This window comes from Peromyscus maniculatus, chromosome 8 (genome assembly GCF_049852395.1).
Source record: "Peromyscus maniculatus bairdii isolate BWxNUB_F1_BW_parent chromosome 8, HU_Pman_BW_mat_3.1, whole genome shotgun sequence".
NCBI lineage: Eukaryota > Metazoa > Chordata > Mammalia > Rodentia > Cricetidae > Peromyscus > Peromyscus maniculatus.
Genome location: NC_134859.1, coordinates 25,755,053 through 25,827,141, shown reverse-complemented (window position 1 = coordinate 25,827,141; position 72,089 = coordinate 25,755,053). Strand labels below are relative to the sequence as shown.

Genomic DNA, 72,089 nt, shown 5'->3' with positions numbered 1-72,089 from the left:
CTTTATTTATTTATTTTTAGCAATGGACTTTCTTTTTAATTCATTTTACCTATCAACCACAGATCCCCCTCTCATCCCTCCTTCTGCTTTCTCCTCCAAACCACCCCCCATCCCCTCCTTGGAAAAGGTAAGGCCTCCCATGGGGAGTCAGCAAAGCCTGGTACATTCAGTTGAGGCAGGTCCATGCCCGTCCCCTGCATCAGTGCTATGCAAAGTGTCTCACCATAGGTAATGGGCTCCAAAAAGCCAGCTCATGCACCAGGGATAGATACTGATCCCACTGGCAGGGGCCCCTCAAACAGACCAAGCTACACAACTGTTTTGCTTATGCAGAGGGCCTAGTCCTGTCCCATGCAGGCTCCACAGCTGTTGGTCTAAAGTTCATGAACTCCCACTAGCTTGGTTCGGTTTTCTCTGCAGATTTCTCCATCATGATCTTGAGGGCCCTAGCTCATAGAATCCCTCTTCTCTCTCTTTGACTGGACTCCTGGAGCTTGGCCTGATGCTTGCCTGTGGATCTCTGCATCTGCTTCCATCAGTTACTGGATGAAGGCTCTATGATGACAGGGTATTCACCAATCTGATTACCAGGATAAGCCAGTTCAGGCACCCTCTCCACTATTACTAGTAGAGCTGGGGTCATCCTTGTCCATTCCTGGGAACTGCCGCAGCACCAGGTTACTCCCTATCCCCATGATGTCTCCCTCTATCAAGATATCTCTTTCATTGCTCTCCCACTTTGTCCCTGTTCCAGCTCGACCATCCTGTTCCCTTATGTTCTCATCCCCCATCCCCACCCTCTATCGCTCCTCCCCACTCACAATTTACTCGGGAGATCTCTTCTATTTCCCCTTCTTAAGGTGATCCATTCATCCCTCTTAGGGTCCTCCCTGCTAGCTAGCTTCTCTGGAGCTGTGGGTTGTAGTCTGGTTATCCTTTGCTTTACACCTAGTATCCACTTATGAATGAGTACATACCATGTTTGTCTTTCTGAGTTTGAAAGCCAGTAATTTATAAACTAACTGAAATATATATTATTATTATAATATATATATATATTTTTAAAGGAGTTTACACATAAGTACAACACATCAATGATCAGTGCTCCCAGATAGTATGGGTTATTGGATGAAAATTCCAGTGTCAAACAAAGATTACCTTCCTAGTAGTTATTGGTTGGAGTTCCCAAAAGCACCCAAAACAATACAGGCTATTGCCATAGCTCTCGGTTACCTACCTTAAGTAGACAGTAATATCCCATTCCTGAAGACACTGTACACTTTTGTTGCAGGATACAGAGAAACCAATCTTGAATTTACCAGGAAATTGATTGCTGGCTAGCTTCCATAGTGCTAGAAAGTGCTATGCAGGCTGCTGGAGGGGACAAGACATCAATGGAGTTACCTAGGGCCAGACCCAGCATGCTACAATATCAACCTGCCACAGTGACAGGGGTGCTTAAGGGGGAAACAAACCATCTCTTGTTGGATTTAGGCCTGTTTTCCAGGAGTGATTTCATGTATGGTATTATAAACAACATTCAAAATCTCTCCAGGTAGGGAAGGCATAGCTTTCCTAATTACTTGCCTGTCAAGTATGCTAAAAAGCCCCATTGGAAACAGAAATCTTGTTTATCATGCTACCTCTGCTATCCTTTGTTGAGCTGTATTTATGAGAGCCCATCACATGCTAGGACTTGACTTCGATGTGAAGAAGATGAACCTGAACATTCTGTAGGCAAGCTTTCAATCAAGGGCATAAAACTAGCTTGTGAATGTTGCATTCAGCAAGATGTAATTTGCTCTACAGGGAAGATTTCTTAAAAAAAAAAAAAAGTGATGGGCATTTAATCCAGCCTGGAGTGAATAGATAGATAGCTATACAATATGAACTTGGGCTTTCAAGAATAAACAGGAGCTATGAGAATAAAAAGTAGGGAATGATTAGGAAGATAAAAATCTGCACAAAAATAATATAAGAGAATCATGGAGACAATTTCCCCAAAATTTCACATGGCACTCTATTAATAATATTTACTATTAATAATAATTTCATTTTGATGGATGGTTATTTATATTGACTGGGAAAGCTTAGATTAATATTTATCTTCATATCTCAAGTAGGAAAAATGTCCTTTTACTTTATCTTACTGTGCTGCCTTAAACAAAAGATAAGATGATCCTGTTATCTTAAAGAAGAATATGCCAAATACTCTATTTACTTGAAGTATTTTGATGATGTAAACCTGGAGGATAACTTAAGGTTCTAGATTCTCCTGCTGCTCTATACTTTGATGTCAGTACTGTGTTTGAAGGACAAAGTTTAGTTTGACAAAATACAGGCTGAAATAATAGCATTTGTGTCTTTTTTGATTTCTCTTAAGAAAATGAAGAAAATATATGCCCTGGTCAGAAGCTGAGTAATAATACAATCACCTATTTATACATATACATGCCTTTCATTTTAAACACTAACCACATGAGTATTTGGTCCTTTATTTACAGTCAAAGGTGCTACAATGCAAATGTTCTCTAACTCTTCGGAATCAGCTATTACCCAATTTGCCTACTATTTGCTTGATGTTTATATTCAACTATGTTGGAGATCAGAGATATAAACAGTGAAAGAGACTGGGGCTAACCAGCCATTGTGAACTTTTATCTAGTGGAAGAGATGTGGGAAGCAAGGGGGTGGTTGACCAAAAATGTGTCATCAAAAGACTCAGATGCCTCCTTGGCACTTTGTTAAATTATCTTGCAAATTCAGAATCCCCATATGCAAAGGTCACTCCTTCAAATGTCTGCCCCCACTGCTGCCTACTTCTTTCCTATTTCCCACTTAGATTTAGAAGCATCACCTTTCTTCCATTTCTATTGTCTAAGGTAGCCACCTTGTTCTTGTTCCTGATTTGAGAAATGAGATCCTCACTCTATAATAAAAAAAAAAAAATGAAGACCCAACCAAAAGTAAAACAGGTTTTATTTTTCAGTTCTATAGAAATGGACATCAGCCTAGAGAAAAAAAAAAGCCAAAATGGCTAGTGCCCACATTTGGAAAACAGTGATTTTTTAAGTCTCTGATCCTGAAAAACACATTTCCATTCAGGCTGACCCTCCCTGGAACTATAATCAACATGCGCATCTAACATAGACCCCTCATCAAACTGTCCATCCTCTTGGTTCAGAATGCAAAGCCTTATCGAAGGAATATTCTTGGACTTGAGATTCTCCTTTTCTGGTTGTGGGCTCAGTAACACAGCAGGCTGCCTTTACCTTTTCAACCACAAGATTGACAGGGAGCTGAGCGCAAGGTAGGGAAGACAGGAGTCTAGTGCTTCCTATTCATCTGTGATTCTCAGATGAACTCTAAGCTCACCTCGTAAAAATGGACCATAATCATTTATTTCTTATACCAGAGAGTTTTTGCTGTTTCCTTGCCAATAGTCTTTTAATATTCCAAATTTAGTCCAGGGGCCTTTTCAAATATTGCCTTTAGAGAGCTTATTCTTGAATATGTTATTCTAAGTAGGCTCCATCTACATTCCATTATGCTTTAATAGTGTTTGATGTTAAATCACATCCTGAACTAATTCTCTCTCTCTCTCTCTCTCTCTCTCTCTCTCTCTCTCTCTCTCTCTCTCTCTCTCTCACTCTCACTCTCTCTCTCTCTCTCCCCTTCCTCCCTCCCTCCCTTTGTCCCTCCATCCCTCCCTTCCTTCTTTATTTTTTACTGGAGTTGGTTTGTGAATGCAAAATAATGTGAAAGCATACATCATATAATTTCCCTTTATAAATTTACATAGGATCATCTGCAATAAATTATCTTCTCTGTTTCAAAGTGTTTCCTTTGTGACTTTCTAAATAAATGATCAGCAAATACATTGATAGTGAATACAAATTCCAAACCTCAATCTTGTCCTTTGCTGTGTGCCACCTTCTCTTGCTTGACTATTACCAGCATTTCAAAGTGAGACACTCATTCATAGCAACAATCATAAGAGATTTTCTATTCCTTCACATCAAACAATATATCTTGTTTTGAAGTAAATAATTTTTCTATTAAAGTTAATCACTGTTAGAGAGATCTGTCCCTAAGACAAATGGTTAAATTAAAAGTCCAAGCATTTTGGCATCCTGTTTCCATTATCAAGGAAAAAAATACACTAATCAGTTTTAATGTGTTTCCAGTTTTGCTGTGAGGAAACCTATGATCTATATAGCTTACTGCTTGCATTTTCATTTGGCTGCTTTTGTTCTTAAAATTTAAATTCAACTTCGGAGTTAAATGGGATTATTCAAGTCCAATAGACCCTAACAATCTTTTATTCAGTTTTAAAGGTGATTTGTTTCCTAATTACCGTTTAAAATGATACATACATAGCTAGTTTATAATCATAACAAATATTTCTGCTATATGCAGTTATATAAATACAGATACACACAGAGAGCCAAAATTGTATCTGCAAATTATTGCAGTAAATTGGATGTTTATTCACAGAAACATCTAATTGATGATCATTTGCTGGCAAGACTGGACCAGTTTCAAAGTGACTCCAAAGGGGATTTAGCTTTCCACTAAAGTGGAAATGTCTGTAGTGCATAATAAAGTCATTCATGTTTTCCCAAGGAACTATGACCCCCATCAAAATACTTTTAACTTTCAAGGAGAGATTTAATTTATTTACTGTGATACTTAATGCAATCCCTGAGTCACTAGGATTCCATGAGAGAAAAGAGAATTTAGTTTCTGATCTGGGCTCACAGGGGCTCACAGAGACTGAAGCATCAAACATGGACCCTGTATGGGTTTGTGCAAGGTTCCTCTGCATATATGTTATGGTTGTGTAGCTTGGTGTTCCTGTGGGATTCCTAACAATGGGAGTGGGGGACTGTCTCTGACTCTTGCATGGGCTTGGGAATCTTTTCCTCCTACTGGGTTGCCTTGTTCAGCCTTGATATGAGGGTTTGTGTCTAGTCTTATGGTAACCTGTTAAGTTCTGTTCAGTTGATATCTCTGGGAGGCCTGCTTTTTTTTTTTATTTTTTTTTTTGATGATGCTGTTTGTTTGTTTGGTTCTATTTTTTGTTTGTTTAAGCAAAATGGAGAAGAAGTGGATTGGGGGAGAGGGGAGGTAGAGTAAGGAACTAGGAGGAATGGAGGGCGAGGAAACTGCAGTCAGGATGTAATATATGAGAAAAGAAGAAACACAGAGACACAGAGGATGGAAGGAAGGAAGAATGAAAGGAAGGAAGGAAGGAAGGAATTTAAGTTAACCATAAAAAAGAAGGAAAGAAAAAATTTGAAATTGTTGATATTCATCATTTGGGTAATTTTTAAACTTTCTAACATTGGGTTACTTTTAAACTTTTTTCCCACAGAATATCAGCTAAATGTCATAGACAGAAATAGAAATTGGTTCAGTGCTTTGGGAGGGAAATTAGAAATAAGGAAAGTACCTTTTAGCATTCTTATTGAGGCATTAGAAGTTGGTTCTAAACACCTGAAGCAGATAGGAGTTTATTGATAGAATACTTCAGAGCCGATAGAAGTAGCCAGGCATCTAATGAACCAGATTTGGGAAGAAACATAAAGGTCGATGGTGAAGGCCCAGGGAGCTAGAACTAATGAACACAGCTTAGAGGTTCTGTAATAAAAAAAAGGGTTAACCATTTTCAGCTTTCCGTCAACCTGTTCATTTGCACATTTCAAAGCAATGGTATCAGTTTTACTTACCATGATGACATACCCAATTATTTTTCCAAGGCAGAGTAGAACACTCTAAATCATGGAAAGAATGTTCCCATTAGATAAACAATAATCAAACAAATACATAGATAAACAAAACAGTTATTTTTATTCAAATGATCGATATTATTTTTTAATTTTTAAAAAAATAAGTACTCTCAATCTCTGGGCCATCTAACCAGCCCAATACTTACCATTATTTCTATATTTTGTATGTAATGTGTGTGTGTGTGTGTGTGTGTGTGTGTGTGTGCTTGAGTGTATGCATGTGTGTGATATGGAAGCCATAGGTTCAATGTTTTCTTTAGTCAGTACCTTAGTTTTGAGATGATATCTTTCCTTAAACTTGAGGTATCAGCTGAACATGACTGGCGGGTAGAAGCATCAGGGATCATGTTAGTTCCTCACCAATGCAGAGATCAGAAGCTTTGAACAACTAGGTGGGACATTTTTGTTGTTGTAGATGATCTGAACTCAGGTCATTAAGCTTGTATAGCAAGCCTTATTGACTGAACCATCTTCAGAGACCATTATTCATCCAAGGAGGACACTGAAGATTGGATAATATGACTCCACATTTACAGTTTAAAACTCTTAAAACTTTAGACTTATTTCTGGAATTTTCCACTTAATGTTTGTAAAACAAAGTGCTAAACGGTCTTATTAATAAAAAACCTGAAGGCAGATATTGGTTTCAAATAAAACCAAAAGATCAGGAAAGCAAAAAGAAACCAGACACGTTCTCACCATTTGGAGATCCTCAGCCAAAGAGACCTCCTTCCTGCATACCCATGTCCATATGCCTTTCTGTTCTGCCATCTCATTTCCTCTCTCTGCCCAGCTACATCACTCCCTTTTCCTGTCCAGCTCTGTCACTTCCTGTCTGTCTGTACAGACCTCCAGACCTTTATGGTTAGTGCTGGGATTAAAGGTATGTACTACGACCCCTGGCTCTCTTTCTAGTGTGGCCTTGAACTCACGGAGATCCAGACAGATGTCTGCCTTCCAAGATAGGATTAAAGGCATGTGCTACCAGTGCCTGACTTCTATGTTTACTATAGTGACTGCCTTTTTCCTCTGATCCTCAGAAACTTTTTTAGAGTGCAGAATATTGGGGGACACACTACATTACCACAAATGTTTTCAGATGTCAGTTGACCACAGATATCCATAACTATATGGACTAAAACTGCAAATACGGGGGAATGCTGAGTAAAACCTGGATGTAATATTCAAGCAGCTAAAATGTTGGAGACAATGCTCTAAAATGATAAACAGGATTTAGAGGAGGCTCTGGTTCATTTAAAGTCTAACCTACAATATAAGATGTTATTACCAATGTGAAAAAATTATCTCTTTGTTCAAACATTACTAAGTTATTTTATTTCATCTTCTGAGGAGTCACAATTATGGTGAAGGCAGTGGTTCCTATCCTATGATTCATACATACTCCTGTGGGTCACAAAAGTGTGCAAGTCTTTGAAGGTCTCAAGGCTTCTGTCTCTTCTGGAGTTAGAGTCAGTAGCCTTCATCTCTATTTCAGAAGCTCATGAGACCCTTAAAACACTAAGAAGCAGAATATTAAAATCTCTACTATCTATTCTTCCCCACATCTCTTACTTTGCCTGTTCTCTTTCTTTTTTTCTGACAATTGAGTCTCATTTTTAAACATTGTTAGATGTATGATCTGGCAGCTTGAAAAAGTGTTATATACTTGATCTTAGCCAAAAGGCCGAGAAGCGATGAAAAAGTGTTATAATGCACTTATAGCAAGCTATATATTCCATTTTTGTTAATAAAAATCTTTAAGTTTCCTGTTAAATGTTGGAAATAAATTTATGGGGTGGCATGTGGATGCCACAGAGGGCATGTGGAGGTCAGAGAACAAATTGTAGAAGTAAATCCTTTCCTTCCACTATGTAGGTCCTGGGAATTGAACTCAGGTCATGAAGCTTGGCATCAAACACTTCTATCTACTGAGCCATTTCATAGGCCCTATATTTAATACATTTATTTTACAAAAACTGGGAAAGAATAGTTCTACATGATAAAAGCAATTATGATGCCAGCTAGGCTATTTCTTTGACAATCCACAAGTGTTTCTCTACTGCCTTTTAATATCTCAAATTTATTCTACAATATGGGCAAGAAGTTTCAGACTGTACAGTTCTTATCTTATCAAGGGCAAAGAGAGGGTTTTTCTAAAAGACTAAAATGTATTACAAACTGGAATGATATCATGCAATCACTTTTCTCATGTGCATAATCACTCTTTGCATCAGTATTGCTTTTAAGCAACATATAAAATAATGCCACAGCACACATAGTGTAAAGCACAGCATAGCCAGTCTTGCTTTCTCTCAGACTGCCTTGTTACATGCTTAACTAAACATATAGAACTCTGTCATATAAATAATACATAAAGGTATTAAAGGTCACCTCTAACTAATGCCCTCTGTGTTTCTTGTCTTTGAGCCTAGTTTGTGAGAGTCTTAGTATCTCTACACAAGCATGTGTGGATGTATTTAAGGAAAACACAAACAATGAGCTTTCTTTGTTGCAGAATTTATGAGAACTAATGTTCTCTAGTTCTTTCCTACTATAACTACCACTGAGTAGGGCTTGTTGCCATGTGTCTTTTGCAAGGAAGGATCTTTCCATTTAGGAGCCATCATTTAAATCCAACAAAACAAAAGCACTTCTCTATTTGTGTTCTGGTTCAAAAGCCTGCATTTCATAAAATGATAATGAAGTATTATCAAGGGGCCAACAGGTTGGTTTGATTGCCTATGGCACATCCTATGTCCCACTCCTGATCCTAACACTGCACAGTGACATTGGCTCATCACCTCAAAGCATCCAAGTACAAAGATCTCTTTGGAACAGCCATCCCTAGGTCACGCTCCATACCACCACATGAGCAGCATCAGAACATTATTTATGTATTTCTTTTTATACTTTTATACCTCACATTTCATGAGTCAATGCCAACACAGTTATGAAAAAGGGAGGACAAGTCATGTCACTGATATCCACAAAGTGTCTCCTATTTACATCTATTCTGAAGCATTGGGCTCATGAGAGGTAAAAGTCCATGTTAAGACCAATACTGTGCATTCTGTCTGTAGCTGGGCTTGTGCCAGGCATACTGGTCGGGGAACCCTGGCATTTAGAAATCTCAGGACTGAAGATGGCTCTTTTGTCCTTGCTGTTTCCTGTGGTCTTGGTCCCTGGGGTATTCTGCCCCTACAAGAAGGGTGGTTTTGATCACTACATGTCCCTAGTCCCAGGAGGTGTCCAGCAAAGCAGTTTTGGGTATTGAATTGGTGCTGTACTCTGAGCAGACTGAGCCTGCCTTCTTGCTGCCTCACTGGGGATAGGATTTTCTTTTTCAGGAATGGGACTTATCAGCTGAGTATTCAGAGTGCATGCAGCTGGTGGTCAAAAATGGTTAGAGCACTGGCAAGTTGCTTTCTATTTCTCTACAAAAGCCACCTTGATTGTAACCTAAGAGAATGAAGAAAGATACCTCTTTTGAGCCAGAATGTTAGTAAATTCAACCAATTTTCTTGCTTTTCTGAGCTCTGTCTCCTCTTTAGAAGCACTAGCTCTGTCCCAAGGAGCTGGCTGTGTGCTAGAGGAGTCATTTGTAATGACTTTGTTCCTACTTCTGGTTTCCTTGTTCACCTGGCATCTGCTTCTGCTGAAGTATGTAACCGACTGGATGCAAAATTCCTGTTCTAGAACATTTTGCCTCTTGGGGTTAGGATGTCTCAATAGCTGGTATTCTGGCAGCAGTAGAAGATGGACTTCTTCTTGAAATAGACTTACCATTGCTTGTTGGTGCCATATACCTGCTGCTTCTCCAGAGCTGGGCAACTCCTGCTCTAAGCTCTATAGCATTTGAACTATGGCTAGTTTCTGCTTATGTTTCATCTTAGAGACCTCTTGCTGTCACAACCACTGCAGGTTCCCACCTTTGTTCTCAGCTAGCAAACTGGACTATCATGCTTTCAGGTGTAGTTTGGGGAAGATCTTTATGTGTTTCTCTGTCATCTCTTCCTTTTATCACATCTATCTTTTCCCCAGAGTATTTGGTGATGCCCTCTGCCACATTGACTGAGACCATGGCAATGAGCAGTTTAGGTCATTATCAATGACTAAAGGGTGCCGGGACACTGGCTATGTTCTATTTACTGTGGATAGTGGACATGTATCAGTTTTACATGACCCTCTGCTGGATAGCTGATGAGTTCCACAGCATATGCTTTGTGGCTAAGGCAGTCTCTGTTTCCTGCCCCCATCATAAGCTTACAGGGATGTGACTGCAGTAGTGGATATTCTGCTGTTATAGCTAGGATATGATATGGGAGGGCTGGAGAAGCAGAGTAGGTGAGCACAGGTGGTTTTGAAGGTTGCTTTCAGTATAGGTGGCAATGAGTGTTTTGCTGATTGCATTTTGCTTGGGACTTGAATCTTTGTATTCTTGCATTTTCTATCTTCCAGCACAGAATGGTCTTATCCAGGATCTATGACAAATTCACTCTCCAGATTAAAGACCAGCACCAAATATACTGTTCATACCTCTGTCTTTACTCTTTAGTTTATTCTTTGGGGGTTTGGGTGAAGTTTTTGCTTTATCTTCAAAATCTTTCTTGGTCTCACCATGGTCTGTGCCTTGCATCGATCTTAGGTAACTTCCACTTTTGCATTGATTGATTATCAGTGTACTTTTTAGCTTCTCTTTGACCTTAACTGGATTTGGATATTTTTATCTGATGAGTAGATCTTTGACCACGAAACAACCTTCTCTGTCTTGTGGCACTTTTTGTTCATTCTTGGCATTCTCATAATTGATTCAACCAATATAGCAACCATCTGACGGCTGACAAACGTCTAAGCTTCTGTGCTCTACAGTGGAGTAGGCATCCTTAGAGACTTGATTTATAGCTGGTTGTACTTTGTGACTCTGGAGGATTGAACTGGATCTTATATAATGGACCATGCCTTGTTTCTGATACTTATTGCTACTGTGCAGTAAACCGTATTTCTTTTCTTTAAATTGTACTCCTTTGTGTGTCCTGAGACAGGTGATTGGTGAAAGAATTGTGGATGCCTAGGAAAAATTCAGGACTGCTCCTTCTACAAAACCAGAGTATTTGTAATGAATAGAGAAATCCACACCTCCTATGACCCCCTGTCATGCTTGCAATTTCTCTCCAACCAAGCTCTGTGGAGACATTGTTAACAATATGCCTTTTCCCTCATAATATATATCTTGGATGTGTGTGGTGTGGTGGGGGGTGATAAATGAAATAGACTTGGCTGTCATTGGGCCACAGGAATAATACTTTAATATAATGTCCATCTTTTGTAATTGGTGGCGCAGATGTGGAACCAGGAATTAAGATCACTTATTAGTTAATTAAATTACTTAGTTTTGAAATGGGGCCTTGCTATGTTGTCCAGGTTGTCCTTGAATTCCTGGGCTCAAGCAATCCTCCCACCTTGGCCTCTGCAGTGCTGAGACTATAGGCAAATACCACCATGCTCAACTTGATACCTTTTAAGATCTCAGAAATGTATGAAGGGGAGAGCTAGGATCATAACATTGAAGTGAACTGAGTTTTTTTGTCTGCATTATCTGCACAATTCAAGGATGAAGTAAGACCTGGCCTCCCACAGAAAATTTACACTAACTCTCAACTTGCCTACAATTGCTGTCCTAATTTTTCATTTTAAATTGTTATATGGTTCTCAGGTCAAGTCTAATCAGTTGTTTGGCTCCTGAAGTATTTAGAGGACCTATCAAGGCTCAGCTGGATAGAAAAACTTAATGATTAACATTGTGGGCTCTGGGTCCCCATGGGGGAAAGGCTGACCTTGGATGAGACCTTGACTGAAGAAGCAATACAAGCCTCATAGCATAACTATTTGAAAATGTTTTAAAACCCATCAGGGTCTGGTAGCATCCCAAAATTCAACACATAAATATGCATTCAGGTGTGAATAACTGAAAACAATATGTTAATACTTATTTTTCTTTCTACAAGCACAAAAATATTAGCAAATTGCATGTATAACTATCATATCCTTAAACATAAACTGAAAGAACCATGGTCACCATCACTGAAAAAGTTTAATTCAAATTTCATTATTCAAATGACACTTCATAAACTGAACCACCTAGTTTGGCTTACAAGAAGTTCTGAATTTGTGTAAGGGTAACCACAAATGATGGTGAAGACATAAAAATGGACATTTTTTTCAATCATTTACATAGTCTCTAGCAATAGTGTGCTTAATTTACTCTTTTTAAAATTGTTTCTTTTATTTTGACAAGACAATAATAGAAATGCATAATTTTACCTTTACCTTTCCTCTCTCCAAACACATATACTTTCTTGCTCTTATTCAGCTTAGTGGCCTCTTTGATTAATTGTTGTTACATACATATATGGATATTCCTAATTCACTCTTTATTGACCTTGTAAGATATAATTTCCATTTATAAATGATAAGATAGAATTTTGCCCCAAAATGTGGAGGTAGAAACTTATTTGATCTCTACTCTAGCTCATGCCTTAGTCTTTTTATGAAGTTGATTTTTGAAGGATGCTTATATCTCCTGCATCCTAGAAGATACTCCCCACTCTGTCTCCCCTTGCTTCTTTTTCAATACTGCCTCCCTCAGAGTCTCATTACTTAGTCTAAGTTGATCTTATACTCACAATTTTTCCCTGTCAGCATCCTTTCTCTCTGTGAATAAGCAGAAAAAGATACAGATAGCAACCATCCAGATAACTGCTGAGTAATCTTTGGGGTATCTGATAAGAAGGATGCTTTACATAAAAGAGAAACCTAGAAGTATACTTATTCTAATGTCTTAGCTAACAAGAAATCCCTATGAGAAAGAATCCTAGCCTTCACTGTATTGTTTTCATGGATGGAAAAATCAAGCACTGAAATGATTAAGTGGAATATTAAGATATTAGATCAGGAGGCAGCCTCCTTGTATCCACACCATTGGCTGTAGTACTCTCAAAGTATATGCCACTACAGACATTATAGATCTCTTTTATTTAGACTCTGCACTAAAAAGTATAGAAATCAGATTCCCTAACACATTAAGTTATTCATAATAATATTAAACAGTCACCTACAATTATAATAATCACTTTGATTTCAGTTCTGGCCCAAAGCCCAGTAATTTAGTTGTGTTTGCAGAATTGCAGCTGTCCATTTAGAATCCTCCACCTTAAACACTTGGTGATGATAAGTGTAGAGTAAATCACTCCCTTCTCCCTGGAGTCCCTGAGTTTAAAGCAATGGAAGAGACAGAAGAGGCCCTTGCCCTCATCAGTTCTTCAGTCTCACAGGCAAGGCAATCAATGAACTAAATTAACAATATGGAGGATTAGAAATATTCTGTGAGGGAAAACAGTTTTAATGGAGGGTGTAATTTCAGTCTGGGGTTCAGAGAAGTGTCTCCATAGAGGTAATGTTTAATTTGACACATGGATGAGGAGAATATGAAACAAAGAGAAGTGATTCAAATAGGCATCTGTGTGAAGAGTTCACATTTCTACCTTTGATCTGTGTTTCTCTTTCTTTTTGATCCTTGTAGAATCTCAGAGCCCAAGCCGCCTCTCTACAAAAGCATTTCCTGAGACTGGAACACACCACGCAGATCTATGTCATCCCTCAGAGGCTATTTGTGCTAATTCCTATGCACATGCATCTGAGTTGCCCAACTGAAATTCCTTCCATGACTGCTCTCTGCTTCTTGTAATGATGAAAAGGAAACCATCCCAGCCTTAGTTGAGGACAAACCACAGTAAATGTTCTCCAAGAAGTTCATGGAGCAATAAACAAAGAGGGGAGGAGGAAGGCTACATTGAGCCTGCAACGGGTTATATATTATTTTTAGTAGGTGTCACTCTTAGGATCTCCTTTTCTAAAAGTCCTCCAATTGGGGAGCTTTTCAGAACTGAGACAAAGCAGTCAAATTTAATTCTGTTTGCATCTAAGTATCTTCGTATGGTTACACTTGGAAACAAATGTAGTTTTGCTGTCTTGATTTTATTTGTGATAGGTTGCCATATATTGGGGAAGTAAAGATCATGGCAAAAGGCCTGGGAATAGATCTGAGCAGTAAAGAAATTAACTAGTATTTGTGTAAGCCTAGATCTGTTCCCCAGCTTCTTGCGGGGGGGATGGGAGGTGCGGGGGTGGGGGGTGGGGGGGTAGGAAAAGGTGAGAGAAGACAGAGAAGGATTATGCAAGTTCACCAACATGATCAGGAACAGAAAGGAGAATGGAGAATTTTGTTTGGTTGGTTTCCTTTCTGTCAGGTGAGTGATGGCATTGGTATATACGAAAGGAACAGGGGTGTTCAGCGTGACAGAGTTGGGGAGAAATAATGGGAGATTTGAAAAATATCGTTGAGAGCTATGGACTTAATCTCCCTCTATGTTTGTTGAAAATAAGAAAAATTGAAGTTGATTTCTTGTATTGTTTCCTATGTTTTGAGCCATAGTAGTTTCTTCAGAAGAATGACCTGAAGGTTTTATGTATCAGGAACCACCCAGAGAGCTTTAACCCTCATGCTGTGTTCCCACCTCCAGAGTTATGAAATGGCACTGGAGCTGAGACTGTAATCAATTTTTAAAACATCAATAACCCTCCCATGAGCTGCCAAGCTATGAGTGCTACAAACCATATTATTTGAAATACTGATTGAGCCCCGAAGTCAATCTTCAAACTGAACAAGTTGCCTTCTGAGGATACCCATATGGGTAGTTCAGGGCTCACACAAGCATACATGATTCTGTGGAAATCCATTTTGAGACACTCAACTTCTGTGTATACATTCACTTCAATGTGATTTTGCTGGAAATGTTATTAGTTGACTATCAACTATAAACACATCCCCCTCCCTGCCTTTTTTACATTTTTTTTTATTTTTGGTTTTTCAAGATAGAGTTTCTCTGTGTGTCCTTGGCTGTCCTGGAACTTGCTCTGTAGACCAACCTGGCCTGGAACTCTGAGTTCTGCCTGAATCTATCTCCTGAGCCTGGCAACATCTCCTCCTTTAAAATTGTGTTTTCCTATTTTCTAAAGACAGAATAGCATAGCCCCTGAATGTCATGAATCTTACCAGGTGGCCTTAAACTCACTATCAGTCATCCATCCAAGCACTGAACAAAGGAACAAGGTCAAAGTTCAGAGCTATTACAAAAGAGTCCAAGAGAACAAACAAAAATTCAGTAAGCCAGTGAGAAATTTGAGTGTTTTCACTGCCTTGTTAATTATTACAAGGGTCCACTGTTAACTAAGTTTTTACTCCCTCACCCATGCATCCACCAATGTATAGTTTCATCCATGAAGCCATCAATATTAATTGTACATTCTTCAGAGAAAGAAAACCAAAAGATTATCTATCTATATGACTGTGTGTTAAATTTACAGATACAGACAGATAGTTATCATATATATATATATATATATATATATATATATATATATGATAATTTGAATGAACATAGCCCCCAAAGGCTCATGTATTGGCATGCTTAGCCTCCAGTTAGTAAACTGTTTGGGAAGGATTAGGAGGTGTGGCTTTCTTGGAGTAGGTGTGTCTTTGCTGGAGGACCTATTTCACTAGGAGTGGGCTTTGAAGTTTCAAAAGCCCATGAGAGGTCCAGTGTCTGTGCGCATCTTCTTTCTGTTGTGTCTTCTAAGATGGAAATCTCAATAAAGGGACTGCTTAAATAAGACATGAATGATGGCACTACCACTTGACATGCCAAGACAGATGGGGGATATTGCTCAGGACCCCGTCCCCTAGAAGAAGAGATATAGTCAATCAAGGACAGTTGAAAGAGAAAGTGTCTTCATCATGGATGAGAGTGCCCTAAATGGTTATCCAGTTCCAAGTGGTCAGTCCTAAAATCCATGCATATAAGCAACAATAAACAGAATCAAATTACATTTACACACACACACACACACACACACACACACACACACATACATAATTAAAGAATAAGAGGTCATGAGTTGGAAAGGTCATGAGGGTATTAGAGGGAGGAGGGGAAAAGGGAAATGATGTAATTATATTATAATTAATACATTTTAAAAGAGAAAATACTGCTCCGGCATGCCACTGGGTTTTGGCAGTTTGAACTTCTACTTTGAAATATCAAGTGTCTCCACAGGTGTTGGTCTAAATTTCATGAGTTCCCACTAGTTTGGTTTGGTTGTCTCTGTAGGTTTCCCCCTCATGATTTTGATGCCCCTTGCTCATAGAATCCCTCTTCTCTCTCATTGACCAGACTCCTGGAGCTCAGCCTGGTGTTTGGCTGTGGATCTCACCATCTGCTTCCATCAGTTACTAGAGAAAGGCTCTATGATGACAGTTAGGATATTCACAGATCTGATTACTGGGCTAAGTCAGTTCAGGCACCCTCTCCACTATTGCTAGTAGTCAAAACTGGGGTCATCCTTGTGGATTCCTGGGAACTTTCCTAGCACTCAATTTCTCCCTATCCCCATGATGTCTTCCTTTATCATGATATCTCTTTCTAGGTCCTCTACATAAGCAAGATGGTTGTGTAGTTTGATCTGCTTAAGGGGGCCTCTGGCAGTAGGATCAGGATCCATCCCTGGTGCATGAGCTGGCTTTTTGGACCCCACCACCTATGGTGGGACACCTTGTACAGCCTTGACGCGGCGGGGGGGGGCGGGGGGGAGGGCTTGGACCTGCCTCTACTGAATGTACCAGGTTCTACTGACCCCTGTGGGAGGCCTTACCTTCTTGTAGAAGAGAATTGGGGACAGGTGGGTGGGAGAAGGCTGGAGGGGTGGGAGGAAGGAAGTGGGGGATCTGTGATTGGTATGTAAAATGAATAAAAAATTATTTTTTTACATTCTCTGAAGTATTTTATTAGTTTCTTAAGATTTACATTGTGTGTGTGTGTGTGTGTGTGTGTGTGTGTGTGTGTGTGTGTGTGTGTTAGCACAGGTGTATATGTGGGGGTCCAGGTTCTCTTCTTTCCAAGTGGATTCTAGGGATTAAACTCACGTCATCAGTCTTGGTGACAAGCACCTTTACCCACTGAGCCATCTCCCTGACCCCCATGTTTTCTGAAGTATTTGAAAACAACCTTCCTATATAAATTATTTATCAATAAAAAAAACTAACTATAACAACTACTTTACTTTTGAGACCTGGAACTTGCTCTGTAGATCAGGCTGATCTCTAACTCAGAGATCCACCCGTGTTTGCCTCCCAAGTGCTGGATTAACAGCATGCACCACTATGTGTGACTTTGTTTTAATGGGCTTTATAATTGTCCTTCAGAACACCCTGAACTCAAGGGAAAAGCTTACTTACTATTAGTCTGGACACACTGGCAGCAGAGCCTTGTGGCACAGCACTCATATTCCCATCTTGTTCAGGAGACATGGGCTCTTGTTTAATCTGAACTGATGAATCAGGGACAGTACCATGAACTTAGAAAATAGATGTGGTTATTTAGAGAGGGATTCCAGTGGATGGTGGAGACACATGGCAAGGAGGTGGCTCCAGAAAACCAAGGGGAAGGGGAGTAGGCAACAGTGTGGTCTCAACAGAGGTCTGAAATGAAATATCAAGTGTCTATGCAAGCCAAACTACCTATCAGAATTGTTAAGTCCCAAGTTGGGAACTTATAGCAGCATAGCACTTTGTCTGTCCATTTAATGGAAAGTAGCATTTAATGGTTGTTATCATTAAGAATAAGAATGACAACAAATGCTGACAATGATGTGAGAAAGAGGAATCTTTATATAACACTGGTGAGGATGTGAATTGGTACTGCTATGGAAGTCAGGGTCAGTGTTCCCTAGAAAATCAAAAATAGAACTGCCATTTGACTCAGCTCCATCACTTCTAGGTATTTGCCTGCAGGACTCTAAGTGAACAAATGCAGAGATACTTGCATATCTATGTTTACTGCTGCCATATTCACAATATCCAGGGAATGGAATAAGCTTAGATATACATCCATCCACAGATGAATGTATCAAGAGGATGTGGTACATACACATACTGGAATTCATTCAGTTGTAAAGAAGAAGATAAAATAATATTTTTAAAAGAAAACTGATGCAACTGGCTATAATTATGGTAAGTGAAATAAGCCAGACTCAGAAATACAAATACCATATGATTTTTCTCATGCATGGAAGTCTATATTAGATGTGTAGTTAGGAGCTAAAATACATTCTCATGAATTCTTTGAAAATTTTACAGTGTATTTGATCATATTTATGTCCCCCTCCTCCCACTAAATCCTTCCGGATCCCCACCACTTCTTTCCACCCCTCACAGTCTGTGATGCACATGTGGTTCTCTGTGCTAGACTATATCACAAGGTAATATTATTTGAATGTAATACAGATCTGAGTATGAGGAGACACATTGACTCTCCATGCATTTAGAGTTAAAATAAAAGACAATGCCAAAGGGAAAACTTAAGCAAATATGAACAGATAGAGATAAATTGTGATAAAAGAGAGAGAAGTTACAAATGACTTTCAGGTCTTATCCCAGCTTATTAGAGTAGGGACTACTCTTTTGCTGTGTGAGAATATTTACATTTTTCTTTTTTTAAAAAGTCCTCTTTCTACCATAATCAAATTTGAATAAGCATTTCACATTTGGCTCAAATTATCCTGTGCCCAAACACATGTCAATAACTGAGAAAACAGGATTCTAAAACTACTAAGAAAAAAAATGATTTTCTTTCAAGCCACTTCTTGAATTATAAACCATGAACATCCATAGTATTAGTCTAATTAGTGTAATCAGGACACTGAAACAACATCTCCTCCAACATCTTCATTTCATAGATAAAGAAGCAACGTGGAAACAGACTTGATGCAACTTAATAACAAAATCAAAAGGGATATTGTGGATGTAGATGGAAGAGCCACACCCATGCCATCATTTACAGTAATATGAAATAGGAATCATGGCCTGGCACAAACTGCTATTATTCTGGTTCATAATCAACTGCTGATTTATATTTGTGAGAGAATTTTCCTTAAAAACACTTGAAATTCTTGGATGCTGTCTCAGCAATTTACTTATCTAATTATTTGCTTGTGTTCATTCCCAAGACAGGAACTTCAGTTAAAACACACCTTGTGAATCTCAAATAAGGTTGCCATGGAAACAGAGTCCTTTCTCTGCCAATTCTGTACTCTTAGCTTACTTGTCTGAGCATCATGGCTTTTTCACTGAAATCAAAGCACTATGACAACTGAATATGAATTTTCTATGTATACAATAGCATATTACAAAGTTTCTCTGCAGAATTATTTTATAGGCTCAATTTTATTTTATGCATTTATACGCCTTTTAAATATTATTTGTTTCAAAAACATTATAGACATTGACTCTGATTTTGGTTTGGGTGACATAAGCCAGTTTATGTTATACCTATTTGTTTAGAGACCTTGAAGAATTTTTTGTTTGTTTGTTTGTTTGTTTCTCAAGACAGGGTTTCTCTGTGAAGTTTTGGTGCTTGTCTTGAATCTTGCTCTGTAGACCAGGCTGGCCTCAAACTCACAGAGATCCGCCTGGCTCTGCGTTCCAAGTGCTGGGATTAAAGGCGTGCACCACCACCACCTGGCTCGAAGAAATTTTCTAAAAAGAATTTAAATTCTAGGACTTTTGCTTCAGCCCCTCTTTATGAGGGAGAAAATGGCCTTCATGTTTCTAATTTGTCTCTAAGCTTCTAGTGGGGAAAAGAGTGTTGGCACTCCCTGAATGATCCCAAGTAACTGGAATACCACTTTAATGCACACTTACTGAAACTGGGCATGGGGCATCTCAGCAACAAAAATCAAAGGATCTCTTTTCATTGGTTGTGTGGGTGACACAGAAGGCTCACTGCATTCTGCATCCTATAAAGACCTCAATTTTTATTTTTATTTTTTTTTATTTTTTTTTTTTTTTGGTTTTTCGAGACAGGGTTTCTCTGTGTAGCTTTGCGCCTTTCCTGGGACTCACTTGGTAGTCCAGGCTGGCCTCGAACTCACAGAGATCCACCTGGCTCTGCCTCCCGAGTGCTGGGATTAAAGGCGTGCGCCACCACCGCCCGGCTAAGACCTCAATTTTTAAAAGAAAGAGAGATATATATGCAAATATATAAGCAACGCTGACTTAAAACTCAATCTAATTCTCAACCATTATCAGCAACATAACCATACACAAGTATGTTCCGTGCTACCAGCTAAGTTCCTTGTGAGCTTCATAACCACCCAATACACAGATGACTAGAGTAAGGTTTATTGAATCAACCAGCTAGCTGAAGACACAATTAACAACTACTAAAGTGTAAGTGGGCTGAATTCTTTCCACTAATGCCAATGTTTTGAACTACATGTAGATTGAAATCAGATTAGCTCTAAATCTCAGTGTTAGAATGAGAATGAAACTATGTCACTAAGAGCATAAATTTAAGAATGCATTTACCTCTAGACCTCATTTCTTCCTTTCATCTAGCTCTCTGCTTGGGGAGCCAACCTTGATGAACCATGTCAGAGTCATTACCTTCCTCCCTGTATAGTTTGGATTCTTCCTCTGGCTGTCAGCAGAAAACAAGAAAAGCATGAGGAATTCACGCCTTCAAGTGACCTTAGAGTCCACACATTTCATCTGTCATTATTGTACCATGTTACATAAAGATCACAAAATAAAAATGTGTTTTATTTTAAGATGCCGGTATAGACAGAAGCATTTAAAACCTGCTGTTAGCCTAGAAATACATGTTTCTTGTAACACACCTTAGAGAATGTTATAAATGTTATTAGAATCATCTGTACTTCTTAACTGAACATTTATCTAGTAATTATTTCTCACAACTCAAAATGGCTTTTTACTTAGCTTCATGTAAAATTTAAGAAGTTATAATGTCTTCTTTATCCTTATTCCTAACTACCAACTGAGGCTCTCTACCACCACTTAGGCTCTGTTTTCAGTGTAAGGCATACTGAGCTCCTAAGTAGTCTCAAGGGTGCCACTTTCTTTTGACTTGGAGTGTTACACACAATTTCCCCTAGCCTCTCCTTTTCTAAAGCATTTCTGTTATCTGATTCGTTTCTGAAACAAGCAAATGAATGAGAGTAAAGTATTTAGCTATTTCTAGGCATAGAATAACACTTAATTGTTCAGATAATGATTTCAAAATTTTCCTAAAACTTTCAGTATTTTTTAGAGAAAGAATTAAAAGATGATCATATTATAAGTAGTTACCATTACAAGTAGTTCATGAGGTTATAAGTAGTTCATATTACAAGCAGTTTATGATGTTATAGATATAAAGGAATAATTACTTTTAGAATGATTCTAGCAGTTGTTCCCATAGAAATGAGGGGGGTATATCAATTTTTGTCAGGGAGACAATGGAAAGGCTTTCCAAGATAGGAGACACCTTATGTAGGTAGTACTTAAAACCTCAGCCCATAGTTCTTCTCCATGCGACTATAGAGGATTAAATATGGAGAGGAAGACTGTCTTGTAATTTTCATCTGAAAGCATGTCTCTTCAACTGCAAAAGGACAGAAAGATTGAGTGAGTGGAGATAAATTCTTTCCTGAGAGTTTTTTCATTTTTCATGGCTGCTCCTGTAGCAGTATTTTCTAGGTGAGAGGAAGATTGCAGACATCTTTCTTAAAGACCATTATCTTTCTTCAAAAAGACTCTGATGCGAAGTATTATATAAATGTGGCCATGATAAGTCAGACAAATGAAGCCTTCCTATTCACGTACATGTGAACAAGTATGATGGACTTAGCCAAGCAGAAGGGCGGAGAAGAGAAACTCAAGTTCCATCTGTCAGCTGAAAGGCTAGAGAAAGTACAAAAGTGAGTCAAGCAACCTTAAGCTGCCATCTTCTTGGCAGACTATCTTATCTCACATTTAAGACTTGGACAGAAGCCCTGATCATTCCCATTCCTCTTGAGTACTTCTAGAAATAACTCTCAGAGAAGTAATAGGACCATCAGGCCTGAGTGATCTGCCCTGGCGTTTTATCTGTACTAAAATGTACATGTCTTACCAGGATAACTGTAGATGTATCATATAAATTGTAAGGTAATTATAATTCATATATTTAAGGCTATTAATCATTAAAATCATTAAGGGGAGAAAAGTCTTAGTCAAATGTCATCTGTAGTTTGTATCAATCTTTTCCTTTATTCAAAACCACTGTCCTACTTCAATATCCAATTGGATAACATAAACACAGACAAAACCCCAACACAGTGTACTGTCTCTTAACTATTACTTTCTTTCCAGTAGTATTTTTTAAAAATTCCCTTGTGATCTATGCCCATTATATACCATATGTCAAATAATTTGTTCTAATGGCTAACAGTCTATTGCAGGTCTGTTATTAATTGCTGCTACCTGAAGAATTTTTAACTGGGATCTATTGATATCTCTACCTTCTAGCCCGACAGCTGCTTCTTCATTCCTCTTACTCTCCAACTATGCTCCATATTCAATTTATTTCTCTGTGTGTTCATATGAGTATATATGTTGTATATATGTGCACATTTATTTCCTGTATGTGAATGCAGTCATGTGTGCATATATGGAGGCCAGAGGCTAACCTTAGTTATCAGTCCTCATTTTTACCTTGGTTGGGACAGGAACACTTTATTATTTCCCATTGCATGAATTAGGCAGCTAGCCCAAGAGCTTTTGGCACCTATCTCTCTGCCTCTGATCTAGCAGTAGAACTGCTGAAATTGCAGATATGCATTATTGCACCAGGATTTTCAAGGTTCTGAGCATTTGAACTCAGGTCCTCATACTTGCTGGACAATTGCTTTACCAACTGATTCACCTTCAAATCATATTCTAAATCCACTTTGTTATATCATGTTCCTCTACCCTAGTGTTTTCATGGCGTATTTCCCCACCTCATTCAGAAGTTGACTAAACCTGTAATGCAACATCTTCTCTATATAGTCCTGAAGCCCAAATAGCTGCCTTCCATCTCTATATTTCCATACCTTCTTCAAGATACACCCAAAGAATTGTTAATAAATAATAAAAGTTACTCTGATTCTTCTCAATGGGTAAGCTTTTTTACACCATATCTATTATCATACTCCAAATCCTGCTGTATACATGAAGGTTTTGTTTAAATGTTATAAATATGGTTCATTTAAAAATTTCTTAAAGCTAAATAGTTCACAAGTATGGAGATCTAATCAAGGGATGTTCGTCTTAAAATTGCCCACATAGTTTTAGGGTACTATGCCATTCAGAATGAGAATATACTCACAGATATATCTGAATTGCTTTCAAGAGTGGAATGGTAGCCTACTTAATATGAGCTGAATGTTGTAAAATAACATGTATTTTTGGTGTTGTTTCTGTGTATCCATCTTCTCTTACTGTCTAAAAGTAACAAAAACAAAATATATTAAGGATTGGTTCTTGTACTTGAGAGCCTGTACTGTTCCTGCAGAGGACCTGAATTCTGTTCTTAAATTCCCATATCAGGTGGCTTACAACTTTCTTGTAACTCTTGATCTAGAGCATTCAATATCTTCCTCCAGTTTCCACAGGCCCCTGTGCTCATATGCAAATACCTACATGCAGACACACAAATACATATAATTTAAAAATGAATAATTCACCTCCATTAAAAAAACAGCATAAGTCTTTGTAAGATGAATCAAAACGTCTTATTAATGAAAAAAACCCAGAGCCAGATATTGGGGTTAAAGCTTAAAGATCAGAGAGACAGAACAAACCACAGCCAACCTCACCTCACCAACTCCTCAATCGATACAATTTCCTCCGACTGAAAGACTCTGAGTCCTCCCCTGGAGGGATCTCAGCTGAACTGCTTAAAAGCCTCTGGTTCCTGGGATTAAAGGCATGTGTCCTTCCCAAGCAAAGACATGATATCTCAAGTGCTGGAATTAAAGATGTGTGCCACCACACCTGGCTCTGTTCTCAGTGTGGCTTTGAACTCTCAGAGAGCCAGACAGATCTCTGCCTCCTGAGTGATAGGATTAAAGGTGTGTACCTGACCTCTGTGTCTAATTTGGTGGCTGGCTGTGTTCTCTGATCTCCAGATAAGTTCTATTTGCTAAAGCACAAATAAAATATTACCACATCTCCCTTTTTTGGTCTAAAATTATAAAAGAAGGTCATAACTAATATAAGAAAAACTATATCCAATAACTGCAATAAGTATATACAATATATACAGTCAAGAATTACACTAACAATGTCTAGTCCATTAACATTAGAAAGATTCACACAAAAAACTCCATTATCCATCCTATTTTGGTGAGTCCAAATTGTTGTACCTAATTCATATTCTACCCTAACTTGCATTACCAACCGAAAACTATCTTTTGATGTCTTCCAAAGTTATATACTTTATACCTCTGTAGTGAGTTTCTTTTCTGAATTTGTTAACAAGGAAAACTATAACTACCTAATCTTCAGTTCCCTCAGAGACTTGAGAAGGAAATAATATTAACTGAGTAAGCAGGAACTACAAACGAGCGACTTCCAAAAAATGTAAGTAATGGCAGAAATAGCTGGATACCTGGACAGTCACTTGAGTTTTCTCTGCAACATTGGGGCATCCGTCTTTGGCCTACAGGTCTAGCATATCTGACAGACTCATCTGTGAAGGAGGATTTTCTAAAGAGCCTTCCTATCTTGTCTTGGCAAGGATTGGCAGTCCATTCTTTTGTGTCCTGCTTGTCCATTTTGGACAGCATATTGTCAGCTGTCAAGGCAAGGGCATTTTCACGTCCAGTGACCACAAAGAAAATAAACTCCATAAGGAGTTTATTCAATGCTCATCATCTTCTCTGAAGTAGATTGGTGTTGCCAGGAGTAGACATGTCTCATTGTCATAAAAAAGAAAAAAATATATATTTTAAAAAATATCTTAAATACCATATTCTGTAGATCTCTGAAAGGTTTGAAGATGACCTGTTTATCTAAAATATATTTCTGCTTGACCTTGAAAACATACCTAATATGACTACAAGTTTGATTGTAAGGACTAACTACTAACTTGCATTTCTTTATTATCCTAAATAGTTGGTAATAATAACTTTCAAGGACAAGTAAATTGCATTACATTGCTAAAATAACTGTATAAGTACAATACCTTGAACAAGATTAGAAATATATGTACAGTGTTTTCTAACAAAATCAATCTCAAATTCATATCAATATACAAAATTTGTATACAATATAAAATATTTAAACTAGTAGTTGCCTTCTAAAAGTAGATTCAATAATCTACCTTTTATCTTATCTATATAAATCAATCTCAAATTTGTAGCAATATACATAATTTGTATACAATATACAAAAATCTAAACCAGTGTAAAATATTTAAAATTAGTAGTTGCCTTTTAAAAGTAGATTCAATAATCTACCTTTTTATCTTATCATAGCCATATTCTCCCTTTTTTCTTTTCAGAGTAATTCAAAAATTTATCTCTTATCTATATCCTCTTTTTTTTTCAAACAAGAACCCTGAGTCTAATTTCCTTTGTTTAACTTTTTCTGACCATTAACAATTAACAACTTGTAACCAACCATCCTAAACAATGACAATTATCTATAACCCATTGAATGACCAAAAACCACCCACCCCACCTCTTGGGAATGTGGACATCATGTTCTTAAAAATACTTACTGCTATCTGGGGACAAAGGTGTCATTAAAAGATCCTGAAGAGAAAAAAATTTGGGTTAATTGTCAAGTCCTGGGAGAGGTAGCTGTATCATTTGTAGTCAGTCTCTGCATAATGCAAAACTTCAGGGCTTCTCTGAAGTCCTTGCTCAAGTAGTCTGTGAGACTGGATCATCTCATCTAGCCATCTTGAAATTGTCCTGAGCAGTTTGTAGTTCAAAGCTGATCTTTGGGTGGTGTTTGTCAGCTTATTGGTATTATCATCATCCTGATGGAATCATCTTTTGGGGGTCCCTATCATTTTTTTTTGAAACTTCAAATTTGTTATTAGTCATGGTCATGATTCCCTGTAGAAAACAAATGTGCTGACAATGATGATTCAGATGTGAGGTTGACTCCTCTGCATAGAACAATAGACGCCCAAGCAGGTTTCAAGACAGCTACTTAGTGTGGTATCAGCCTGAGATGGGGATCCAGAGGGAGCCCACAACCCACTGGGAGAGAAGAAGTGAAAGATCCAGTCATCTGAATCCAGCTCATTAGGGACTCGGGCCCATGTGGGGTGGAGACTCTGGCTGCATGCAGCTCAGGCTTGAGCTGGGGTCTGTAATGCCATAGGCAAGCAGATTTTTCATGAACTCATGCCACAAACATTGGGGTGCCAGACGTAAGACGAATCTTAAAAAGTCTTATTATTTAAAAAACAAAAACAAAAAAAAAAAAACAACCAAGGACCAGATATTGGGGTGAAAGCTTAAAAATCAGAGGGATAAAACAAGCCACAGCCACCTTACCAACTCCAAGAATCCTCTGACTGAAATCCTCAGCCTCCAAGAGAGCTTCTTTCTTTACAGTCACACCTACATACCTTTCTGTGTCCTGCCATCTTACTTCCTCACTATGCCCAACTACACTACTTCCTCTTTCCACCCAGCTCCATTACTTCATGTCTATCTATACAGACCTCCAGACCTCAACGGTTAACTAGCACTGGGATTAAAGGCATGTGCCACCAAGCCTGGCTCTGTTTCCAGTGTGGTCTTGAACTCACAGAGATCCGTATGGATCTCTGCCTCCTGAATGCTAGGATAAAAGGCATGTGCTACCACTGCCTGACCTCTATGTTTAATATAGTGGCTGTTTTTTCCCTCTGATCCCCAGATAAGCTTTATTGGGGTTCATAAATAAAATATCACCGTAAGTCTTAAACAATGTAAGTTAATTTTCATTCCACTCAGGAAGAAGACCAAGATAACAAGCTTACATGGTCTGAAAAGCCTCTCTGACATACTAGAAACCTTCTTCACTTTGTTCTTACACTTCAGAAAGTGAGAAGATGGGTTATATGGTATTTCTTTTTCCAAGGACAGCAATGTTGCTAAGTTATGCCCTACACTCAAAACTGTTTAACTTTAAGTATTTCTACAACAACAACAACAACAAAACTCTATAAATAAAATTAAACTGGTAGTCATTTGTCCATACCAGTTTTATCTTTTGGAATACTGGAACCTATGTTAAAATAAGTGTGGACCAACCTGAGGAAAGATGCATGATGGCATAGAGAGGAAATGAGCATCCTAACTTATAACTGACTGAAAGCTATTTGCAGACATATGAACAATCCCAGGCAAAAATCAATGAACTGTAGTCCAGGTCAACCACATTGTATTGTACTCATTAATTCTTGAGAAATAAGAAATCGTTATTTTAATTTACTAATGTTTGAGATTATTTGTTACTCAGCAATAGCTAACTGATAGTAAATGACATTCTTTTTCTTTTAACCAGAATATCACACATTTTTTTACACAAAAAATTAGAGCAGTAAGGCAGAGATTCTTCTTTCTTTTTGCTTCCATACTTGAAAGTTATTGGGGATATACTATAGATTTGTATTTAGTTGTCCCATTGACAAAAGAGAAAGTGATTGTTTTATACGTCTAATGCCAGTTGTTCCCTCTTCAACTTTGATTCTGTATCTTCCCATTTCCCTTGACATTCACTCATCAACATTTTGCAATCTGTCTTTCATTTTCCATGATTTATGGAATCCCTGCATGCCTCAAAGACTCGAGGTAAAGCCTACCATCAGTTATTTTATCCATAAGTGCTTAGATGGCTGACTGGGAGCTACAGCCCATGGGAGCATCTCAAAATTGTTAGAGAGTATTTAATAACATATTCCCAGTCTGGGTATAATTCAATCCAGAATGAAGCATGTTCTTGACTCTATGTATTGTGAAGATAAGACATCACGATAAAACATTGTAAATGGGGAACCAGCTGTACTCTCCCCTAACAAAAGCTTTTCCATCTACAGTCATTTCATGCTGGGTATTACTACATTTATACACTTTATACAGCATACATTATAAGGCTTTAAATTCTAGAGAAAGTGGCTTCTGGAGCTGTCTACATATCCAACATAGCATGCATATGTCTCTCCTGATCATCTTTTCAAGTTTACCACCTTGGTTTTGCTATATCGTAAAAATAAATGGTAACATCTCTATGTAGTTCTGATGCCCAAATAGCTGCTTTACTTCCCTTTATTTCCATACTTTCTTCCAGATACACCCAAAGAATGGTTAACAAAAGGTATTCTAATTCCATGGGTAAGCTTTCTTTAACCCATAAACACTATGCTTGCAGTATTCATGAAGGTTTTGTTTAAGTGTTTAACCACCCTCTCTATATATTATTAGCTTCCTGTCTGGGGTACGACAGTGTTGATCTTATCCAACATTCTATCTCTTCTTCTATTTTATTGCCTGGCCACTCAAGATGTGGCTATTTTGAAATCTGCAATTATTCAACAAATTACTGTTGAAGGAAACAAATAAAAAGATATTCATTTTAGTCAGACAAAGAGTTATTTCTATTCTCATAGGAAAAAAATAAGTCTATGAGTAGTTAAATATCAAATTCAAAATTTACTAACCTCTGTTTAATTCTAGGTCCATTGATAGTTTGCAGAAGTTCTGTGCATGATTACTTAATAATCATTATAGCTGGGAACAATGATGTGAACTTGTAATCCTAGTTGACAAGATACAGAGGCCGGAGGACCATGAGCTTCGAACTAATCTGAGATTTATGGTGAAATCTTATTTTAAAATAATCTTGGTAAAATATTTCGGCTGTATGTGATTCTACAAGAATGGTGTGAGAATCGACTACACCGTGAAAGTGATGACATACACTGAGATAATTTTAAATGAGAAAGAAAAAGTACAGTGAGCTATGGATGGCAGCAGAATACAAAACACAAGAGTTTTTTCAGGCTGAGGCTCAACTGCTAAATTGACCATTTATCAACACAACATTGGATGATTTAACTTTGAATAGCTTCTATTGTCACATAGAGGAAAAATTTCTGGCTGAATCACGCCGTAGAATAACCTGTTTAACTCAAGGAGCAAGCGATGGTGAATCCCAGACCTCGTGAAACAAGAAACAGAGCATTAGCAAGTGAATATTTCACAATCCCACTGGATAATGTGGGGCTTACCTGGCGTGGAACAATGTAGGCGTATTGGTTGGTTTTCTGTGTCACCTTCACACAAGATAGAGTCATCAGAGAAGGAGCCTCATCTGAGGAAATGCTGTGAGATCCAGTTGCAAGGCATTTTTTCAATTAGTGATCATTGGGTATGGGCCCAGCACACTGTAGGTAGGGCCTCCTCTAGGCTGGTGGTCCTAGGTTCTACAAGAAAATAGGCTGAGGAAACTATGGGAAGCAAGCCAGTAAGCAGCACCCCTCCATGGCCTCTGCATCAGCTCCTGTTTCTAGGATCCTGCCTTGTTTCAGTTCCTGTCCTGACTTCCTTCAATGATAAACAGCAATGCTGAAATGTAAGCTGTAGCTAGAGTTTTCCGCCTTGCCCACAGTCAGGACAAATCTTTGTCACCCGCCAGTGCCACAGCCGCTAAGACCCAACCAAGTAAACACAGAGACTTATATTGCTTACAAACTGTATGGCCGTGGCAGGCTTCTTGTTAACTGTTCTTTTATCTTAAATTAACCCATTTTTATAAATCTATACCTTGCCACGTGGTTGGTGGCTTACCAGAGTCTCTACATGCTGCTTGTCCTGGTGGTGGCTGCAGTGTCTCTCCGCCTCAGCCTTCCGCTTCCCAGAATTCTCCTCTCTCCTTGTCCCACCTACTTCCTGCCTGGCCACTGGCCAACCAGTGTTTTATTTATTGACCAATCAGAGCAATTTGACATACAGACCGTCCCACAGTAGTAAGCCAAATAAACCCATTCCTTCCCAGCTTGCTTTTTGATCATGGTGTTTTGCCACAGCTATAGAAACAATAAATAAGACAGTAGATATGGAAATGGGCAGTAGTAACCCCATCCTCACTGAATTGTTGATTGCAAAAAGTGAGATAATGCAGACAGTTACTAAAACAGGGTCAAGAAATGTTTATTTCTTAATCTTTGACAGTTTTCTCTCATAATTCTGGGTAAAATACACAAATTCTTTTTTTTTTTTTTTTTTTTTTTTTTGGCTTTTCAAGACAGGGTTTCTCTGTGTAGCTTTGCACCTTTCCTGGAACTCACTTGGTAGCCCAGGCTGGCCTTGAACTCACCTGGCTCTGCCTCATGAGTGCTGAGATTAAAGGCATACGCCGCCACTGCCCGGCCACAAATTCTTTTTTCTTAATAGGAATATGTTATAAAATGTTCCGGGTTCAAATCCTATTTTGTAATAGATGAGAGATTATGAGGCAGTGTTGTATTGCCCTTAACACTGAGTTTCTGTTTGTCTAATAAGAATAAACAACACATATTTAGTTAACTATCTAGCATTTACTTAGTATTCATGAATTAATAAATCATTTAAACAAATAATCAATTCTTCAATATTTCTGAGCATTGATACTGAGCATGGTTGATGTTCTTCAATATCAAAAATAAGGAGGAGTGGGGAAATATATGTAGTTCCTTATTTATAATCCTTAAGGATCAAAATATCTAAAAATAATAAGAAAGGATAAATGATACACATTATATTGTAAATATAAGCAGTGGAGGAAGAAAAATTGAAAACAGTGGTGGAATGAGAAATTAACTTAGATAGTATGCCAAAGAATGTCCTCTTCACACAAGCTACTTGACTATGAGATGAAAATAAACTGGGTAAGGAAGTAGGACATGCCACCACGGATCACAGGACTGTGGACACAGATTATTCTCTGGTGGAAACTTAAGAGATAAGATAGATTCAATGGGCAGACCCAAACGTTTGGCAAGTCTATAATTGCCTCAGCCAAGTTTAAGAAAGGAAACAGGTTTTGCCCTTTTAAGCAATAAGATATGCCAATACCACCTACTGATATTTGATTTTCACCTCTTAACAAAAATGACCTAGACTCTTTCTTCATCAGAGACCTTTCGATTTTTGTTTTATTTTATTCACACATACAAATAACTCATATTTAGTGGCTTCTGAGTATCCTTTAATAGGAATGCTACTTTAAGATCTGCCACATATTCTAATGTTAATTTAAAAAGTAAGCTAGTTGTACATTGCCCAGTGATGCACCTGCCCATATTCTCTAAGATTTTTCTTACCCTTTCTATTTTCATTACCCCTTATCTTCTTCTATTGCTTCACTGAAAGAGACAGAAGGTGTCCTAGAAAAAGGGACTGTTCTATAATCTTGTGTGTCTGCTGCATTCTAAGAGGGAGAAGGAATTTGGAATTCATCTTAAAGGCTCAAAGCTCCTCAAGTATTCTGAGTCATCATTTTTCTGATTAGCAAGGAGACAGAATCTTTTTTTTTTTTTTTTTTTTTTTTTTTTTTTTTTTTTTTTTTGGTTTTTCGAGACAGGGTTTCTCTGCGTAGCTTTGCGCCTTTCCTGGAACTCACTTGGTAGCCCAGGCTGGCCTCGAACTCACAGAGATCCTCCTGCCTCTGCCTCCCGAGTGCTGGGATTAAAGGCGTGCGCCACCACCGCCCGGCACAAGGAGACAGAATCTTAATAAGGCAGTCTCTATAGATACAGCAGTCTTGCTATGCAGATAGACAGCAAAGCTTTGATAAGTCATCCTGCACTGGGGAGAGGACTGAAAATTTGTTCAATTTGTAGGACAAATATCTATAGACATAACACTTATCTCAAGAAGCCACAAGACCTTAGATGTTACTCCCAAATCCAGTCATACTAAAGCATCAAAATATAAACCCTTGCATATAATCATAACAAAATTATTTGTAATGAAAACGTTATAGCTTCCATCCAGGCCCAAAGTAATTTTCCTAGGATTTGCATAAGTCCATAAGGTGTAGTTTGTTTCTTGATTCATTCATTTGTTCGACATGTTTTTTTCCTGTGGCTGAGTTAAGCACTGTGCTAGGCAATGGGGATTCCACAGAGTAGGAGAGAGGTGGTAAATGTCCTTGCAGAACTTAAGGAGTTAATTGAAGATAATCAATTAATTAAACAAGGACTACATTAAGATAGTTAATTGTAGATACTCTACAATCTATAAGGAGACAGAATTTTGTGAACTTGAGCTACAGAGAGTAAGGAGTGGCTATTAACAAAAGCAAATCTCTAAGGGTGAAATATCAGAACATTTAGGGTGAAGGTCAGCTTTGTAGACAAAATTGAATGGGACAAAAGAAGGGACTTTTGAAGGTCAAGCACCATATTTCTAACATTCTTTCATAGCCCAAGAATTTAAAGTTTGAGCATGTGAAGTAGGCTGAAAGAAATAACAAAATAAAGAAGAAATCATTTCTCCTCTGCAGCCATATCACCACAGAAAATGTGTCCTAATTCCCTGGATTTCAGTTTTTTTCCCACAAATGGTAATAGAAGTAGAAGCAACAAATGGACAGAGCAGCTAAAGGAAGCTCAAGTGTGTGTTCTATTCTGCTGGGATAGAAACACTCTGTCCAGAATATTGGAATACCAGGAAGCAGCCACTAACCTCTGGGTAGGTCTACATGTTTTCATAGGCAAGCCTGATGCTCTCAGCTAACTCATGTTCCTTTCAGGGTATTATAAGAGTTGCTCATAGAACAACATCATGAAGTAGGACCATTCTGACACCATCATGAAGTAAATAAGATCACTGGCAGCTCACATCATGCTAAGTATCCCTCACTTTTGGCTAAAATGAAGGGTTGCTACTGGATACAGACTGAGCTTTCTCGTGACGCTCCTTTTGTTTCTACAGATAAGATTTATTAAAGCAGTCATTTCACATGAGACTTAACTGAAAGCAATGCCTCCCCTTAGATATTCTTCCAAATCCCCTAATTAAAACCCAAATCTTTTAAATTTTTATTTCTAAACTATCTCACTTCAGCATTTTATGTTCCATTTCTCTATGGTATCTGTTTCTTCTCAGTGCTGTAAATACTTGTTTACTGATAGAGTATTCCTGGTAATATCTGCCCAAGGACCTGGATACCCACAAAGGCTGTAAGAGACTAAGAACCAAACTACTTCCTAATAGTGTGGTCAGGTCACCTGAATAATTTTGACAGTATTATCCTCTTAAAGAGACAGGCTGTCCATTCCTAAAAGTCTGAATGTTATGTTATGCCACTCTTTGAAGTTCACTTTTTCCTTTTTATCACAATCGACATTATCTGATTAATATATGCCAAACTTTCCATTTGTATTTGGGAAATGCACCTGAGATCCTTTTGAAAGCCTTGCTTAGCACCATAGAAAAGCCACTAAAATACAGCTCCAACCTGCAGTAAACATTTCCCCCTCATGAACATTTGAAAATAGTTTTATTATTTCACTTTCAAAATGAGAAACTCATTTCATTCATGGTTGACTGATTTTTTAAGCAATTATTTCATAAGCCTGAGAAATCTTTCACTGTGAGAAATTGAACCTGTAAATTGCTTTCAAATGCAGTGAAAAATTTGTAAATATTAGCTGTGGCAGCTAATGAGGTTGGCAAAATAATGTTTATTTAAACATTTATTAATTTTTACTCTGTGCCTTACACTTTAAATCAATTATTTTGTGAGCTACTTTCCCAGATTTGTGTTCTTATCTTGAACCTGTGAGAAGTACATAGACAACAGGACCTCTCCTTCACTTACAAGGAAGGTCAAGTTGATGGGCAAAAATGAGTGGGAGAAAGGTAGAGAACTTTCGAAGGGCAAACACCACATGGCCCTGTGTCTGATGTGTCTTTTACTATTCTACTTATAGTTCTTCATTGATGAAGACATCTCTAACGTCTATTTCTGTATTCCATTAATTTCACTTAGAAACAATTTCAAATGTATAGTACAATCACAAGTAGATCATAAGATTCATTTTCTTCCTGAGCAATTCAAGAGTAAATTGCCAACATGATTCCCTCCCACCATACCATTATTTATTTAAAGTATATTTACTATACAAACAAGGACATTTTTCTCCATATCTGTCATTCAACTGAATGCCCTGAAAATGGTGCTGCTACATTTCTACCACTTTATCCTTGGATCTTGTTCAAACTTGGCCAGTATGCACTGGGATTATTATCAGACATGGCCATTTTCTGAGTCTTTTCAATACTCTTCTGTCTTTTCTGGACTTCTTAGGATTTACCAACATTAGGGATTTCGGTGTAGTTACTTTGTAGGGTTCTTCTCTCTCTGAGACCATGTCATGCTCCCTCTTCACCAGAATTTGCTTTGTCAGGATCATTATATGATAATAAGGACCATCTTGCATGCTTTCACTAACATCAGAAGGAATTTTGATCTTCCATGATTTTGTTACTCACCCTGTTGTTCACCGCCACAATCAAATCAAAGGATAACCATGCATATGACTCATCTGAGAACGGTGATATTGACATATGCTTACATGTGTAAGTAATTAGTGATAGTATTATATTATTATATTTTACAGCACTTTGTTCACTGGGGGAGAATCTTAATTATGGGGTTACAACTCAACTGATAAGTTCAGTTTTAATGTGTGACAAAGATAATTTGCTACTTCTAAAATAACTGTCTTGTGAGCAATTTAATTAAGGCAGATTCAAAATTATCTTCATAAGAAAGTTACTTTCATATACTCATATTCTGATATTCTTTCTAGAGTAGAAGTGAGAAGCTTGATCAAGGTACATGGCCTTTAGATTTCTATTGCCTTCACATTAACTTATCATTGTATGATAGGGATGTGTCATCTATCTTGCCTTTTACAAAGAGTGACAAAATTGAGACCTTGATAAAGATTCATATAATGGCTATGTGTTTCCAACTTATTATTTGTGTGTGTGTGTGTGTGTGTGTGTGTGATGAATGTCGTTAGATGTTTAGGTGTGTACATGTTTGTGTGTATGTATGCATGTGGAGGCCATAAGACAACATTCTGTGTTTTCCTCTATTGTCTTATTTCTATTGCCTTGAGACAGAATTTGTTGCTGAGCCATTTCTTTTAGATTGCCTAGCAAATGAGCTTCTGGGATACACCTGTCTTTCCTCCAGTGCTGGGTTTATAGACACACAAAACCATCTATGGCCCACTATATACATGGGTTCTGGAAATTCAAACTCAGATGCCCATACTTGTACAATAAGGATTCTTAACCACCAAGTTATCTCCCTAACCCATAATTTATTATTTTACGTAGATAAAGCATTATGTTTCATTTCTTATGATTGTTTTATTAAGTAGTTCCTGAAAATACCTGATACACAGTAGGAATTGAAATGGCTTGCTAAGAATGATTGAATTTGGATCTCTTGATCTATTTATGTTTTTATATTGAACTCTCATCTTTCCTTTGCAGTGTTCAAGTTGTTCATATAACACATAGTAGAAGATCTAAGCAGCAGTAAAGCACAATACAGTTATTTTTAAAATAAATAAATAAATAAATAATAAATAATAAATAATAAATATGGCAGTTTCTCAGAAAATTGGGACTCAATCTACCTCAGGACCCAGCTATACCACTCTTGGGCATATACCCAAAGGAGGCTCAATCATACCACAAGGACATTTGCTCAACTATGATCATAGCAGTGTTATTCATAGTAGCTAGAATCTAGAAACAACCCAGATGGCCCTCAAGTGAAGAATGGATAAAGATAATGTGGTACATTTACACAATGGAGTAGTACTCAGCTGTTAAAAACAAGGAAATCAGGAAATTTGAAAGTAAATGGATGGAACTAGAAAAAAAAATCCTGAATGAGGTAACCCAGACCCAGAAAGACAAACACAGTATATACTCACTCATAAATAGATTTTAGCTGTAAAGCAAGGAATATCCATGATACAATTCACAGCCCCAGAGAGGCTAGGTAATAAAGAGGGCCCAAAGGGTGTGTGTGTGTGTGTGTGTGTGTGTGTGTGTGTGTGTGTGTGTCCCTAGGAAAGGGAAATAGAGGGAAATAGAAGAGATCTCCTGGGTAGACTGGTGGTGGGTGGGGATGGGAACATGAGAAATCAAGTTGGGCTTGTGGGTAGAGGGGGAAAAAGAGATTTCTTGATAAGGGGCATTTGGGGGACCTAGTAGAAACCTGGTGCAAGAGAAACTTCCATGAATCTACAAGGATGACCCCAGCTAAGGATCCTAGCAACAGTGGATAGGTAGCCTGAACTGGCTGTCTCTTGTAATCAGATTGGTGATTATTCCAATTGTCATCAGAGAGCCTTCATTCTATAACTAATAGAAACAAATGCAGAGACTCAGGTAAGCACTGGTCTGGGATTGGGGAATCCTGTTGAAGAGAGAGAGACAGGATTGTACAAGCCAAGTAAGTCAAGGTCATCACAATGGTACCCATAGAAATAACTAACCTTGGCTCCTAGGAGTTCAGAGTCTGGACTAACAGCTAGGGAGCGTGCATGGGACTGAACTAGGCCATCTACATATTTATGACAATTGTATAGCTTGGTCTACTTGTGGGACTCCTAGCAGTGGGAGCAGGACCTGTCCCTAACATTTTGGCTGGCTTTTGGGAACCTACTCTTCATGATGGGTAGCCCTGCCCAGCCTTAATACAAAGGGAGGAGCTTAGTCCTACATCAACTTAATATGCCATGCTTTGTTGACACTCATGGGAGGCCTGCCCCTTTCTGAAGAGAAACAGAGGAGGAGTGGATGGGGGGCAGAGAGGAGGTGGGAGGAGAATGGGAGATGAGGAGGGAGGGGAAACTGCAGTTGAGATGTAAAATAAATGAATACATTTAATAAAAAAAAAAACATTTAATTTTCTACTCTCCTTTTTATAAACTTGTCAATTTTTTTTGTAGGTGCTGCAGAGTTTATGAAGGAAGTTGTTCACCCTTGGTCTCAAATGATGCTTTAAAGTCATATGAGAAATAGCTCTGGAATAAAGAGAATTTTCCCTCTGATTCTCATGTGTTTCCAGTCCAGGATAATAAAAATCATACAGTACTTTGCGACAAAGTTGGGGAGATTTGTTAGCCCTCACCATAGTGAGATTTCCAAAAGTTGATGTTTCTTAGGATCTTCCTCAGTTTTGCATTCATTGACTAGCTCACAGGACTAGAGTATTGTACAATACAGACACCTGTGCTCACTGAAATCACATGTGGATAGGTTTAGCAATCATCAACTGTAAAACAGTACCCTCCATAACAGCTATACCTAACAAGGAAGTGTGATAAGGGTGATCAAAAGAATTTATCCAGTTTACAACAAACTCTCTCTAGAAGTCAGCTGCTCTGAAATACTGCTCTTTCAAAGGCAACATACTTGAAGATCAGAACCATACTTATTTGTTTGGCCCTACTTATTACACACTTTCTCTACTTCGTCTATACTATACACTACTCACTTCCAACTTAACAGTCATTTAACTATATATAAGAGCATTATATCACTATCTGCCAATCCTATTTTCTACAGTACAGACTGGGATGGAAACTGAGATCCAGAAGACTTCTTCAGAGGAAATTCTTGGAATTCCTGCATTTGGAAAATGAAAAAAAGGAATAGGGTTAGACAGAGGGAAACATTGAATGTGGATGCAATCTCAATAAAGGGTTCAGGTATTTGCACCTAGAGCTCTAAAGATGAGAGGGGTTTGCAAGAGGTGTTTTGCTCTCCATCTTCACAAGTTCTTGGGTTATCAGATAGATACAGCTTACTTTAGATAAAAGTAGATTGCTTGAATTCAAGAATGCTATCAGTTGAAAATTTTCTACTTGCTTTATTTCCAGTGGCAGGAGGGAACAAATTTATTTTAAAGAAAGGTGAGGCTAGGACATCATACCAGGCACTACAATTGGTGCCTCCTTGGCCTGGAGAGCTTCATCTGTGCTGTTTTCTCTCCCAAACCAGCCTATTCTGTATGTTCTCAATATCTCTTACTCATCTTTTGAATCTCAAAAGAAACACCTTCCTCTTTGAAGTTTCACTTCCCTTCTGGAGAGGAACCTTGATCTTTAATTACCAAAGTTCTTATCAGAATGCATTCTAGTTGCCCATTCACTTTTTGCATTTCAAATTGTTATTTGAGGATAGGAACAATTTACAATTGTTTCAACAACACAATATTTTGACTCCTACAACGAAAACTCCAGTTAAATAATGTCATATTGGTATTTATTGATTTATTTAAAATAAAAGAAGCAATGAGAGCCGGGCGTTGGTGGCGCACGCCTTTAATCCCAGCACTCGGGAGGCAGAGGCAGGCGGATCTCTGTGAGTTCAAGGCCAGCCTGGGCTACCAAGTGAGTTCCAGGAAAGGCGCAAAGCTACACAGAGAAACCCTGTCTCGAAAAAACCAAAAAAAAAAAAAAAAAAAAAAAAAAAAAAAGAAGCAATGAGAAAGAGAGAGGAGGGGGAGGGATGAGGGGAGAAAGGAAATAAAGAAAGGATGGAAGGGAGAAAGGAACAAAGAAGCAAAGAAAAGAAGAAAGCCAATGGGAGGAAGAAATGAAGAGCTTTCAAACAAGCAATTGGTGTGCTTCCCGGGAGAAGACTGTTTCTCCTGTTCTCAGCATTACTATGTTGCCTCTAGTACTCTGTGTGGGCTGAGGCCTTGTGAGATTTCCCCTGTCCATGTTACCATGTTATATTTATGGATTTATATATTATATGGAGATATGTTCCTAAAGAAAGAAAGGGGCCATAAATTTGAAAGAGAACAAAGAGGTGCATATGGAAGGGTTTGAAGGAGGACAAAGGGGAAATGATAAAATTATAATCTCAAAAGTTAAGGGAAATAATTTAAAGGCAATTAAGTCATAGTTCAAATTCCAACTATCTATAAAACTTTTTGGTAGATTATTTTATTTCTCTGTTATTTATTTTCCATTCTTGAACATATAAAATGGGAAAAACCCATACCATCAAGATTAATGTATATATTACACAGTACAGGCCAATTTAATACTAATTCATTTGTTCTTTTTTTTTTTTTTTTTGCCGGGAATGTAAGCATCACAATGTTCAAACCGTCTTCCAGCTCTAATGCTGTGAGAGAGTTTTCAAACAACAGAATGATGAAATATTATGAATTTATAACAGTTTAATGTGACTAAGGCTTGATGTATGAGAAATCTGTTGTTAATTCTTAAAATCAGTTGCTTCAATATGTTGTATTAATAAACACAGGAGAAACATCAGGGAAAATATTGTCATATGATGCCTAAAGTCCTCTTCTTGGAATGGGTGGAATGACTTCTAACTTAGGAATATAACAAGGAACATTACAAGATTTTCAAATTAAAAAATAATTGACACTTATCATGTCTCTATATAGTAAATCTAAATAAATGGGTGAAGCCATTGGTCTCAAAATGTAATTGTCATTTTAGACACAGTTATCCTTCTGCAAATTGTGTTTTATCTGGTCCTTTTCCCAAGGCCAGCATCTTCTGTATACTGCACCTATGACTTGTCCTCTTCTATGTCCTCAATCTGAAATTCGACCTTGGATCTCATAATTTCCCAGAATTTCATAGTTGGGTCCAGTTCTTCTCAGTAAATGCCAGTGACTGACATAAACGACTCTCCTTCTTTTCTTGTCTGTTGTCTGCTCCAACTGTCTTCACAGTAGCTTTCCATGGGCTCTGAAACCATCTATTCTCTGCTCATGCCCAGTCCAAAAGATTAATGGCAGAGCAGCTTTTCACATCAACAGGCTGGCTGTGTTCCAGGCTGCTGCGAAGACTCATCTTTCTCTTCAAGGACCAGAGAAAGCTGTTGTTGATAGTAATGAGGCTGCTCTAGGAGCCAGATGCAGTTCAAGGTCTGGAGGGTCCCTGTGATAAGTTATCTGTAAAGTGTTCCCTGAGCCTTGGCCATGTCCTTCCTGAACCTCCCCATGCTACTTTTTCAGATTTTTTTTATATGACTGTGTTTTTTTCAGCACATCAGATTACTACAGAATAAAGTGGAGGGATTGAGACTGATTTTTACAGTTCTTTATAAATGATGTTTCTTGACCCTTCAGATTGTGTGTTTTATCTCTAATCCACTCAGTTCAAGGCAAGATACTCTGTATTTACACTTTCCCATAACTGTGTGTGCATACTACTCATAGCTTCTGCTTGCCTATTTTTGACAAGCTGACCAAACTAGCTTGTTTTGTAAATCCTCCTCAAAAATAATATCTAGTAAATTTCATGACCACTCCGAGAAACATAAAGAAAAAAATCTTTTCTGTGGCTTGCAAGTCCCTTCCTCCCTCTCCATGCTCTCTGCTCCACTCCAACCTCTCTGGCCATGCTATATAGGAATGAACATGCTGTGTCTGCACTTACTTTCCTTTTTACATGGCTCCCTTTTTCCTTTGGGACCTTCTTTGATTCCTCTGAATTGGAGTTCCTGTGCCCCTTCCATTTACTCACTGCCTTAGATTCTGATCTCATCCCCACAGGGCTCTCTGGGCCCTTATCCTCTCTCATCTCTCTGACACTGAGAATATCCACTCTATGGATATTTATTTTCATGCTTTCATTGACTTTGTGCTAAAAACAAAGGATTATGGGATTAGGAAAATCTCTTATTCATCTCTCAGTTCAACTATTAGCATATAAGACTGTGGCTGGCTATGATTTGGACTTGATGCAGTTCTGTTGAATGACATGTAAATAAGTAAATAAATGTCAGCATTCCTTTCCTGCTGGGTATCCAGTTTCCTGCTGTGCCTTTCCACTTTCTGTTGCTCCCTCTTTCTGCTGTCACAGCCTGACCTTTTCTACCCATTTAATGCAAGTTCTCTGTCTTCTTATCACCAGTGGAGCATATTCATGGTCAGATTTCTCCTCACAGGCTCTTACAGCGAGCCTTTGGAATGCCAACTGTATTTGTCAGTTATGACACACATTTTTATTTTCATCACAGAAAAGTCAAAGAACTTCAAAGATAAACACTTTTTTTATTTTTAGCTTTTCTAAACCTCCAATTTCTTAACATTAAAGTTGATAATAATTCATTGAATCTGGATGAGATTACTTTCTCATGCATTTGTTAGTGATACCAAGATCACAGCTGTCTTTTCCAAATAATAATTCTGTATCATCAATCATAGTTCATTCTGACTCAGGAACTTTCTATTACAAGTAATTTTTTTTTTTTTTTTTTTTTTTTTTTTTTTTTTTTTTTTTTTTTTTTTTTTGGTTTTTCAAGACAGGGTTTCTCTGTATAGCTTTGGTGCCTGTCCTGTACTCTATAGACCAAGTTAACCTCAAACTCACAGAGATCAGCCTGGCTCTGCCTCCCGAATGCTGGGATTAAAGGCGTGTACCACCACTGCCTGGCTCTATTACATGTACTTTTAAGTGACATGTAAATAGTCTTGTCTTGGATCAACCACAATGACTATGGAAATTAGAAATAATATAGACCTTGAATATATAAAATTTTTGTTAGATATATGAATCATTTATAATGATGACCTTGACAATTGTATAAGAAGTAAATTCTAAGTAATTGTTAAAGGCTAAAGCCATTGTGATTTTAATTTTATTGCTGATTTTCAAAATGTTCTAATCACTTGAGATCAGCAATTTGTATCTGAAAAGATAACTAAATGTAGGCCCTCTCTATGCTAAATGGACATAATATTTCATCAAGTTCTTTTTCATATGGTTATTGTTATATTTATTGTTGCTATTAGAGAAAACTGTGTGCCTGAAGTGTATATTTCCTGAAGAAAAGACTCATGGATATAACACAGAGAAAACTCTTAATAGTAATAATAATAATAATAATACACACATATATTTAGTTTTTGAAATTAAATGAGAAATGTACATAAAAACTGAGTATGGATTATGACAATATTGACAGCTCAGTGAAACTGTTCTCAACATTATTATCACTTCTCTTTCAATGGAGTAATATACCATAGTTGCAATACAAATTATATGCTAAGCATCAGTACAGAAGAATTATCAGGCCGGGCGGTGGTGGCACATGTCTTTAATCCCAGCACTCGGGAGGCAGAGCCAGGCGGATCTTTGTGAGTTCGAGGCCAGCCTGGGCTACCAAGTGAGTTCCAGGAAAGGTGCAAAGCTACACAGAGAAACCCTGTCTCGAAAAATCATAAATAAATAAATAAAAGAGTTATCAATGGATGAACAGATAGATAAATGAAGGGAAAGAAGAAGCTTTCAATAGATAGACCAGTAGTGAGCAAAGACTTCTCATGACCCTGTCTTTTTAATTCAGTATCCCTGTGCAAAGATGTAAATAAGAATATATGTATTTAATTTAATTTACCTTAATAGTCTTGTGGGGATGATGCATATCTGTTTAAGTGTTTATAAGCATTTACTGAGCAGTGAGAAGAATTGATGCCATACAAATTCTTTTGCAAATGTATGGTTGGCTAACATAATTTTTTTCCATTTACAAATTAAGACATGTGGAATTTGGGGACATGAAATAACTTGCTAAACTTTCATGTAAGCAGAAGAGAAAAATTATGTTTAACATAGTATCAATTTGTCTTTCTGTGGTTCATTGGGTCTTTTGAGTGGTGGTTTAATTTCCTGAGTCACTTTACAATTGACAATTCTCTAATCATGGACCCATAACAGTTGTGAGTACCTGTATAACAGATGCACAAGAATGGGCCCTTCAACATCCCATTATGAATTGGAAAGGGGCTGGTGAGCTCCCACAACTCCTTGAGGATTTATTAACTGTTAATGGTTTTTCTGGAGAAGTGGAAGTCATTTTCCTTAGTAGTATAGCCATCATAATTTCTATTATGATAAACAAAATCAAACATTTATATAAACCTGTTCGCAGAGAAGTTTTTCCATTCTTCACAGGGGTCATAAATAGTATGCTAGAGGCTTGGTCCTTCCTAAATGATTTCTGAGACCCTTAACTGGATCAGGGAGTTAGGATCCTGTCTACCCAATTTTTTTTAAGAATCACAAAATTCCATTCTTCCTAAAAAGTTTTTGTGGTCAAAAACAGAAATCAGGATATCTTTTTGTGTTTTTCTTAACTGATTAAATCTTCTTAATCAGTCCATTTAATGAAAGTAATAAGTGTTAGCTATTACTGTAAATTTTCTGATGTATTAGTCCTCTAATAAGCATATGAGATATTTCATTTGACCCTTATCAGACAAGAAGAAGCACATGATTCATGTGTGCATCACAGCCTTGTGCATCTTATTTGCCAAAATAAATGTGGCTTTGGAGCAATAAAGAAGGATGAATAGAAAGGCTTGTGTAGAGCCATGTCTATAGACAGGGCAGGGTTGATGCTTTTATGAATTCAAGCATCTGTGCTTCTTTGCATAAGAATAAGACATTCATAATTCCAGCATAGATGGGGAAGCATCTTATGAATCTCCACCTCAAGCTAAGGATCTTTGACACTTGAAGGCTTTTGGGGTCAGAAGAGTCAGTCGTTTTCTGGGAAGTACCCACCTATAGATCACTCATACTTCAGGGGAATGTTCTTACATCCATGTACATATGTGCAGTACTGATTGGACTCTACAGTTATAAAAGGAGGACAAGAAGACAGCAGGGGGCATGGCAGAAGAGTCTGAGAGGAATTGGAGGGAGATTAGGGGCTAAGTATCATCAAAATATATCCTATATGAAATTTTTTTTAAAAAAATAGCTAAAGAAGAAGGTGGTCAAGTAAATTTACATCAAATTTTGCGGTTTTAATGATCCTTACTACCAATATAACCTACAAAACTTTTTATTATTTTCATTTTTAATAAATATTGAATGCAATATATTTTAAATGGTATCTTACATAGCTGAAAAGAAAAATGTTTCCTTTATAAATTTGTTTATTTTTTATAATAAATGACAAAAACTGAGCTATTTTCTCAATGAAATCTCAAAGTATAAGGTATGAACTGTTATAGTTAAGAGTTGTAAATTAATGACAAGTATAGGGTTGAATTTTGTTGACATCCACACAGGAATTTTACTGAATATGTACCTTCCCTAGTTAGTGCTTTATTGAAATGACACAGCACAGTTATGCTCAGTGGAAAGAGCATCTAAATAATCTAAACTTTGAAACAATAACAAGTTGGAGATTAACTGTGTACTGATTCTTTAAAAGTTTCAGACTTAGTTGTCTTAAGCTAGAAATAGTCATGTCATTTAATTTATATTTCAGAGCTTCAAACAGCTTAGTGTAGACTGTGACAAGTAACTAAGGATTAAGCATCTTTTCCATAGGAATGTACTCTGCACACTAACACACACACACACACACACACACACACACACACACACACAACCAAACAAACAACCAAAACCATAAACACCAAACCAATTACAACTCCTTTTACCTACAACGGTGTCCTGCCTGAAAGATATGCTAGGGTGATGCTGGCTTGTGGGATTAACCAACTATTAATGATTTGACTTAAAACCCACTCCAAAAGATGGGAATTGTATTAGTTAGGATTTTTATTGCCCGTGAAGAGACACCATGACTGTGGCAACTCTTAAAAAGAAAACATTTAATTGGGGTAGCTCATTTACAGTGTCAGGGGTTCAGTCCATCATCATCATAACAGGGAGCATGGCAGCGTGCAGGCAGAGGTGGTGCTGGAGCTGAGAGTCCTTAGATCTTGATAGGCAGGTAACAGGAAGTCAACCAAAACACTGGGTGGATTCCTAAAGATGGGAAATCTCAAAGCCTGACCCCACAGTGACACACTTACTCCAGTAAGGCCATACCCACTCCAACAAAGCCACACCTCCTAACAGCGCCACTCCCTGTAAGATTATGGGGGCAATTACATTCAAACTATCATAGGACCCATACCTGACACTGAGCAAATAAGGACCAGAGACTAACTAAGCCAGGAACTGGGATAAAACCAAATACTCCTGGTCTAAAAAGAGGGGGTAGTAGTGATAAAATGACTCCTAATGATATTCTGCTATGCTCATGTATCAGTGTGTGTACAGCCATCATCAGAGAACCATCCTCCTGCATCATGGGAAAAAAATACAGAGACTCATAGCTAGACATTAAATAAAGGGAGAAAGAGAGATCTTTGAATGCTAAGTCTGAGATGGTATGACTCCATCAAATTCCTCTCCTCAGAGCTCAGGGAACCCCGAGGAAGAATGAGGACAGAGTATACGAGAGTATATAGGATATGGAGGACACTGACAAAACAAGACTCTGTAAATCAATACGAGCAAAGCTCATATGAACTCGCAGAGACTGAAGCAGCAAGCACAGGGCCTACAAGGGTCTGCACCAGGCCTTCTTCATGGAGGGTATCACTTGCAGGTCATTGTTGTATGGAATTTCTGAGTGCATGAACACGTGAGTCTCTGATTCTTGTGCTTTCTCTTGAGCGCCCTTCCTTCCATTGGTTTGTCTTGTCCAACTTCAATGTGGTAATTTTGTTTTAGCTCATTATATTTGATTTTCTTAGAAGTTTGTTCTTTTGTAAGAAGGGAAAGAAAGGGAGTGAATCCAAAGGAGAGAAGAGGTCAGGAACTGGGGTAAGTAGAGGGAGGGGAGATTGTAATCAGGATATATTGTATGAGAAAAGAATCTATTTTCAATACAGTGTTTAAAAATGCCATCTGTTCCACAAACTTCCCATCCATATCAGCACAACAAGGTACAAGAGAAAGACTGGAGATGCCTTGTTGGCTAAGATAGGGGCTGAAAGTCTTCTTACTAGGAATTACCACACTCTCCCAGACACCTATGTAAAGATGACTCATGAGTCCCCTGTTCAGATGGTGTTACAATAATGATAGTGGTTTTCAGATATCCCCTTTAGCACAGGCAGAATCTCAGGATTGTTGGAGGGTCTTTATTCTTAAAGGTGAACCAGAGGTTGAATAGCTATTGTAAGTATGAATGGGAAACATAGACAAAACAGGCATCTGTAACATAAACATAAGGAAGTATATTTTCTTATTAAGCCAAACAATTAAAAAGATCATCAAAATACTCTGATTTGTCAAATGGCTAGCTAAGCCAAGCTGTTTGTTGATCATAATATTAATGCAACAATAGACAATATAGCATACTGGTTAAAACATGCTCTCTAGAGCCAAATTCCTAATGAAGAAATGTTAAAAATGCACAATTTGCTTACAAAACCTCACCAGTTTCCTTATTGTCCCACTTTTATTACTTTGAAATTCACATAAAAATGATGCTTACTAGAGTAACAAATAATACTTTTATGAGTGAATGACTTAGTATTTGTAAAGTGCTTAGGAAATATACAACACTCAAAGAAGTGTAATATAAATGGTTGTTGCAGAATAGCGTGCCAACATAAATAAAAGTATAGTATAAATGCAATATTAGAATACATTAATAAAAATGTGTGTTTGTGTGTGTACATTCATGTAGAGGTACCAACAGCAAGAGAGAGCTATATAAGAAGTTCCTATATTGAAAGAGGCACTGCCATACTGGATAAATTAAGGAGAAACTTTTTACAAATGTTATTTAGAACTGTACTGGGCCTTGTCACACACAAAGAAAATGCTTCAATGTCATTCCCTAAGAATTAAAAAGTTGAGCAAAATGTCTCAGCATAGGCCCTAGGTTCCAAAAAACCAGCTCATGCACCAAGGACAGGTCCTGGTCCCACTGCCTGGGGGCCTCCTATATAGTTCAAGCTAATCAACTGTCTCACTTATCCAGAGGGCCTCATCCAGTTCCATGGGGGCTTCTCAGCCATTGGTTCACAGTTCATGTGTTTCCACTAGTTTGGCTATTTGTCCCTGTGCTTTTTCCAATCCTGGTCTCAATATCTCTTGCTCATATAATCCCTCCTCTCTCATGCTGATTGGACTCCTGGAGACATTTTGCTCAGCCTTGGTGTAGGGAGGGGGGGATTGGACCTGCCTCAACTAAACCTACCAGGCTGAGCTGAATCCCCAAGGGAGACCTTGCCTTGGAGGAGGTAGGAACAGGGGGTGGATAGGGGGAGAAGGGTGGGAGTGGGAGGAGGGAGGACAGGGAAATCCGTGAGTGATATGTAAAATTAAATTAACTATAAAATAAAAATATATATAAAGAAGAACTAAAAGTTGAAGGGAGGGGAAGGAATACTGACATGATACACATTCTGTAATAAGAATTCTCAGTTGGCTTGGTAGTTGAGAGCATTGGCTTCTCTTCCAAAAGACCCTGGTTTAACTCAGCACCCACCTGTCTGTAATTCCAGTTCTAGTGGCTCTGAAGTCCTCTTCTAGTCTCTGAGGGTACTGAACACACATCGTGCACAGACATATGCACAGGCAAAGCACCCATACTAAGAGGGTAAAAAATAAAGAAAAAAATTTAGAGAGAGTTTTAAAACAATTTAACTCTTAAAGTGTTCTACTGTGTAACTTCAGCAACTTTGACCAGAACTGGCAATTGTTATACACACATAATTTATAAACATAACAGTCTATCAATGTTTAATTACATTTGATTTTCCATATCTACCATTTGCCTTAAAGTGTTGAATGACTTACATGTCTCTTTGGGTCTATTTGCTACTTCCTGACACTGTTTTGACAAATAGGACTTTGCATTTTAATGGAGGTGGCATTGGTAGGCAGCATGTAAACATTATGGCACACGTGTCTTCAGTTTTCATTCTGAATGCTGACTCCTATATCTTACTTTGGGACATAACTTCAAACTAAGTGACTCTTAAATGAAAAGTAGTGAATTTCCTCAAAGATTCAATTAAAAATTATGTTGTTTTTTAAAAAATGGAAAAAAGTTGTGAATCTTCTATATGCATTAATTTCACTATTTACTATATAGCATGTTAGAGGATGTGTGATGTCAAGATTATTGGAATTTAAAGGAAGAAGAACAATAAGAATAGGAACATTGAGACTGAGCATCTATCTTTACCCTTCAAAGGATACCATGAGCTGGAGGAAATCATCTATGGCCATACTTCTAATGGCTGGAGAAAATGCATAATGTTACCAATGGAAGGTTATTTCATATGGCAAGTAGAGCTTCAAAGCCATATACAGAGGGAGGGTAGTGCAGAGTAAGAAGGAATCATTCCCTTCCTCTGTAATTTAGTTATTGGAGGCAGAATGATGGACTAAGTAATGTCTCACCAAGGGGAGACTGAAAGTTAAGGAGCAGGACAAATGAGAAAAACAAAACAAAACAAAACAAAAAAAAAAACTTCCTTCTACTACTTCCTTCTACTGGGAGTGACTGCAAAAGCTCAAGCCTGGAGCAAGAGATTTTCCCTTCATAAAGGGAATCTAGCTTTATAGTTTTATGTCAAAAAACTACTTTGAAATAAAGACTAAGGTACAGTTGGGAGGGGGTAGGACAAGGCAGATTATGAGACAAATACCATAAGAGCTTTTTTTTTTTTTTTTTTTTTTTCTCGAGACAGGGTTTCTCCATGTAGTTTTGCTGCCTGTCCTAGATCTTGCTCTAGACCAGGTTGACCTTGAACTCACAGAGATCTGCCTGGCTCTGCCTCCCAAGTGCTGGGATTAAAGGCAACCACCACTGCTGCCCAGCTCATAAGAGCTTTTTGTAAGACTCTTTGACTACTAGGTAAAGGTGAATTAAAAAAAATACGAAAAAACAAAAACAAGCAAACAAACAAAAAACCAGGAGCTTTGTGAGATGGCCCCTTAATGGTAAAGAGCACCAGCTGCTGACTGGGGAAAATGATTGAATAGGAAACATTGTTCTGTTCATTTACTCCCCAGCCTACAAATGAGGGGGGAAAAAAACACGGGATGCTCTTTCATTGATTGAGAATTGAAGTTTGAGTCCTAGCACCCACTTGACAGCTAAAAATCTACCTGTAACTCCATTTTGCTATCCATCACTCTCTTCTGGCTTCTTTGGGCTGCAAACGCATAGTGCACAGACATGCATGTAGACAAAACAACAATACACATAAAATTAAAATAAATAAATATCAAAACAAAGTTCTGTGAAAAAGAAAGAAATCAGTCTACTCATGTGTATTGATGGTTTCCTTTGGCAGAAGGATGTTGACCAGGAGAGCTATTGAAACCTTAGCAACAACCAACTATTGTCTACATCACCACAGCCACAGGACTCCTGTTAGAGCACATCGCATCACAACATTGTCTATGCTCACTAATTTTTCCTGGAATATCATTCACAAACATTGCTGAGGATGCCTTTCTGTATGCTGTGAATGTGTTGCTCTGATTGATTGATAAATAAAATGCTGATTGGTCAGTAGCCAGGCAGGAAGTGTAGTGTAAGCAGGATAAGCAGAAAGGAGAATGCTGGGAAGTGGAAGGCTTGGTCAGGATACGCTGCCAGCTGCTGCCACCGTGAGAAATATGTAAAGAGAGTAGTAATCCATGAGCCATGTGGCAAGGTATAGATTTATAAAAATAGGTTAATTTAAGAAATAAGAACTAGGGTGGTGGTGGCACATGCCTTTAATCCCAGCACTCAGGAGGCAGAGCCAAGAGGATCTCTGTGAGTTCCAGGCCAGCCTGGGCTACCAAGTGAGTTCCAGGAAAAGGCACAAAACTACACAGAGAAACCCTGTCTCGAAAAACAAAACAAAAACAAACAAACAAAAAAAAATCTCTCTTGGGCTAGCGAGATGGCTCAGGGGTTTAAGAACACTGGCTGCTCTTCCAGAGTTCCTGAGTTCAATTCCCAGCAACCACATGGTGGCTCACAACCATCTCTAATGACAACTGGTGCCCTCTTCTGGCCTGCAGGAATACATGCAGACAGAACACTGTATACATAATAAATAAATCTTTAAAAAAAAAAGAGAGAGAGAGAAGAACTAGATAATAAGAAACCTGCCACGGCCATAGAGTTTATAAGTAATAGAAGTCTCTATATGTTTACTTGGGTCTTAGCTGCTGTGGGCCCGAGCAGGACTGGAGAAAACTCCAGCTACAAAACATATGTACATTCTTCTCTGGCTTCTATCATATCTGTAGAAACAGAAATTGTGGGTAAAAAACTAGTGATAAACTCAGAGGCTAAAATAACAACATTTTGTTTTCACTCCTGAGTATATACATTAGGTATGGTCAGATGAACTAGACCATACATGCAAGGGGATTTTAAGCTCCTACAAGATTTCTACACAAATGCAGTTCTGCAGAAATCACATCCTTCACCAACTTAGCTGACATGAAAGCTCTTTCATCCCATATTCCCTTTATTGAACTTCAGTTCAAAATATTTAGCACTGCCTGATCACTTGAGCAGTTTGACTGCCAATATGTTTATGTCTGTATATGTGTTTCCTACATGGTTTCTACTACCTCCTCTATAACCACACCACCTTGGTTATTAGAATATAAGCTTCAAGTATCAGAATATCTAGTCATCTGGCTCATTTATTATCATGCTCAGAAATTTCCTGATCATTGTGATTTGTCTTTCTGTGGTTTCAGTTATAGTCAGTCAAGTGTAGTCTGAAAATATCAGTATTTCCATTTCTCTTGAATCTTTCAAGAGAGAAATCAGATGGAGCTTCTGTACTTAATACATAAATTAACCTATCTGGGGTCTGTAGCGAGAGAACAAATCATATATATAAAATCTACCTTCTATGTTTTCATCATATCCTGGCATGAACTGGCTGTTTGGAACCTGGGGCCTATGCAGGGACACTTTTCTCAGCATGGGTGAAGGGAGAAGGGTACTGGACCTGCCTCGATTGAATCTACCAGGCTGAGCTGAATCCCCAGGGGAGTCCTTGCCCTTCAGGAGATGGGAATGGCGGGTGGGCTAGGGGAGGGTGTGGGGGTGCTGGAGGAGGGAGGACAGGGAAATCTATGGCTGATATGTAAAATTAAATTAAATTATATAATAAATTAAAAAAATCTTATGAGCAAGTAACAAGTAGTATACATTGAGAAACACATGATGCTTGTTAGGTATGGTGATATTTTATTTGTGCTGAAATATGATATTTTATTTGTATGTTAATAAATAAATTTGCCTGGAGGCCAGAGGTCAAAGTGAGCCATAAACAAAAGTAGGCAGTGGTAGCACTTGCCCTTAATCTGATCACATGGCAGACAGAGTCTCTGTGTGGTCAAGGACACAGTCAAGCATGGTGACATGCACCTTTAATCCCAGTACCGATCATAGAGACCTGGAGGTCTGTATAGACAGGCAGTGATGAGGAAGTGATGTGGCTGGGCTTAGAGACAATGAGAAGGCAGAACAGGAAGGCAATAAAAGCACAGGTTAGACAGGAAGAAGCTCTCTGTAGAAGCTACTGTGTGGTGGTAAGTTAAGGCTAGTCATGGCTATTCACTATTTCTCTGATCTCTTCAGCTATTACCCCTGTATTTGGCTCTGTGTTTTTTATTTAATAAGACTGTTTAGAAATTCATCTACAATTATGTATTTCCTTAAATATTGAGGACACAAAGATCCTGAAGCCAAGATGGCTGAAAATACTTTAGAGTCTTACTTACTCATCAATTATATATGATATATTCATTTTGTTTGTTTGTTTTTGTTTTGTTTTTCAAAACAATGTTCTCTGTGTAGCCATGGCTGTCCTGGAACTCACTTCTGAAACTCAGAGATTTGCCTGCCTCTGCCTCCCAAATGCTGAGATTAAAGATATGCATCACCACTGTCCAGCTGTGATATATTCCTTTGTTGGGTGAAGGCAGAAAGTATAAAAACATTACCAAACTGTGTGTTATCTGAAAGTTTGATAGATCACATACTGATCTTTTACCACTTAACTGAAATAAGCACTGGTGGTAGAAAAAAAAAAAACTAATGATAACTATTAGATAAAATGCATCAGATATTTTACATACACAAGCAGTTTCCTGTGCAGAAATTATCATAACCCTGATAGAGGTTTGACCAAAAATTTAACAGGTCAGAGTAGAAAGATAAGCCTGCCTTCCAAAAATCATCCTAATAACCTTTGTCTAAAATTAATTCATCTTATATTAATTTTTGTCACAATGTCTGACACTCTCCCTCTACTTTTTATCTTGGTGTGTATGCATATGTGTGTTTCCAGGTGTGCATAGATGCCATAGTTAATGCTTGATGTTTTCTTCAATTGCTCACCATCTTATATTTGACACAGGATCTCTCATTGGGTCTGGAGTTCATCCATTCAGCTTCACTGACTATAAAGAAAGCCCCCAGGGTTCCTACTGTCTTCATCTCCACAGAGCTGGGAATACAGAAACCCATTTGCTATGCCAAGGATTTAAGGTGGATTCTGAGGATCAAATTTAGCTCATTACTTCTACACAGCAAGATTTTACTGACAGCCATCTCAGCTGCTTCTAACTTTTCTTCCCAAGTAGCCATTTAACCATGTATTTAAAGGAATTTTGTCAAAAAGCAATAACATAGTGATGCTTGTGATCATACATGATGAAGCGCAATGACACTTGGCGATGCAGACAAGGGTTAACTCATTTGCTTTAGATTTTATAGCACATACATTTTTAATGAGTTAAGATATAAGAGCAAGGGGTTGTGATACAATTTCAGGAATGTTTTATAGTAAAATTTGTTATTTAATATTCCATGATACAATTCCATAACATAGGAAAACAATTATATTTCAATTTCAAATATGACATTGGAATGTTGCCAAGGCTATTAGTGGCTCTCCAAAAGCTGACAATAAGGTCCTATTGCTGAAGACACCTATATAACTACTGAACACAGGCAAGTCGAGCTGGTGCCTACCTAGAACCTTCATCATTACAGACTAGTATTCATGATACTGGAAGGCATTCTGAATGCCATCAAAAGAGAAAGGTAAATACCAACCCAGCTACAAACTCTTCTATCTATAAGAGCAACCTGCTTTCAAAGTATGCTGGTGCCATAGTGGCGCAAAGTTTGTGGGAATAACCAACTACTTCATGAGATGTAACCTATACTTAATGCTGCTTGAGTGATGAAGATCCAAGACTGGAAGCTGGTGACCAAATACTACTATTTTGTTAAAGGAACACAGCAAAAAAAATGAATCCTAATGACATTCTTCTATATTCATTGATTGGTGTTTGGCTCATCCATCATCAGAGACTCAGGGACTCTTCCTCCTTCAGTAGATGCAAACAAATACAGAGAGACCCACAGACAGACAATATGCAGAAAGTGAGATACCTTGGAACACTCAATCCTAAATGGTATTTCTCCATCAAATCTCTCCCCTTGGGACTCAGGGGGCCTTATGGAAAAGAAATCAGAAGGAGTATAAGAGACAGAGGTGATGGAGGACATCAAGGAGTCAAAGCTTTCTAGATACAGCAGAACTGGCACACATATGAACCCAACAGATACTATGGCAACTTGCAAAGGGTGTGCATAAATCTATATCAGATAGGGTCCTAGAGCTGAAAGGAGAAATGGATACCTCCCCCCATCTCTATCCCTAAAGCTATCTCCAACTGATAGTCATTTGCAAATGAAAAATTAGTTTTCTCTAAGAGTCTCACTGGGGCAACAAACCACTCTTAAATGTAGTCCCCATGCCCAGCAGTAGATGGCCAACATAAAATGAACTCAATGGCAACTTTGAACATTGTCTGTCTGTCTGTCTGTCTGTCTGTCTGTCTGTCTGTCTGTCTCTCTCTCTCTCTCTCTCTCTCTCTCTCTCACACACACACACACACACACACACACACACACACACACACACACACACACAACTTACCTGGGGATCAGAGAACAGAGCTATCCACTAAATCATACATAGAGGCATAGAGGCCAGACAGTCGTGGCACACACGCCTTTAATCCTATCATTCAGGAGGCAGAGATGCGTCTGGATCTCTGTGAGTTCAAGGCCATACTGGGAACAGAGCCAGGTATGGTGGCACATGCCTTTAATCCCAGCACTTGAGATTTCATGTCTTTGCTTGGGAAAGACACATGCCTTTAATCCCAGAAAGTAATAGCAGGAAACAGAAAGTTATATAAGACATGAGGACTAGGAACTAGAGGCTTTTAGAGCCGTTTGACTGAGACCCTCAGGGGCAAGGACTCAGAGGCATTCAGTCTGAGGATTTGTGGAAACAGGAGGCTGAGGAGTTGATAAGGTGAGGCTGGCTGTATCTTTTTCTATTTCTCTGATCTTTCAGCATTCACCAATATCTGTCTCCCTGGCTTGCTCTCTGATCTTTCAGCTTTTACCCCAATACCTGGCTCTGGGTTTTTTTAAATTAATAATAATAATTATTATTATTATTTTAAGATTCATGTTAAATGAAGGAAGAGAGCAATGAGAATGAAACAGGAATATTAATGAAGTATTTATAGTACAACCTAGACTTTTAGCCATATCAAGTAGTCTATGTAAGTCCTTGTATTAATTAAGATCCATGGCTAAAATATCACCTACATTAGTAACCAAAACATACAATAAATGCTGTTAAAATGAAACTCATTTCATTTTTGTTGTTCATTTCAAAACTGTGCACATCACATTTATTAGGTCTTAGAAAATGTGGCACCTAGTAGGTCATAGACACAAGGGCTTTCATAAAACCACTGTGTGGTGATAAAAATGAGGCTTTCTTTTATTTACTTCTGTAATCCCCCCACACATACATACTTCAGGAGTAATTGATGCATGGTCTAAACTATATAGCCTAGGTTGGTATCAAATTCATTGTCCTCCTTTCAACGAAAGGCTGGGATTAGAGGTATGCTGGAGTAATTCCTGACCTGAGAGGATCTATATACAAGGATTTTGTCATAGTTAGATAGACATAAGCAGAAAGCTGACTTTTAGTGAAAAGTAATAAAGGTCCTTTGCAGTGGCTTCTCAGACTGGAAACAAGGTTCATTTGCTAACATAACAAATTGCTAAGGGTAGTGGTGTGGAAAATGACTGCAGAGCGCCACAAAGCCCTGGGGACAGGACCATTGCATAGGGCCTATGTAATTGACTTAAAGGATACAGAAATCACTGCTTTTTACCAAAACCTCATGACTTTTCATCTCTAATGGTTAGATGCAGATGAAACAAATAGTATTAAAAATGTGCCTCAGTGTCACACAGACTCAGTCACAAATTCTTACTGATGTTTAGTGTACAAAGCCAAGATGGAGAAGCTGTTGTTTTTTTCCTATTGCATGAATTTAATTTTTGGATACAGTATGTCTGTTTTTACTTTATTTGGGAAAAAATATAAGGTGGTGAAAATTTATGCCAGGTACATTTTCCTTATTAGAATTGATGAAGGAAAAAAGGAAATTGTGTAAGACCCTGACAAAAATTCTGATCCCTCCTATTTCTGAAGAACCACAAGGGGCATCTCTTCCTTGAGAAATGTTTTTGTATTCTAGGAAGGAAAGAGATTTCAAATTTACTTGAAATAGGCATCATGTAAAAATCTTTCTACTTCACAAGATTTTTCTATTAATAACCTATGCGACAAGATGGGCTATTTGAGGATTAATTGACTATGTGGCAACCTTGTGCTTGGGATCCCTGACAGTTTATGACATTCACAGTTGTGTTCATTTTTCTCAATGTGTTGCTAGATGATCTGTGTAAAGGTAATACCCTACGCATCTTCTCTCAGGATTAGATGAATAACTTTGTAAATGTGTTGTGCTGCTTCAGAGGGCATTTCTCCCTTTTCATGTTTCTTAATTTGGGAGGAGAGACATTAATATCAGTCATGTGCTTCTTTGAAAGTATTAACTATTCATTGACCAGAAAACTATAAATATATTCATTTAAATATGAGTAAGAGTCAGAACATTTCATCATTTCTTTTCCCAAATGAACATAAGAATTCAGGATACATAGTCATCAATAATTAGGTCTTGTGACTCTTAAAAATTTTTAGTTATGAGGTGTCTATTCAAATATATGCAAATTAGGTAGTCCAGTGACATTTATGAACCAATTTGTTATTGTCAGTCCTAGTTTGCTTTCCAATGCTGAGAGAAAAGAATGATCAAAAATAGCTTGGAAGGATGGGTTTATTTGGCTTACACTTGCATGTCACAGTACATCATAGGAGGAAGTCAGGGCAGGAACTTAAGCAGGAACCTGGAGACAGGAACTATGGATAAATGATGCTTACTGGATTCTTCTTCATGGCTTACTCTGTTTCTTAAACAGCTCAGGATCACATGTCCATGGGTGGTATTGCTAATAGTAGACTGAGACCTTCCATATTAGTCAGTCCTCAAGAAAATGCCCCAGTCTTACTTATAGGCAACCTGATAGAGGCAATCCCTCACTTAAAACTTCCCTGTCCCAGATGACTCTAGGCTTGTGTCAAGTTGATGAAAACTAAGCAGCTCACATGGGTAGAAACTGAAATGTGAAATACTTTGGATTAGGTGTCAACGAAATTTTCCTTTGAGCTACATTCAACTTTTATCCCTTTTAAAATTTCTGAGAGAAATATTAGAAGATATTATTCTAATGAGTGGTCACCAGCCATCCATGTTATACAAGAACAGGGCAAATCAACTGATAATCTTGCAAAAACACCAACAGCTCTACCTTTAAAATGGTCAACAGACAAGCCTGTATGGGTTCAGCAATAGCCTTTAAAAATAAACTCCAGGCTTTAGAAGAGCTGGTAGAAGAACAGTTAAATGCTCAGCATATTGAAGAACCAATCAGCCCTTGGAATTCTCCTGTATTTGTTATTAAAAAGAAATCTGGTAAATGGAGAATGGTAACAGACCTGAGAGCAATTAACAAAGTAATTCAGCCAATGGGCTCTCTACAATCTGGAATGCCTTTGCCTACTCTGTTACCGAAAGGATGGCCTCTCATAGTTATTGATTTAAAAGACTGTTTCTTTTCAATACCCTTACAAGAAAAAGATAGAGAAAGATTTGCTTTCACAGTGCCTACTTATAAAAATTCTCAAACGGTTAAAAGATTTCAATGGAGGGTCCTCCCACGGGGAATGTTGAATAGCCCAACTCTGTGCCAATACTTTGTACAACAGCCATTGGAAGTGATACATAAAAAATTCCTAAATGTATAATTTATCATTATATGGATGATATTTTACTAGCTGACTCAAATGCGGATACTTTAGAAAGAATGTTTGAAGAAGTAAAGAAAATTTTGCCTTGCTGGGGATTACAAATTGCTCCTGAAAAGATACAAAGAGGAGATTCTATTAATTATTTAGGATATAAAATAGAGCTACAAAAAATTAGACCCCAAAAGGTGTAAATTAGGAGAGATAGACTACAGACTCTTAAGGACGTTCAAAGATTATTTGGAGACATTTCTCATCTATGAACAATTGTTGGGGTAAAAAATGATGAACTGACTAATTTGTTCAAAACCTTAGAAGGTGACAAGGACTTAAGTAGTCCGAGAGAATTATCACCTGAACCTGAGAAAGAATTGGCCTTGGTAGAAAAGAAAGTACATGAAGGGCACGTAGATCGTAGTGATCCAAAGCTGAATTGCATTTTGGTTATTTTACCTTCTATGCATTCCCATACAGGAATATTAATGCAGAGGGAAGATATTATATTGGAATGGATATTTTTACCAAATAAACCAAATAAAAAATTAAATACTTATGTGGAAAAATCTCTGACTTGATTTGGAAAGGAAAATTGATACTTCATCAATTAGCAGGAATAGACCCAGCAGAAATTATCGTACCTTTAATTAAGGAGGACATTGAAAAATTATGGATAGAAAGTGAACCTTGGCAAAAAGCTTGCAGTAATTTTTTGGGAGAAATTAACAGCAAATATCCCAAAAGTGATAGAATTGATCTTATAAAGAGAGATGATTGGATCTTGCCTAGAATTGTATGGGAAAGACCCATATCTGGAGTTTGTACATTTTATACAGATGCCAACAAACAAGGAAAGTCAGGCTACAAATTCGGAAATTTAAGTAAAGTGGTTCAAAGTCCTTATAATTCAGTTCAAAAATCAGAATTATATGCTATTCTCTTGGTGTTAATGGATTTTTCAGAACCTCTCAACATAGTAACTGACTCTCAGTATGCTGAAAGAGTAGTATTACATATTGAGACTGCAGAATTTATCCCTGATGCTTCAGAATTAACTTCACTATTCATTCAATTACAAGACATAATCAGGAAAAGGAATCATCCTTTATATATAACTCACATTCGATCCCATACTGGTCTGCCAGGCCCTCTAGCACAAGGCAATGATGAGATTGATAAATTGTTGATAGGAAATGTGCTAGAGGCCTCAGAATTTCATAAAAAAAAAAAACCATCATGTCAATAGTAAAGGTTTAAAAAAGGATTTTTCCATAACCTGGCAACAAGCCAAAGAAATAGCAAAGAAATGTCCTATTTGTTCCTTCTACAATCAAACACAATTACCAGCAGGATGTAACTCAAAGGGTACTCAGAGGAATGAAATCTGGCAGATGGACGTGTTTCACTTTGCAGAATTTGGAAAATTGAAATACATACACCACATCATTGATACTTATTCAGGATTTCAATGGTCAACTGCTTTGAGTTCTGAAAAAGCTGATTCTGTAATCACTCATTTACTAGAAGTTATGGCCATCATGGGTATATCTGCACAAATCAAAACTGACAATGCTCCATCATATGTCTCTGTTAAAATGAAACAGTTTTTTGCTTATTACAATATAAAGCATATTATAGGTATACCACATAATCCTACAGGTCAAGCAGTTATAGAAAGATCAAACAGAACTCTAAAGGATATGCTAAATAAACAGAAAGGGGTAACAAAAAATCCCCATAAATAGACTACATAATGCTCCATTAACTTTAAATTTTCTCATTGCCAATGAGAATGGAACAACAGTTGCAGAGAGACACTGGATAATAGAAAAAAACTACAGAATTAAATCAGCCAATATACTTTAAGGATGTGTTGACCTCAGAATGGAAATCAGGGTATGTGTTACATTGGGGACAAGGTTTTGCTTTTGTTTCTACAGGAGAAGATAAGCTGTGGGTACCATCAAAATTGATATAGATTCAATTTGAACAAGAGAGACCTCTTAATTAGAGGGGGTGATAGTTCATCAACCAGCATGAACATCCAATTTAAACTAACTTATACCAGTAACGCATGCCTTTTCATTTAATCAGTTAATAACTTGTCAAAACGGAACCTCCCCAAAATTAGTCTTGGGGAAAGGTTTTTGTTTTGGTCTTTTAGGAGAATAAAGGTTAAGGAATTTGAAGAACACAGGACAAATGAGACAACTGAAGAAAAGGGACAAATCATCTGTCCCAGGAAACAGAGTGAAATGGCATATTATCTAAAAAATTTTATGTCTTCCTAAATGTTTGTTTCTGCTTTTTCTAAAGATTTAACACTATTGGTCCTCTAATAGTCTCAGTTCAATTCAAATTTAAAGCTGACTTTGGAGTTGGAGAATGACTCTCTCTTTCTTTAAACCCAAGCATGTTGTTAAAAGGAAAATGCAAACTCCCTGTATCATGCCAGAAGAAAAGAGCCATCTTCTGCTATGGGACAGGAGAAAAGCCAAATTAATTAAGGGACTATTCTATTACTAATCTCAACTCTTTGATTCTATTCTGATTCTTTAAACTTTTCTTAAAGTATAAATTTTATATCAAAATTTACAAGATTAATATAGATATATAGATATATATATACATTTTAAACTTTGTTAAGATATGAATGGTCATATAGAGTACTAACTAATTCTAGAAAGAATAGAAAGGTTTCAATTAGCTGCATATATATGTCTTTTTGTTCGAGTCTCTTATCAGTTTTTGCAAGAATTAACGGCCAGGCCTAACATCAACTGAAGTCTCCAGGAAGAAGATGGGGCCCCACATCAACAACAATTCCACGTGGACAATAATAACATCACTAAGCTGACAAACATCATCTACAGATCAGCTTTGAACTACAAAGTACTCAGAGCAATTTTGAGAGGGCTAGTTGAGATGATCCAGTCTCAAAGATCATCCTTACTTGAATAAGGATTTGAGATAAACCCTGAACTTTGGCATTATAAACAGACTGGATAAAGAAGGATATAGTTATCTTGCCTAGAATTTGACAATTAACCTAAAATTTTTCTTTTCAGGATAAAGATACCTTTGCCCATACCCAGCAGGAAGCAATTTTAAGAATACGATGCCCACATTCCCAAAGAGGTGGTGTGGGGTGGGTGGTTTTTTTGGTCTTTTAATGGGTTTTGGGTCTGGGATAATTTTCATTGATTAGGGGGGTTGGTTACAAGTTGTTGTCAAGGGTTAGGAAAAGGGCCAAGCAAAGGAGATTAGATTTAAGGTTCTTGTTTAAAAAAAAATAAGAAAGAAAGAAAAGAAAAGAAAAAGACAATTACTAGTTTTAAATACTTTACATTGGATTGGATTGTTTTATATTGTATACAAATTATATATGTTGAAATTGATATTGTTAAAAAATGCTGTATGTATATTTCTAATTGTACTTATACTGTTCACTTAACAATATAATGCAATTTTCTGATCCTTGAATGTTATTATTACCAACTATTAGGATATAAAGAAATGAAAGTTAGTAGTTGGACATTATAATAGAACTTGTAGTCATATTAGGTATGTTTTCAAGATTGAGCAGATATATTTTAGATAGACAGGTCATCTTCAAACCCTTCAGAGATCTACAGAATATGGCATTTAAAATGTTTTAATAACTTAGAAAATTTTTCTTTCTTGTTATGACTATGAGACATGTCGGCTCCTGGCAGTACCAATCTACTTCAGAGAAAATATGGGCATTGAAAACACTGCAATTGGAGTTAACTTTAATTGTGGCAAAAGTTAGCCACTAGACAACAAAGTATCCTTGAATCAACTACTGAAAAAACAGGACAGACAGGACAGGAAACAAAGGACTACTGATTCTTGCCAAAACATGTGTGGTTATGGCTTTATCAAAAGGCATCTTCTGAGGCCAGGACAATATGGCACCATCCCTGAAGTGGCCTTCACATTCCGGAAAAGGTACAGTGCCCTTTTTTTCTAAGGCAGCTTAACAGGCAGTGGGCCGATGGCTTCTGATGTGCAATGAAACAGCAGCTAAAACAGTTATTCTTGAAGAGTAACTAAGCTCACGCCTCTCAATAGTAGAATGGCATTTAATAGAGGGATGTGGAGAAGAACGGGATGCTGAGATGAAGCCTCATACACACATAGCCAAGAAGAATAGACAGCTGAGTTCAAAAAACATCAACAATTTCCAGAATTTAAAATCATGAATCATGACATGATACTAGTTGAATTCAAGTGTTTCTGGTACATGGACTGCTCTCACCCAATGTGAGGTTGAACTGTTGACTTTGTGTACATCCTACTTCACAAATGAATTTGTCAGATACGCTAAGCCTATAGGCTGAAGATGATGCCCCAACACTGCGGAGAAACCTCAGATGACTGTCCAGGCAGCTGGTTGTTTCTGTCAACTCACAATTTTTTGGAAGTTGCTTTCATGTACTTCCTGTTTCTATAGGTAATATTATTTCCTTCTTGGGTCTCTGAGGGAGTTGAAGATTAGTTAGTTATAGTTGAAGATTAATTAGGATAGAAAGTGAATTAGATACATTTTGGACTTACCAAAATAGGATAGATAATGAAATTATTTTCTCTGAATTTGTCAAATACAAATGGACTAGACATTGTTTAGGTATTTATTACTTGTATGTATTGTATATAGTTATTGTACTTTTGTATATAGTTTTTCTTATGTTAATTATAAGCCTTTTCCTTTTTTCTTTTTATTAAAATAGAAAAGGGGAAATATGGTGATATTTTATTTTGTACTAAAATCATATTTGTATGTTAATAAATAAAGTTGCTCGGGGGGCAGAGCTATTAGCAAGCCATAGGAAAGCTGGGCAGTGGTGGTGCATGCCTTTAATCCCCGCACTTGGTAGGCAGAGCTAGATAGATCTCTGTGTGTTCAGGGATACAGCCAGCATTGGATACACACGCCTTTAATCTCAATACCAACCATAGAAGACCTGGAGGTCTGTACAGACAGGCAGTGATTAGGCGGTCATGTGGTTGGGTTTACAACCAATGAGAAGGCAGAACCAAAAGTCTTTATAAAGGCTTTAACACAGGAAGAAGCTCTCTTTTGGATAGGTAGGACCACTGCAGGAGGAAGGGTAAGGTTTTAGCTTTTAGCTCTGAGCTCTTGGCTTTCTTCTTTGCATTGTTTCTGTGTTTTTTATTTAATAAGACAGTTGGTTACATCTACAGTCATTTATCTATCTATGTATCTATCTATGTATCTATCTATCTACCTATATTTCTATCTATCTATCTATCTATCATCTATCTATTTATTTGATATTTTGAGATAATTACATTTTACTCTTTCATTTCCTCCCTCCAAACCCTTCCATAAGCCTCTCTCCACCCTCCTTCAAATTCAGGGCCTTCATTTTTACTAATTGTTATTGCATGCATATATGCATATGTATATACTGCTATTTTTAAAATAGTAAATTATATCCAAATATAGCCACATTTCCTTTACTTATGTCTGTGCTTTCTTTCTTATTAGAATGTCAGAGGGTATATCCCATAGAGCATAAACTATGTACCATTATTTTTCCTTAACAGAAAAAAAAGTGTTAATTCATGGCCTAGACTGTACAGCATGCTTTATCCCATATTCTTACTCTTTACAAATCTGAACAATCTTATTTATTAAATAAATGAATAAGCAAAGCTTAATTTTATTTCTATTCTATTCCGTGCTACAAACATAACTTAATTTCTTACTTCTTCCATCCAAAAGAATGCAGTCTGAATTTATTCAGAGTCTGTAAATTTCATCCTAATCAAATCACCTTCAATATTCAGGGTGTTTAAAGACACAGATATGCCCACACCCCTCCTGAGAGTTAAAGAGGTCTATATACCTTCATTAGCATCTTGTATAAAGCTCTGCCTGCTTTATTTTGAAATTTACATTAGTCTTAAATAAGGTCTTAAGTAAACCCATCATCCTCTGTTGTCCAGGTACTCACATTGTTGCCTGTGTTCAGCATGGCCATAAACTCCTCAATGTACCAGAGAGTCTGGTACTTATGTTTTAAGTATCCTTTTAAATAGAACAAACATGGAAGCCTTTGATTATAGACAGTAAAATTTGTTCAAAACAATTAGAGATCCTTTCCCAGAATTTAGATATAAGCCAGGCATCAAGCAATTTCTATACATAAAATTCATGGTTAACCTAAGGAGATTGGGTTGGCAGTATAGATATAGGAATGTCATATTACTCTAATGACAGTAACAGTGGACAACACTCTACTCTAGGTTGTAGGTTGGTAGTGATGAAATGCAAAAGTTACTATTTACAGGTATCAACTTTGAAAGTTCTAACTAGTGATAACTAGATACAGTTCCCAATGTTAACTCTGTTGATGAGTCTGTAACATGTAGTGGTGACCCCATTTATTTGGTCTGAAATGAATCTATGAACTTTAAACCTTAGAATGCATATAGAATAAATTCATATAATCATTAATTTAGCATAGGGATTGACAGTGATTTCTTAAACCACATTATTTTAACTATTTTGGACTCTGTGGTCCATTCAATCTCTGTCACTACTGTTCATCTTTGCACATGCAGCATCATCTGAATAGTCATAGACAATATATAAATGAAAGGCATGGCTGTGTTCTCAGAACACTTTCTTTACAAAATGAACAAGATGCCCAATTTTACTTTCATGATATAATTTGATGATCTCCAATTTTGCATGTGCATAGTGTACTGACTATGAAGCAAATAACCCTCTGAAGTCAAAAATTACAATTGTTGCAGGGTTTTTCTTGGGAACTGGGGAGATATGAATAGATTTCTGTTCATCTCAGATAAGGAAACAAGGAAAGATCAAAGAAACAATTCCATGAAGGATGAGCTTAATGAATCCCTGAGTTTATTGGAGCTTCTTATAGGAATATGAGTGAGGCTAACTTTCAGGACTATAGATGATTCAAAGGCAGCTGAACCATCAAAACTCCCATCTCAGTATTGGTGAAAATTCATGAAAGCTGTCTCCTACAGACATCCTGCATGATTTGTCCTAGTCTTATCTCCCAGACAATTGTTACTTTTTATATAATCTTGGGGAAAAACCTTGTGGATCTTGTATTCTTCAGGCTCTATCCTGAGCCTTGTAAGTTTCATTTATTTCCTGAGTCTTCCAGAGCCTCCTTCCAGAGGGAATATTTCAGCTTGTAAGAAATAGCTGAACAGCAGCAATATTTACATATATGCTCCATATTTCCTGTGGTATATTTCAAATCAACTCTATTACTTATAATTACAAATAGATGATGAATGTAAGTAATTGACAGGTATGCGTGCAATCAATTGACAGGTAATAAAGTATATAAGTAATCGACAAGTAATATTTTAGGAAATAATGAAAAAAGTAGTGTACCTATGCTTGTTAGGTGCTTTTCTCATTTATATGACAAATATACACAACAAGGCAAAGCAAGGAAAGAAGGTTCTCCTGACCTGAAGATATAGATATTTATCATGGCAGGGAAGACACAAAGCTGCTGGGGGAGTGTCTTTCTGTATGCTGTGAATATATGTTGTTCCCATTGGTTAATAAATAAGCTGCTTTGGCCTGTGGCAAGGCAGCTTAGTGGCAGGTAGGAAATCCAAGGAGAGAGACAAAAAAGAGAAAGGCGGAGTTGGGAGAGACGTCAGCTACTGCAGTGGAAGGAGCAGCAAGATGCCAGCAGACCAGTAAAGGCACGGCCACATGGCAACTTATGGATTAATAGAAATGGGTTAAGTTATAAGAGCTAGCAAGCTAGCAAGAATCCTGCCATAGGCCATACAGTTTGTAAATAATATAAGCCTCTGTGTGTTTACTTGGGTCTGAGGAGTTGCAGGACCATGGGTGAGAGATATTTGTCTGGACCGAGAGGGGCAGGGCAGGACCCGAGAAATTTATGGCTACACAAAGCAGCAAGAAAAGCTTGTTTTGTTCAAGAAATATGAAGAACTGGATCTCTAAGGCAGCTCAATGGTTAAAGCACTTACCTATTAGCTGGAGTTCTATCCCTGGAGTCCACGAAAAAATGTAGAAGGAGAAAATTGACTCTACAAAGTTATCCTCTGACCTACATGTGAGCCACGTGGCATGTACAACCCCTACATACACATCAGACAGACAGATAGACACACATGCATACACTCTAATGAACACATGACACTATAAAATGATTTTATATATAGGTATATGTATGTATATGAATGCATATATTCATATACATATATGTATAAATCCATATGATATATATATATATTATGTTTGTTTGTATGTGAGAGAGAGACAGAGGCAGAGGGAGAGAGAAAGAGAGAAAGCTTGATCACATATCCAAGGACTAGAAAGCAGAAACAAGATAATGTGTGAGTGGGCTATAGCTCTCATGATCCACCTGTGGTGGTATTGTGTTCCCCAAAATATTGTGTACCCTAATGAACTTGTCTGGGGTCAAAGAACAGAAAAGCCACTAGTTACTTAGGATAGGCAGTGGTAGCACACGCCTTTAATCCTAGCATTCCAGAGGCAGAAATCCATTTGTTCAAGGATACAACCAAGCATGGTGAATCACACCTTTAATCACAGAAAGCAAGCCTATAATCCCAGGGAGTGATGGTAGAAAGGAAAGATATATAAGGTGTGAAGACCAGAAACTAGAAGCATTTGGCTGGTTAAGCTTTCAAGCTTCTAGCAGCAGTTCAGCTGAGATTCATTCTGGCTGAGGACTCAGAGGCTTCTAGTCTGAGGAAAAAAGACCAAAAGTTGGCCAGATGAGGTTAGCTGTGGCTTGTTCTGTCTCTCTGATCTTCCAGTGTTCACCCCAATACTTGGCTCCAGGTTTATTTTATTAATAAGAACTTTTAAGATTCCTGCTACATCCACCCTCATCAATAATGTAGTTATGACACCCTAGGACTGACAAAACCTACCAAGACATATGCTGCCAGGTTCTTTCCCAGGCTTTTCTTGTAATCTGACTATTGTTCCATGAGAAAGTCTGAGAAATGTGGAGAGTTCCAAGTAGAGAATAGATGAGGCTTCTCCATCCTGGTGTGTTGTGGAGGGACATTTGTTTGCAGTGACAAAAAAAAACCTGTCACAAATGATAAGTAATTGATGTCACATCAAAATCTGTACTAAGGACAGAAAATGTCCTTTTTAAACCAATTTTTATGCTGGTGGAATCAGAAGAAATAAAACAAGCCATTACTTTGAAAATCCTTTAGCTGAGATCATACATTCATAGTGATATTAATTCTCACAATGATTTTTAAATATTATTATTATTGTTATTGTTGTGGTGGTGGTAGTTGTGGTGGTGGTGGTGATGATGATGATGATGATGATGTGTGTGTGTGAAGTTGTTTCTCTCCTACCTTTACATGGGTTCAGCAGGTCAAACTCTAGTCATGAGACTGCCCTGATAAGAGCATGTATCCCCTGAGCCATCTTGTCAGCCCTGTCCACAATACTTAACTGTATTTGTATTTACTATTTGTCATTTAATTCTATATTTTTAATAAACATTTAAATATATTTTAAAGCAGGTTTGCAAATTTGAGCAGATGGTATACATTGCCCCCACACATGCAGAGCCTTCCTCATTAAGGCATTACTTGCTTCATTTTTCATTCTGAAATATGAATTCATATTTTATAAATTGGTTTCTATAGAAACAGGGTGGCTTAAATTATTGAATATTTTATATATTTAAAGGAATTTTTATAGAATCAAGAACAAATAATAAGTATGATGCTCAATGGTTTACACAAAGATATCAGTATCAAAAGAAAGAGGAGGAAGAGGAGGATAAAAGCACTAGCCAGGGGCCCCTTCTTGCCACTACATCACCATAGACTAACCACTAGCCTGATCATTTATACCATAAATTACATGCCTAATACATGTAAGCATACCAATTGTACTCCAAAATTTTTGAATAAATATTAATGTGTTAATATATTGCATCTGTGCATTTATTAATGTAGATATTCTTCATAACCTACCACACTACCCTAGATAGGCCTTAGAGGTGTTACCAGCACTTTGAAGGATTTTTTCCTATGAATAGAGATATCAGGTCACAGGCTTCTAATACATTGTATTTAAGAAGACATCCCTACACTAGATGCACTAATTTACAAAGTTGCATTCCTGGCATAAATGTGGGCATGCCTACTGTTACCCAATCAAACCAGTAGTTGGTTTTTCCAGTCTCTTTCATTTTACAAACTCTAGTGGCTACATAAGGAATTTCATTGTGGTTTTATTTCTGATGATTATTGTTGTTTGAATGTGTTATTGTCCTTTGATATCCTATTTTGTGACAATGTCTGTCAAGTTGATAGAGAATTTGTATTGGCTTTGTAGTCCTAATTGATTGTATATACATACATAAAATATGGTCACATCCCCCCATATACCTTCCTCATGTTCCCTCCCAACTTTATCTCTCTTTTTCTTTTGGTAACCAAGTCTAGTTAGTGCTATGAATAAATGCACAGGTGTGGGGCCATCCACTGGAATGTGGAAATCCTGTCAGTGAGTGGTTACATCCTCAAAAGGAATAATTGTTTCTTCCTCAGAAACTACCAACTGCAAATAGCTCTTCATTAAGGGATGGGAGTTGACTATCGTCATATTCTACCTATCCTGATTTATGGCTAAGGTGATCTTACACAGATACTATTCATGTAACACTAGTTGTAGTTCATGGCTGTGACAACCATGCAATGTTCAGAAAACAACATTCCACAATATTACTCCCCATCCTCCATCTCTTACATTCCATCTAATTCCTTTTCCATGATGTTCCCTGAGCCTCAAGGTAGGAGGAATATAATTGTCACATTTAGAGCTGAACATTCTGTCTTTTTTTTCTCAGCACATCTACCAGCTATGTATCTCTCCATATCTTCTGCCCACCCCAAACTGAAGATTCTCTGACCAAGGTTAAAAGCAGCCCAGGTCCTTTGGAATAAACAAATATTTATAAGACATGCTGATAGTGTAACCATCTAGCAAATGAACAACAGCAGGCTCCAACCTAGGTCTATGACCTCTGCAGCAATTGGCTTTTGACCAGGGTTATAGTACCAAGCACAAAATCTTTCCCATGCTGCAGGACTCAACTCTAATCATCATGTGATTAACTGCCCCATAGCAGTTATGCCACTATTGTACCAATGGGTATATCTTTCATGGCAGGTTGGTATTACAAAATGCAGAATCTAGTGCTAGGTAAGAACACTATTTCCTATTCAGCTCTGTTGTACGAAGAGGAATAAAGGAGAGGGAGTGGTAGTCACTGCCTTATTGAAATGCAATGATTAGTAAATTAATTTCAAAATGCAACTTTAAAAAGCTCAAAAAGAATTGGTGGACAATGTTATTCCTAGAAGACGTGGTAATTAAATGAAAATTGGATGGAATAGGTTCCTATAAGTTATTGGTCACTGAGGTCCCAGGGGTCAATTACCTGTCGCCCTTAATTACCTGTCACCAGAACACTTTAAGACATTTCAGAAGGCACCACACTTGGACTGCAGGATGCGAAGAAATCAATATCAAGCCAATCAGGAAATTATTCCCTACTGTTAGCTTTTCATAGTGCTTGTAGGTGCTGGCTCGTGTGTTTGAGTATCTATGAAATAATGGCATGTTGCTGTCCTTGATTATGCTGATGGGTGAATTACAATTTACTGATCAGCATATATTGAAACATCCATGTATGGGATGACTTCCACTTCCTCTTGGTGTGTGATCTTTGGGGTATGATATTAAATTCATTCTGATAACATTTTGTTAGAAAATGTCCTGTCTGTGCTCATAAATACTATGAATACATATATAAGATAGTTTCTTCCTTCTTTTTTTGTGGAACCTCATCTAATTTTGGAAACAAGAAAATGCTGCCCTCCTCAAAATAGTTTGGTGGAATATTTTAATAAAAATTAAAATTAGTTTGATGTTAATGTTTTATAGATATTTTCAGTAAAACAATCAGGCCCCCACATTTTAGGTGAGAGACTTTTTTTTTATCCTTGGGTCAATTGCATAACACATTATTGGTCTGTAAATATTTTCTTTGCTTCCTTGGGTCATTTTTAGTAAGTTTTATGTTCTGGGAAATTTTTCAGTTTCTTCTAATATTTTTCAGATATTTCACATGACTTTTCATATTTCAGATATTTCACCTTTCTGTGGAAATAGATAAATTACAATGTTTCATCTCTGACTTTACACATTTCAGTCATATCTCTTTTACTCTTGGAGTTTTCATTTTATTGGATGATATTTATATTTCTTTGATCCTAATAATTTGTTCTTTGGTGTGGGCCTTTCTAAATCTTTAAGGCACATGCCTAAGTTATCTGAATTCTTTTGACTTTAAAATTTTTAGTTCCATTTCTTTTGATTGTTTAGAGTGGAGGGGTACAACACCACAGTGCAAGTGTTGAGGGCAGAGGACAACACTGAGGAGTCAGTTGTCTTCTTTCACTGTTTTTTTGCTTCTGAAGTTTGAACTCAGATAGTTGGGAACTCAGAAAGTTCCTTGACCTTCTAAGGCCTTTGTGCCTACTTTCTCCTCCTCCTCTTCATCATCATCCTCCTCCTCCTCCTCCTCCTCCTCCTCCTCCTCCCCCTCCTCCTCCTCCTCCTCCCCCTCTCCTTCTTTTTCTTCATGCAGCTCTTGTTATAAACTTCTTTCTAGGGTTGAGTTTGTTCTATTCCACAGATGATGATATGCTGATGTGCTGAGGTTTTCAGCACCAGAAGCTGCCATCCTAAGGCCAGGGGCTTTGTAAGAGAGCTTCCTCAATTTCTGGAATGTGAGAAACAAAGATTTTGGAGTGCTGAGAGCCACGCAAAAGAATGGTACCTTTCCCAAGGCCTGACAAAAAAATCATGGGTGAAAACAAAAATTATACCTGTACCTGTATGCAGCTGTAATCACAAGGCTATGGATTGATTTAAGGAAGACTTTTCCCAATTTATGTTGGATGAGTGAAGGTGGTGCAAGGAACTGGAGCTATTGGGCATGTCTGAAACCTTGCAACATTAGCTAAGGTACCAAGATTGTGGAATACGGAAAGGACCAATGCCTGGTTCCTGTGGAACAATCAAAGGTGTGACTTGCTACGGTTTGCTACGATAGCCACACTGATCCATAAACTGAACCATACTAAAGGGGCTGTCTTAAGTTGTTGTAATATTTCTCATTATTTTAATATGTGTGCTTCCCTAATAAGTAACATTGAAAAATATTTTTATTTTAAAATTTATTATAGGAAAATTAATCATCTTAATATAAAGTTCCATGAATGGATTACCACCAAAATTAATTTGCTTAATTAATAGTACTATCTAACAAACAACCACAAACACCAAAAAAAGCTCCTACCATTTTGTAGTCTCCCTTTGTAGTGAATTCTGCTCATTGTTCTCAGAGCCTATGAACAGCTATTGTCTGCTTTATCAGCCCCCAGACATAGCTATTGTTTGCCTTTTGTTGGCTTTTGTACAGTAATATAAAATTGAAATCATATAGCTACATTGGAAGGCTTTAGTAAAGGAATTAAAAACAAAACCAAATAAAGAGAAACAAAAGATAGAGCTTCATTTGCTAAGCATTCCAGATGTGTACCATGTGATTTTCTGTTTCAGGAATTTTAGATCCCTGTCTTCAGGAAGCTGACCTTCCAATATAGGGTTTTAGGTGGGTTTGTGATTTTTATGTACCTAGCTGTTGTTCCCAAACCCTTCTTCTTTGCTGTCTTCAGACAAATCCTAATTGAAAACTATGGGTGCTTTTTCCCTTTTGGATCAGATTATATTCACAAAATTTGCTAGGAAAAAACTACAGTGGTTCTCTCTCACACAGTATAACACAAAGCAAGATCCTCAGCACAGACTCATTTTGTGGCCACACAGGAAGCAACTGCAGTTACTCCTCAGAGTTTTAAGTAATCTAGTGTGAGCACCAACAAAAAGAATACCAAAAACACCGGGTGGTGGTGGTGCTCGCCTTTAATCCCAGCACTCGGGAGGCAGAGGCAGGCAGATCTTTGTGAGTTCGAGGCCAGCCTGGTCTACAGAGTGTGATCCAGTAAAGGCACAAAGCTACACAGAGAAACCCTGTCTCGAAAAAATAAATAAATAAATAAATAAATAAATAAATAAATAAATAAAAAGAATACCAAAAACACCTTGATCAGGAAATACATTTGTTGTGAAATATTTGTTCATGCTGTGGAATATTTGTTTAATGATGCAAAGATGTGTTGCATTCTTTATGTTGTGTTTGTTTAACTCTGTAAAGCTGTGCTACTTTGGCTGTCTAAAACACCTGATTGGTCTAATAAAGAGCTGAATGGCCAATAGCTAGGCAGGAGAAGGGATAAGTGGGGCTGTCAGGCAGAGAGAATAAATAGGAGAAATCTGGGAGGAAAAGATTGAGGAGAAAAGAAAAAGAGGAGGACATCAGGGCCAGCCACCGAGTTACACAGCAAGCCACAGAGTAAGAAGTAAAGAAAGGTATATAGAATAGATAAAAATAAAAGTCCAAAAAGGCAAAAGGTACATGGGATACTTTAAGTTAAGAAAAGCTGGCTGGAAATAAGCCAAGCTAAGTTCAGGCATTTATAAGTAAGAATAAGCCTCTGTGTGTTTATTTGGGAGTTGGGTGGTAGGCCCCTCAAAGAGCCAAAGACTGAAAGCAACCAACTACATATATTTTATATAGAAGCATTAGGAAGTTATGAAGTACTTGATGTTGAAAAAAATTAAGTTATTTACTGAAATATTTTTTTGGTATCCTCTTTTTGTGAAGTACCTGTTCATAACAGTTGCCTGATTTTATACAAGGTTATTTGTTTTATTAAAACTGACTTTTAAAAGATTTTTAAAGTGTTTCCTAAAACACAAATTGCTCAATATGTTATACATATCCACTAACTCAACAGTTAGTTTTCCTTCTCCACAATGTTTCTTTTTTATACATTAAAATATATATATATATATATATGTGTGTGTGTGTGTGTGTGTGTGTGTGTGTGTGTGTGTGTGTGTGTGTATCAACTTGGGTTTTGAAACAGCATCTCTCACTGGCCTGGAACTCACCAAATATGTT

At 37.5% G+C, this 72,089-nt stretch overlaps 1 non-coding gene across 1 annotated transcript; it reads left to right on the top strand.

Annotated features, from left to right (window-relative positions):
• Positions 1 to 48,538: 48,538 nt before the first annotated feature.
• LOC121831909 (small nucleolar RNA SNORA36 family) lies at positions 48,539 to 48,643 on the top strand. Its single transcript, XR_006075504.1, has one exon. It is a non-coding gene; the product is annotated as a small nucleolar RNA SNORA36 family (small nucleolar RNA).
• The last annotated feature ends 23,446 nt before the right edge of the window (positions 48,644 to 72,089 follow it).